This window comes from Gopherus flavomarginatus, chromosome 1 (genome assembly GCF_025201925.1).
Source record: "Gopherus flavomarginatus isolate rGopFla2 chromosome 1, rGopFla2.mat.asm, whole genome shotgun sequence".
Lineage (NCBI taxonomy): Eukaryota > Metazoa > Chordata > Testudines > Testudinidae > Gopherus > Gopherus flavomarginatus.
The window spans coordinates 81,107,110-81,179,198 of NC_066617.1; the positions used below are offsets into that span (position 1 = coordinate 81,107,110).

The 72,089-nt window shown below is 40.7% G+C and overlaps 1 protein-coding gene across 1 annotated transcript; it reads right to left on the reverse strand.

Moving 5' to 3' along the window:
- Window positions 1-16,739: 16,739 nt before the first annotated feature.
- Window positions 16,740-49,276, reverse strand: SLC6A15 (solute carrier family 6 member 15). Its single transcript, XM_050935029.1, has 11 exons — window positions 48,827-49,276; window positions 36,591-36,748; window positions 36,054-36,180; window positions 32,756-32,937; window positions 29,928-30,038; window positions 27,016-27,257; window positions 26,719-26,911; window positions 26,092-26,284; window positions 23,311-23,470; window positions 19,767-19,929; window positions 16,740-19,017 (listed from the first exon to the last, which is right to left on the reverse strand). The coding sequence occupies exons 1-11, from the start codon at window positions 49,113-49,115 to the stop codon at window positions 18,646-18,648; spliced, it is 2,190 nt and encodes a 729-aa protein (XP_050790986.1). The 5' UTR covers window positions 49,116-49,276; the 3' UTR covers window positions 16,740-18,645.
- Between the last annotated feature and the right edge of the window lie 22,813 nt (window positions 49,277-72,089).

The window sequence follows — 72,089 nt, forward strand, 5'->3', positions numbered from 1 at the left end:
GAGCTCCATTACAGAAGACGAAATGCCAAAGCATTTGAAAAAAAAATCTACAGGCTACACAGTGCTGCATGATAAGCGTAACGGGAAGCCAGAGACTCAAACGGATGCTCATGGAGGGAAGGAGGGGGTACTGAGGAATCTGGCTATCCCACAGTCCACAGCAGTCTCCGAAAAGTATTTGCATTCTTGGCTGAGCTCCCAGTGCCTGTAGGGTCAAACACATTGTCCGGCATGGTTCAGGGAATAGCTTGTCAATTTACTCCCTCCCCCCCTCATGAAAGAAAAGGGAAAGAAATCGTTTCTTGACTTTTTTCAACGTCACCCTATGTCTACTGAATGCTGCTGGTAGACGCGATGCTGCAGCAGTGAAGAGCAGTATCTGCTCCTCTCCCCTCCCCGGTGGCAGACGGTGCAGTAGGACTGGTAACCATCCTTCTTATCAACCTGTGAGTGCTCCTGGCTGGCTTCAGGTGAGCCTGGCCGGGGGCGCCTGGGTGAAAATAGGAATGACTCCCAGTCATTCCCAATAGATGGTACCGAATGGCTGGTAACCATCTTCATCATAGCAAGTGGGGGCTGAACTTCAATCAACCCCCTCCCTTTCATGTGAAAAGAAAAGATTCTGTACTGCCTGGACTATCATAGCAGTGGGATGCTGGGCTCCTCTCCCCCACACTGCTTAATGTTCTGCCTGGACTATCATAGCACCAGGAGGCTGCCTCCCCCTCATTGTATGTCACTAAAAACTCAATGTTTCTTATTCCTGCATTCTTTATTACTTCATAACACAAATGAGGGGGACACTGCCACGGTAGCCCAGGAAGGTTGGGGGAGGAGGGAAGCAACGGGTGGGGTTGTTGCAGGGGCACTCCCCATGAATGGCATGTAGCTCATCATTTCTGCGGGATCTGACACAGAGCAGCTGTACTCTCTGATACACTGCTTCTCTAGTACATTTGCCCCATATTCTAGGCAGGACTGACTCTATTTTTAGAAACCATAAAAGAGGGATTGACTCGGGGAGTCATTCCCAGTTTTGCTTTTGCGCCTCCGGCCGATCTCAGCCAGGGGCATCTATAATAGCAGCAGACAGCACAGAAGGGCAGATAACCATCATCTCATTGCCAAATTACACTGGCAGCAGACGGTACAGAACAACTAGTAACCATCTCTGCTATCATGTATAAGCAAATGAATGCTGCTGTGTAGCGCTGGAGTATAACCTCTGTCCGTGGCATCCAGTACACATACGGTGACTGTAAAAAAAAAAGCTGAACGGGCTCCATGGTTGCCATGCTATGGCGTCTGCTGGGCCAATCCAGGGAAAAAGGGCGCGAAATGATTGTCTGCCGTTGCTTTCCCGGAGGAAGGAATGTCTGACAACATTTACCCAGAACCACCTGCGACAATGATTTTTGCCCCATCAGCCACTGGGCTCTCAACCCAGAATTCTAAGGGGCGGGGGAGACTGCGGGAACTATGGGATAGCTATGGAATAGCTACCCACAGTGCAACACTCCAGAAATCGACGCTAGTCTCGGACCATGGATGCACACCGCCAAATTAATGTGCTTAGTGTGGCTGCGTGCACTCGACTTTATACAATCTGTTTTTTAAAAGCGGTTTATGTAAAATCAGAATAATCGCGTAGTGTAGACGTATCCTTAGACTGTAAATTCTTTGGTGCAAGGGCTGTCTTTTTGTTCTGGGTTTGTACAGCACCTATCACTAGGGCGTCTAGGCACTATGATAATAAAACAATAATAATATAATAATAATTCATCACTGAATCACTGCAATTTTGGAGATAGAGTTACTCCACTGTCAAATCACAATAATGCTGTGGTGAATCAGGCCCAGGGACTTTACAGATACAATGTTTTAATATTTACTTTTCCCAAGTGCATTAAAATTTTCAGTGCTTTCACATAGTTTTTTCTCTCATTAGGCTTAGAGCAACACTTACTTGTTATTTATTAATAGTTATGTTTTCAATTCAGCTGATAAATAAAATAATTTTAATATGTTGTATTTCGTTAGCCGCTTTCCTCTGTCATTGCCTCATGAAAATTTGGGATGCTTTAACAGGAATGTCATGTATAAGACATGGGAGGTAATCGTCCTGGTGTACTCGGCAGTGCTGAGGCCACAGCTGGTGTATTGTGTCCTGTTCATGGCAGCATACTTCAGGAAAGATGTGAATAAATTGGGGAGAGTCCAGAGGAGAGCAACAAAAATGATAAAAGATTTAGAAAACCCAATCTATCAAGAAAGGTTAAAACAACTGGGCATGTTTAGTCTTGGGGAACTGATAACAGTCTTCTAATATGTTAAAGGCTGTTACCAAGCGGACATTGATAAATTGTTCTCCATGTCCATTGAAGGCAGGACAAGAAGTGATGGGCTTAATTTGTAGCAAGGGAGATTAAAGTTAGACATTAGGAAAAACTTACTAACTATAAGGGTAATTAAGCTCTTGAATAAGCTTTCAAGGCAGGTTGTGGAATCTCCACTGCAGGACATGTTTAAGAACTAGCTGGACAAACACCTGTCAGGGATGGTATAGGTTTACTTGGTCCTGCCTCAGCATGCGAGGATGGACTAGATAACCCTTTGAGCTCCCTTCCAGTTGTACATTTTGATTATTTATTTGACTCAAGAGCCTTGTCTTTTTACCACCTTGATTACATCCTCAATCTCATATCCACCAAATCATTCACTCATTCTGATGTCACAGCCTCAGAGTTCCCTTCTCATCACCTTCTACACTTTAGCCTTCTGCCGTTGCTTAAGTGGGCTTCCTTCACTACAAATTTCTTCTCTCCTCCAGCTCTGACATTTTTGTTACTCAACAGCTCTACTTCTTCTCCTTGGTAGGTGCTACTCCTGGGGGAAATCTATGCTAAAAATTTCAAAGTTCTACACCAAAAAAATAAAAATTCTGCAAAATTTGGCAAATTTTATTTGTCAAAATAACACTACATAATCACACCAGTTTCAATTATGTTGGTAATTTATTTCAAAATGCCTTTCAGCAAGTATGTCTGTAACAATACAGACACACACAAAAATTCCTCCAAGAGTAGAGAGTTAAAGAAACCCCTATGACAACCTAGTTCCTGTTTCTCTGCCCTCTCCTCTTACTAAGCCTAGCCGGAGGGCCAGACACCCACAAACACTCCACCCTAGAGCCCAGCTGCGGGGTCCCCTCCAGACAATAAACCCAAACCTCCAACCTTCCCCAGACTGCAGCCGTGCTGTCCTCTCCCACCCCCGCTCACATACCCGGATCCCTCTCTCCTCCAGGAGCTCAGCTGCAGGGCCTCTCAAGCCCAGATACCCACATCCCGTCCTGCCAGAACCAGCCATGAGCCCCACCCCAACACCCGCACCCCTACCCACCCAGAACCCAACCACAGGGCCCCCTCAGCCCAGACAACCACCCCCTAACCCCCTAGAGCCCAGAGATCCAGAGGAATAAACAGCCTAATGCTGGGTCCCAGGCTTGTGTGGAGTTTCCTGCTTGCCGCCACCTGCTTCCCCCAGGGTGTGCAGGGAACTGTAGCTGCCGGGAATGTTCCAGCTCCTCCTCCTCCTCCGCCTCTCCCCAGTAGTGTCTTCTATGTGTAATCTTGGTTCTTCTGGATCCAGCAGCCCCTAGTGACGGCCAGCAACACTGCAGCCCATTTCTGTGGGGGAAAGGAAATTCTGTGCAAAAAGCATTAATTTCTCCAAATTATTCACTGTGCAGAGGCACAGAATTCCCCCAGAAGTAGTAGGTGCTTATCCTTGGAACTTCAACATCTGTTTTCTAAATTTGTCTTCCTGCTCAAACCTGCCCAGCTTCCACTACCAACAATCTGGTGAACAGTTATCAGTAATGATGAAGAAAGCCAGGGAAGAGAAGTTTATCTTTCAACACACTGCATTTGAATGGGTTGTGGGACATCCAGGATGACATTTCAAAAGCTGCCATAGATGCGGGATAGCACAGAGCCAGAGGTATCTTTGTATGGTTTTCCATTGAATGACTAATTCATGCTAACATACTAATTTTAAAATTATGGGATGGCTCCAGCTATCTTAAGGCTGTGTCCTTTGCCAAAGCCCCTTCCCTTGTTTAATAAAGAAAGAGCTTGTTGCTGACCTGAAACTTGCATATTGTATTATGAGGAAGGCCCTACTTGATTTGTGGGATGATTGTTAACAAATTGCAGCTGAGTTGTGGACAAACCACAGAAAATTGTGGAAAAATAATAATGGACTTTATTATTTGCATTATTACTTTTCCGCGAATTTCTGGTGTCAGTTACCCAATGCTGAGAGTGGGGTGGGGGAGGAGGAGAGGGCAGGGCTGACAGTAGGAGCTCAGGGTTGAGAGTGGGGGCTCCTGCTGTTGGCTGCCCAGGGCTGAAAGCAGGGGCCCCCGCTCTCAGCCCAGGGATGGCTGCGGCTCCCAATCTCAGCCCCATACATGGCGGGGCTCCAACTGTCAAAATTACAATGGAAGCCTAATATTGCAGAATCCCCAGTTTTCTGCAATATCAAAAGTTAAGTAGGGCCTTAATTATGAGTCTCTTTCATTCTGAACACTGGTGAACATAAGACTTAATGGGACTTCTATGTCCTGAAAAGAAGTGGTGCTGGTAATTTAATAGATGGCACTGGCTCTCCTGTGTGAATGGGAAACATTTCATACCCGCTTTATCCACGGGTACAAATGACTACACAAGATGTGAGGCAAGGTGGGAGAAGGCCATAATATATCAGCATTTAAACCACTACCTTTCTTCTGAAGCAAATCGCCCAAGTTTACATGAATTACTATGTGAGCTGCAATATTTCAGTGTCCACCCTCCTTCCCCATCATTGCATCTTTCAGTCTTTATGAAGAAAAGGAATGAGAAGCAATACTGACGTGTTCTTGGTTAGAATCTGAGAAGTTATCTCATGTCTGCTGATTAGTTTGCTGACTTCTGTACTATCCATTTCAGATTTGACCTCTTATTATGGTGGTAATTGAAAAAATTCAAAATATCAGAGCAAGAAGCTGATTATCTACCTGGTCATTACTGCACTTCAGACCTGAAGGAAGACCACTCTGACACAGAAAAAAAGATAGTTTGACCCTGTATTTTTAAGCATTACAGGTTTATTGCCCATTTCTTTCTTAGACATAAAATACAAATACTAATGAAAGCAGCTGAGAATACAAAATGAAAGTTTTTGTTTTTCCAGTTCTTGCTTTATAGAAACCTATTTTCATTCTGAAAGGGTCGCTGTTGCTGTCTGGTTAACAGGGGATGTGAATGTAAAAGTTTTTCCCCGGCAACCATTTCATGAACCTTGCATCTCATCAACACACTTTTGGAATGTCAGCACCCTCCAGTGGCAGTCGAACTGATTCACACCTTATGTGTTTGATTATTTCATGTTTGCTTTTTACACACCACGAAATCTAGCCCAATGTTTTAAGGGTTATTTTTAATTTAGTCGATTTTTGGAAATTTACATAGCGAAATTTATTAGTTTTTCAAAAAGAGTATTAAGGAGGGAGCAAACTTCAGTTTATCTAAATACACTGCATCTCAGATGATAAACATACAGTTCTCCCAACATTTTTTCATAATCATTAACAGAGTGGTAATTTGTTCTTTATAGAACCATTTTAGTGCAGGGCTGTGAAACAATTTTACAAAACTCTCCCTCCCCTGCACCGTCACAAACATAACTGACTCATGGCTTCTGTGATTGCACCACTACAAGCACAATCTACCTGAGAATTCTAGGTCATCATCAACTTACGTCAGTATGCACCCTGGGCTTCCTGAGCATAAGCTGCCTGCACTGTGGGCATTCTAAACTAAAATGCCTTCTAGGGAATCTGCACCCCTCTGGGGTATCCATGGCAAAATTTCTGTGGGATCAGTGAAAGGATAGGAACAGAGCCACAGATACAGTGCGGTCCTTGGATTGTGACCCATTGCCCTCTCTGCTCATTGCCCAACAGCCCTCTACCCAAGGATGTGGAGGAAGTGTTGTGGAGCATGATTACATTATATTTAGATGTGGAAGGATTCAATTTTTATCAGTAAATGTCAGTAAATGTCAATTTCATCATACACACAAAAGCCAGTGAAAACATATTTTCATTGATGATCACTGAAATTTGCAAAGACAAAGTAAGAAAAATGCTGCATGAGAATTCATTAGAGTTTTATTTAAGGATATTTAATTTGTATATTTTTATGTGATGTTGACAATCTGTCTTTTCCTAAAGCTTCAGTTTTTTGACTATGCATCTACTGTAATTAAATAATTGTCTGACACCCTCAATGCCTGATCCATCCATAATTTCCTGAAACTGTTGAAAATTAAAACTTATAAACAATAAAAAAGCTTAAAAATAAATATTGATATCATCCATTAAAATTATAAACAAATATTGAATTCTGCCAAGCCTAATTATATTGATGCCGGCCTTTGATAGTTTTCATTTTTGCAATCAGACCACAGAAAGCATATCCATTTGAACTTTTGCAACAACTTATAATGCTAATATATTTTCACTTTCCACATGGATGATTTGTATTTGGACCCTTTCTAAATGTATTAGGTGCAAAGAATCTTTTCTTTAATTTGGGGCATGATTCCCTTGTGTAATGATTTTTTTTTATTTCAACAGACTTACTAATTAATAGGTTGGCATGACACTACATGCCTTCCAACTTCTTGGTAGCTAAATGTCTTAAGCATTCCTTTTCTGTGTTGTCTCTCTTCCTTTTCTGCATTATATTCTCAAGCACCTTTATGCTTTTTTGCCACTTCTGGCAAAGCAAGTAGTGACTAAAAATAGTGAAGTAATCTGAAATGGGGGGATGTGAGAGAGCTGGACCAAGGCCCTAGTACATCTGAAATAATCTTTACTTATTGTGTTGTCATTTCTCTGCGGATGGAAAGTCCATGTTTGAATAATAAGAGTATAACAGTAGAAATATACTACCTACCACCTAGCCAGGCATGGTAATGATGATTGTCAGATGCTCAGAGATATTAGAGTGGCTACAAAAACAGAAAACCCAATAATAATGGTGTATTTTAGCTATCCTCATACTGACTGGGTATATGTCACGACAGGACAGGATGCAGAGATAGCATTTCTAGATATAATTAATGATTGCTTCTTGGAGCAGCTAGTCCTGGAACCCATAAGGGGAGAGGCAAGTTGTGATTTATGTCTAAGTGGCACACGAGATCTGGTTCAAGAAGTGAATATAGATGAACTGCTTGGTAATACTGATCATAATGTAATTACATTTAATATCCTTGTGGGGAAAAATACCAACGAAACCCACCGCAGTACCATTTAATTTCAAGAAATGGGACTATAGAGATATAAGGAAGCTACTTAAATGGAAATTAAAAGGCATGGTCACAAGAGTGAAATGCCTGGAAGCTGCGTGGAAACTATTTAAAAACACCATGATAGAGGTTCAAACTAAAAGTATACCCCAAATAATAATAATAATAAAAAACCAATAAGAGGATAAAAAGTGGCACCATGGCTAAACAGTAGAATAAAAGACGTTGTTCCCTCCAGCAACTACAGAGTTTGTATAGAGGCAAAAAGGCATCCTTTAAGAACTGGAAATCAAATCCTTGTTTGGAATGTAGAAAGGAGCATACATACTGAGAACTCAAGTGTAAAAGTATAATTAGGCAGGCCAAAAAAGAATTTGAAGAGCAACTAGCAAAAGACACTAAAACTAACAGCATTTTTAAAAAATATATTGGAAGCAGGAAGCCTGGCAACAATCAATGGGGCTGCAGGACAATCAAGGTGGACAAATTGTTGTGGAGAAGCTTAATAAATTCTTTGCATCAGTTTTCATTACAGAGAATGTAATGGAGATTCCCACACCCAAGCCACTCTTTTTTTATGACAAATCTGAGGAACTGTCCCAGATTGAGTTGTTAACAGAGGAGATTTAAGAACAAATTGATAAATTAAACAATAATAAGTCACCAGGACCATATCGTATTCACCCAAGTGTTCTGAAGGAACTCAAATACGAATTGCAGAACTACTAACTGTGGTATGTAACCTATCACTTAAATCAGCCACTGTACCAGATGAGTGGAGGATAACTAATGTCATACTGATATTTTAAAAGGGCCCTAGAGGCAATCCAGGCAATTACAGGCCAGTAAGGTAACTTCAAAAGGAGGCACATTGGTTGAAATGATAGTAAAGGATAGAATTATCAGAGATAGATGAACATGATATGTTGGGGAAGAGTCAACACAGCTTTTGTAAAGGGAAATCATACCTCAACAGGCTATTAGAATTATTTGAGGGTGCCAACAAGCATGTGGACAAGGGTGATCCAGTTGCTATAGTGTGGGCTTTTGGAAATGGTCCCACATAAAAAGGGTTCTTAAGCAAAGTAAGCAGTCATGTTATAAGAGAGATGGTCCTCTCATGGACCAGTAAATGGTTAAAAGACAGGAAACAAAGGGTAAGATGAAATTATCTGTTTTCATAATGGAAAATGGTAAATAGTGCTGTCCCCCAGGGATTTATACTGGGACCAGTGCTGTTCAACATATTCATTAACTATTTGGAAACGATGGTAAACCGTGAGGTGGCAAAGTTTGCAGACAATACTGAATTACTCAAGATAGTTAAATTCAAAGCTAACTGTGAAGATTTACAAACTGGGTTACTGGGCATCAAAATGTCAGATGAAACTCAATGTTGATAACTGCAAAGTAAAGTACATTGGAAAATATAGTCCCAGATAAACATTCTAAATGATGGGGTCTAAAATGGCTGTTGCCACTCAAATTGAAGTCATTGTGAATAGTTCTCCAAAAATATGTGTTCCGTGTGCAGTGGCAGTCAAAAAAGCTAACAGAATGGTAGGAACCGTTAAAAAAGGGATAGATAAGAAGACCGAAAATATCATAATGCCACTATATAAATCCATGCTATGCAGTTCTGGTCACCCCATCTCAAAAAAGATATATTAGAATTGGAAAAGGTACAGAGAAGGGCAACAAAAACGATTATGGGTATGGAACAACTTTTATATGAGGAGAGACTAAAAAGACTGGGACTGTTCAACCTAGGAAAGAGAGAACTAAGAGGGGAATATGATGGAGGTTTATGAAATTATGAATGGTGTGAAGAAGGTGAATAGGAAAATGTTATTTACCCCTTCATGTAAGAAAGAACCAGAGGTCATCCAATGAAATTAATAGTCAGCAAAGTTAAACATAAGAAACGACTTCTTCACACAATGCATAATCGATCTCTGGAACTCAAAAATCACACGTTGAGGCAAACTTCTGCGTGGAGTAATTCAACAGAGATTTCAATGGACTTTCACCAGGAATTGAAAAAGGCAGTATGTATTCATGTTTGGCTTGTCTCCTAGGGCTGGGATGTTGCACAGAATCTTTTCCACTCTATTTTTAAGGTGACTCTTTGAGGACCTCCACACTTACTTACACTTTTCCAGCAGTGCTTTTGTTTTTCAAAGGACTCAGCTTCAACAGGGGAGGTGTTTAGCAGCTGTAGGCACCAAGCATTTGAATGGCAGTAGACAGGATGTGTATTAGAGCACAGGGATTCCTGGAGCCCACAACATTCCATGCAACCGGTATGGCAGGATAATCAAAGTATGGTTGTTGGCATGCAACTAATCAAGAGTTAACCGTTTAAATGTGTGGCCATTTTAAAGAAAGGATATAAATATTACAGAAAGTAGATGAAACAGGGGAAAGAGGTGACAGATTCTCTTGATGTCATAGCCTCTACCATACTGGGACAATCCTTCACTCTGTGATTATGGTTGCATTGAAGTCTTTGGTCTTATTTCTGGAATAAGCAAAGAGAATTTAACCAGGATGAAGGATACTGTGCTAGGGGCTGTCTCATGGGAAAGGGTAGCTCTGTTAACAGGTGTTAGTATGATCATCTTCATTTATTCAGTTGTGACGGGGAGTGGCAGTCACTGCCAGGATGATGCCTCTTCCTGCTCATTCTGGGGAATAGCTTGCAAGGTCGACACTCCTTCCTGCAGTTGCATACTTTCTCTCTCTCAGTATCTGCAGCCCCTCTCTCACTTCACAAGCTGCTGCTGCCTCTTTCTAACACAACACTCTGGCAAGGTTACCATCTGTGTTGTCCCCTTCTGGAGTACCAAGGTCTTCCCTCAGCAATCCTGGGTAGTCTTCCCATTCACTGCTACATAGCGCTACTCCCTGTGGTTGGCATGGTAACATGGGCCTGCCATCTACTCCAGGTTCTGGCTCAGGGACCCTCTAGCCAGCAGTCAAGGCCTGTGTCCTCTTAGACTTTACTGCCTTTCCCTGAGCCATCCTGGCATTCCCCCTCTCTGTAGATGATAGTACATTCCTACACTTCTGCTGCTTCTATGTGGCAGGTTTGAGCACATCTCTATATTTTGTACACATTTCCTCTAGGTCTCTTACTATTCTGCTGTGGTATATGTGACATTATCTGATAAAATATGAGCATGTAGGTCATTGTTCCTGCTAGTGCTATATAATTACAACAAATCTTGTACAAAGTATGTCAAGTAAGGTGTCTATGGAAAGGGTATTATTTGATTAATATGATTTTTGCTATTTGTATGCATCTATCATTTTTGTATTTGAAGTTATAAGTATTGGTTCCATTTTGCCTCTTTCCTCCTCAATTCTCTGGACTATGGACTTATACTAATGGGAGCATTCTAACCAAAGGACTGAGGACCTTCCAGTGATTTGGAACCAACCAGTATGTATTCTGATTCCTTTAAACAATTTTCTCACCTTTCTTTCTTTCTTTCTTTCTTTCTTTCTTTCTTTCTTTCTTTCTTTCTTTCTTTCTTTCTTTCTTTCTTTCTTTCTTTCTTTCTTTCTTTCTTTCTTTCTAAAAACAAACCTTTAGATTTTAGATACTAAAGGATGGGCAACAGCATGATTTTTGGGTAAGATCTGAGTTATATATTGACCTGGATATGTGGCTGGTCCTTTAGGATCAGAGGAACACTTTTGGTTGATGAAATTGGTTTTAAATAGCCACTCATCTGTAAGGGCTTGTCTACATCAGAAAGTTGCAGCGCTGGTGAGGGAGTTACAGCGCTGCAACTTTGAAGGTGTACACATCTGCAGGGCATCACCAGCGCTGCAACTCCCTGTTTGCAGCGCTGGCCGTACTCCCGTTTTGTCTCGGGTGTAGAGGATCCAGCGCTGGTGATCCAGCGCTGGTAATGCAATGTAGACACTTACCAGCGCTTTTCTTGACCTCCGTGGAATAAGCAGGTATCCCAGCATACCTGAGGATACCTCTCTGGTAATCAAGAAAACTCCTCTGCCCTGTGCTCACCTGACCCCTCCTTTAAATCCCCCGGGAAATTTAAAAAATCACCTTCCTGTTTGCTCAGTCAGGCGTGGAGTGCAATTAATCAATCAATCATTCAGCGACCATGCCTCCACGCAACAAACGAGCCCCAGCATGGACCAATGCAGAGCTGCAGGATCTAATTAGTATGTGGGGAGATGAGGCTGTTCAAACACAGCTGCGCTCCAGAAGGAGAAACTACGATACCTATGGTCAGATATCGCAGTCCATGCTGAGAAGGGGCCACGAACGGGATGCCTTGCAATGCAGAGTAAAAATTAAGGAGATGAGGAGTGCATACTGCAAAGCCCGTGAGGGAAACCGACGCTCAGGAGCAGCCCCCACAACCTGCAGGTTTTACAAGGAGCTGGATGCCATACTTGGGTGTGACCCCACCGTGAATCCTAGGAGCACGATGGAGAGTTCAGAGCAGGGAGAAGTGGGGGATGGTGTAGAGGATGAATACAGTGATGCTACTGGCGTTGAGGGGGACACCCCAGAGTCTCAGGACACAGGCAGCCAGGAGCTCTTCTCCAGCCCTGAGGAGACTAGCCAGTCACAGCAGCTGGAAGCGGACGTTGATGAGGAAGCTGAGGATCGTGCTCGTGGTAAGTAGATTGCAATGCTCTGTCCGTCCCCCACCCCCCCTTCCAAGCATGAAACCTGCCCTGCGGTGTGCTTCTTCCTCACCGATCCCCCCTTCCAAGCGGGAACCGTGTCCTGCGGGGTGCTTCTTCCTCACCGATCCCCCCTTCCAAGCGTGAAACCTGCCCTGCGGTGTGCTCTGTCCGTCCCCCACCCCCCCTTCCAAGCGGGAACCGTGTCCTGCGGGGTGCTTCTTCCTCACCGATCCCCCCTTCCAAGCAGGAACCAAGGCATCCCACTAACATGGGAGAATTTTAAGCAAAAGTACTCACCCCATTGCTAGACATGTCTTAGCTTTCTTGAACTCTACAGTGTTATGTGAGGTATGTGAGAGGGATGCTACCTACAGTTTCCAATGTCCTTCAAAAGTTGATAATAAACAATGATGCCCCTGTGTATTACATGTCTCTATCTCTATTTTTTCTAGACAACTCAAGTAATGCGGCTGTGTCACCGGCCTCACGTAGATTGCAGAATTTGAGGCGCAATCCTAGGAAATCAAAAGAGGAGCTGATCAAGACCGTTCTGAACCACTACAACAGGGAAAGTAGGAAGACTGAGGAGTGGAGAAAAAGTGTACAGGAATGGAGGCTGACTGAAAGCAGGAGACAGGAATTGTCTGCCAAAAGAATAGCCAGGCAGATGATGAGACTCCTGTCTCGCCAAACCAAGTCTTTTGAGTCTCTTGTAGCCATGCAGGCAAATATATACCGTGATAACCCACAGGCTTCCAAAAGCAATGTTCCTTGTCCCCCTGTGTATCCTCAAAATAGCTTTATGCAGCACCCAGTTCCTTATTATCATCAGCTGCCCCCAACACCTATAACATCACCTAGTAACCAAGATATGTTTAATTCTTACCCAGTGCACTCCACCCCCATCATTCTGCAGCAAAGTAATGGTGAGTTGCATCAGACGGTTACAATTGAGTAAAATAGGAAATAGTAAAACCTCTGAATGTACTGTGAACCACCCATACCCCCTTACCTGTTTTTTACTGTATGACAAATAAAAGGTTTTGGTTTGTATTTCTTTCCATATGTTTTATTGGTGATAGAAATGGCTAATTATACACAGCAAGGTAAAGCAAAGCACAACACATGCACCAAACATTACTGCTGGCTCTCAGCATCAAATTGCTCCCTTATAGCATCCCTAATCCTTGAAGCCCTTTCCTGGGCCTCCCTATTAGCCCTGCTCTCTGGCTGAGCAAACTCATTCTCCAAACGTATAACCTCGGAGGTCCATTCCTCACTGAACCTTTCACCCTTCCCTTCACAAATATTATGGAGGGTGCAGCACGCGGATATAACTGCGGTAATGCTGCTTTCCATCAAATCTAGCTTCCCGAACAGACTGCGCCAGCGAGCTTTCAAACGGCCAAAAGCACGCTCCACAGTCATTCTACAGCGGCTCAACCTGTAGTTGAAACGTTCCTTGCTCCTGTCAAGCTTCCCAGTATATGGTTTCATGAGCCATGGCATTAATGGGTAAGCGGGGTCTCCCAGAATCACGATGGGCATTTCCACGTCCCCTACTGTTATATTGTGATCTGGGAAAAAGGTCCCGGCCCTAAGCCTCCTGAACAGGGCACTGTTCCTAAATATGCGTGCATCGTGCACCTTTCCAGGCCATCCAGAGTAAATGTCAGTGAAATGCCCACGGTGATCCACAAGCGCTTGCAGAACCACAGAGAAGTACCCCTTGCGATTAATATACTCCGATGCCAGGTGGGGTGGAGAGATAATAGGAATATGCGTCCCATCTACTGCCCCTCCACAGTTAGGGAAGCCCATTTCTGCAAAGCCATCTAAAATGTCCTGCACGTTACCAAGAGTCATGGTTCTTCTTGTCAGTGTTCGATTAATGGCCCTGCAAACTTGCATCAGCACCATTCCAACGGTGGACTTTCCCACTCCGAACTAGTTCGCCACAGATCGGAAACAGTCTGGAGTTGCCAGCTTCCAGATTGCAATAGCCACCCGCTTCTCCACAGAAAGGGCATCTCTAAATCTCGTGTTCATGCGCCGCAGGTTGGGGGCGAGATCATCACAAAGTCCCATGAAAGTGGCTTTCCTCATACGAAAGTTCTGCAGCCACTGCTCGTCATCCCATGATTGCAGGACGATGTGATCCCACCACTCAGTGCTGGTTTCCCGAGCCCAAACGCGCCGGTCCACGGAGCAGAGCATGTCTGTTATTGCCACTAGCATTGTACTGTCTGCATATTGATGCGATTCAGTACCATCGTCCGACTCCTCAATGTCAGTCACACGCACATTTAGCAGCCTAAGGATTAGATCCACAGTAAGGCGAGATGTGCTGGCAATAGTCATTAGTAAGGTATTCAGTACCTGAGGATCCATTCTTGAAAGATAATGCAGAAAAACCGCTTTAGAGTCACAATGCTGCCACAGTGCTCCGCATGTGTACCAAAGCAACGCTGGCCGTTCGTTGGAACAGGAACAGGAAGCAGAAGGACAATCACACTTCCTTCCCCTTCCCACAAGCCCCAGCGCCGCTGTGGGACGAGGTGCCCTGTGGGATAGCCGCCCACAATGCATCACTCCCAACAGCGCTGCAGTGTGGCCACATCTAACAGCACTTACAGCGCTGCTAGCAGTAAGTGTGGACACTCTGCAGCGCTGGCCCTATACAGCTGTCCTAATACAGCTATAACAACCAGCGCTGCAAAGTTTTAGATGTAGACATGGCCTTAGTTTAGTGCCTGGATGTTAAACGTTTGTTCCTGTGGTAATGCTCACAAGGTATTTAGCCTGCACATCTTGAAGGGACTATTTGAGTTGAGTGGCCCATTAAAGAACACTTAACTCACAATGAAGATGCCCATCTACACTTAATGGACTTTCCTGCTGTGACTAAGCGAAATCATGCAAGGACATGTGACTTGCCCATGTGACTCCAATCACCATCTTGTCATCTGTAATTTTCCACAGTGAGAACAATGGATTTCCCTTCACTTGAGAGAAGCTATAAAACAATGGATTTCCCTTCACTTGAGAGAAGCTATAAAAGGTCCTGGAAACATCTCCATTTTGCCTCTTTCCTCCTCAACTCTCTGGACTATGGACTTATACTAATGGGAGCATTCTAACCAAAGGACTGAGGACCTTCCAGTGATTTGGAAGCAACCAGTATGTATTCTGATTCCTTTAAACAATTTTCTCACCTTTCTTTCTTTCTTTCTTTCTTTCTTTCTTTCTTTCTTTCTAAAAACAAACCTTTAGATTTTAGATACTAAAGGATGGGCAACAGCAAGATTTTGGGGTAAGATCTGAGTTATATATTGACCTGGATATGTGGCTGGTCCTTTGGGATCAGAGGAACACTTTTGGTTGATGAAATTGGTTTTTAATAGCCACTCATCTGTAAGTCTAGTGCCTGGATGTTGAATCAGGACTGGAATGCCCAAGGAGACTGCTTTTCTGACTTCTTGTTAGCCAGTGTGGTGAAACCAAAGGTTTTTGTTGTTGCTAGTATGATGTATCTTATGGGAAAATAACCACCAGTTTTGGGGTGTGTCTGCTCTATTTCTCAGCAGTTTGTCCTGAATTTGGTATTCTGAGTTGTGACTCATGGAGGCACAGTGACAGTATACAATTACTAACATCATCTGCTGACCACAGAGATCTCTGATGAATGACCCTTTTGAACAATTTCAGTTGCCCTGTGTAAGTTCCAACAGGTAAGCTAGACCTCATAGACCACACTTTATGCAGATAAGAGGCAGAACAATATTCAAAAAGTTTAAGTAACCTGCTAAGTTTCTTTTCTCTGAGCCACTGTTAGCTAACTTGAGAAGATCTTCTTCTTCATCATTATTAATGAAAATTATTTCAGAAGATCTTAAGGGAGGTGGGGGACAGGCATGGGGTGGAACTATTCCCAGAGACAAATAATAAAATAATAGTTGTTCCTGGGCATGTTGTATGTTGTATGTTGCATAGCTTACTCTGGACGTTTATTTTCACATGCAAATATTTTATTCTGAATCACACACTGTTGTAGCACAGCTTAAGGTTCAATTTTGAGCCACCTTATGCATCTGTGCAAAGAAATAAGCAATCATAATGCTTACTTGTGTGGGCTATCAGAAGCACAGGTAACAGCGGAGAAGCAAAGCAACCTTCACAACTTACTCTGCTGTCTATGTAGACATAAAGAGGGGCAGTCAGGGATAGGATGATAGCTGCAAGACAATCCCAGAGGAAGTGGGGGGTGGCAGGAGAACAAGGTACCAGATAGTGGGTTCTGACTTTCTTGCATTCCCTTCCCAGAGACACAATCTGATTCCTTGTTCTGCTCCTGGCTAACATAGCCATTTTCTACTCTTTGCTCAGGACTTGTGTTAAAAGCATAATTGATTCTATAGTTTATAAGTTCCTTGGAGCATGTAATATGTCTGGATTTGTAAAATGCTATGTACATTTACAGGGCTACATAAATTATTGTAGTAATAATAAAAATCCTTATTCCTGATGCAGTAATTTAATGAAAACATGACCTCCCAGTTAAACATATTTTTGCTTTTACAGGCTTTGAGAACCTATCTCCAGTTTGTGAACACTGTTCTTTCAGCTAGCCCAGCTGATAGGCAAGAGTGTTACACTATAAAAAACATATCTGGCGATAACAAATAAACATCTTTTTTTCACTCTCTTTATTCATAGATTAAAATGTAATGCCATACAGTTCTTAACAATCATTCACTAAAAAAACCAAGGATTTCTTTTTGCATAAACCAGAAGCAAAACAGAAAGAGACTAATTAAAAAAGCCATCTTGCTTCAAGTTTTGAAACCATTACATACAGTATTAATATACATATTTACATTACAAGTATATTATATAAATATAATATATATGTAATCTTGTAACCACAATAAATATCAAGAAGGGTTTTTTTAGGCACACAGCTTAGAAAAAATGCAGAATCTGCATAATCCTTAAGAGTCTTGGAGTGACTCGCTCTTACATCATTTTCACACTGAAAAAGAAAATATTTTACATAAAATATACAGCCACAGCTTAAGCAGTCCTCAGTGAACTGGGAATCTTTCTTGTATTCCCATTAGAAGCCTCCTCCTTGGTTTTCTAATACTACTTTTCTATACAGCTGTTACATAAGAAAATAGTTTGCAAGATTTTGTACTCAGCTAATAGCCCAAGTAATTATCAGTGCTAACAAAATAAGTACAGCATATCTACATAATGTATATACAATTGTGTGAAGAAATATGGGTTTGGTGAACTATTTTTGAGGCTCACTTCTAATATTTGGGAGTTAACCTGAAATCAAAAAAGAGATTTTCAGTTAAACTAAGTCAGAAATATTACATCAATTGAGAAATTGCTGCAAACTGAGATAAGAACTGTACTTTATAGACAGAAAGCTTTCAAATTAAATTTAAAAAAAAATCTTGGCTATCTTGACAGACCTAGGCCATCACTGATTTTTTTAATGTGGTATGTTTTCCCTTCAACACTCAAGATAGTCAAGTCCAAAGCAGACTGCAAAGAGTTACAAAAGGGATCTCACAAAACTGGGTGACGGGGCAACAAAATGGCAGATGAAATTTTATGTTGATAGATGTAAAGTAATGCACATTGGAAAACATAATCCAAGCTATACATACAAAATTATGCGGTCTAAATTAGCTGTTACCACTCAAGAAAGAGATCTTGGAGTCACTGTGGATAGAAAAAATATCATATTGCCTCTATACAAATCCATGGTATGCCCACATATTGAATACTGCATGCAGATGTGGTTGCCCCATCTAAAAATATATATATATATATATATATTGGATTTGGAAAAGGTTCACAGAAGGGCAACAAAAATGATTAGGGCCATGGAACATGATTAATAAGACTGGGACTTTTCAGCTTGGAAAAAAGACAACTAAGGGGGGATATGATTGAGGTCTATAAAATCATGACTGGTGTGGAGAAAGTAAATAAGGAAGTGTTATTTACTCCTCATAACACAAGAACTAGCAGGTCACCAAATGAAATTAATAGGCAGCATGTTTAAAAGAAACAAAAGGAAGTATTTCTTCACACAACGCACAGTCAATCTGTGGAACTCTTTGCCAGAGGATGTTGTGAAGGCCAAGACTATAACAGGGTTCAAAAAAGAACTAGATAAATTCATGGAGGATAGATCCATCAATGGCTATTAGCCAGGATAGGCAGAGATGGTGTCCCTGGCATCTGATTGATGGAGGCTGGGGTTGGGTGACTGAGAATGGATGGCTTGATGATTGCCTGTTCTGTTCATCCCTCTGGGGCACCTGGCATTGGCGACTGTCAGAGGACATGAGAGTGGGTTGGATGGGCTTGTGGTTTGACCCAATATGGCTGTTCTTATGTTCTAATGCAATATAAAACCAGAAGATCAATACAAAGAGAATTTTCACTCTGTATGTACCGTCATGACATTTTAAAGAGTGTAGCTAGGGGGCACCTGAGATCGCACTCTAGTAAGTTAAGCAGACAACTTGTCTTAGAGACCCAATGTTTAGTGATACAGTATAAACAAAAAAAAGTGATTTTGTTCTCTAGCTACAAGTCAGACTCTGGCATATCTGGCATATCTGCCATTAGATAGCCAATACCATAGCGTCCATTGGGAGCAGTATCAAGAGTTGGGGATCCAGTCTGTTTCCGGTATATGTTTTTACCAAAATTTGGAGATGGCTGCTCACTTGGAATCTTCCCATGAATCAGACTTGCATCATCTCCCTCTAGATTAACAGGCTCCTTTATTATCCGTCCTCTTTTGTAGGATACAGCAGCCAAACTACCAGAGCTATCATCAATAAGATTGCAGCGGCGGACTATGAAGACTATAGGGACAGGAAGTATTGCCAATATCATCAGAGATATACAGACAATCATTCCCCAGGGTGGATAGCTCAGGAACTCCTCAGTAGCCTATGCGGGACAAGAGAAAGGCAATTAATACGTTGTTACTTAATAAGAGACAAAGCTTGCAATCCTAATCCAGGCGAAACTCCTATTCATATCAAACATTAACTTCCCCCACATTTTGATTAGCTCTCAACTCCAGATTTGGTGTTGCTACATGAGATGAAATAAGCACTAACAGCAGTGCTAATGTTGCAAAAAAACATAGAAAACAGAACATTACCAATTCTTTGCTGAAAAACAATATAGCTAGATTTCCTAGAAACTGACTGTCCTTATTCCACTATACTAGACAATCATAGATTATTCTATAAAGTAGCTGTTCACTGATATGGTGTTCCAGCTTCCAAGGGGAGTGGCCATTAAATGCCTAATCTGAATATTTAGTTCCATGATGAAACAACTGATGCTAGCTCAGTGCCACCACTGTGTATTCTGCTTTAATTTAAACAAACAAACAAATGCCTTAATACTTCCCCCTTTCACCCTATCTCTCACACATGCAACCCAACAAATCAGCACTGACACAAGATAAAAGGGAGGTGTCATCCAGTGACTACCTTTTTTGGAAATGAAAGAACCAATGCTATATTAAAAGTAGTGATGGTTTTGTATTAGTATAACTAGAAACAAAAGTGGCTTTGTTTACATTTGTAATGAACTATATGAATTACAAAAGTGTCTTTTCATGGGCTAGCAAAAGCACCTTAAATACATGTTACATTATTCTGGCAATGGTATATGTTGTTATTTACCTTTTCTTCAATCCATGCATTGTAACCAGGAGGACTTAATCCCATTTGGACAATACTAGCTACCAGCAAAAATAACAATACTACAGGGGAAACATACTTCCATATGTAGTAATAATACTGGTTTGGAGAAAAACCAAGCATATCCTTAAGGTCCTCCATAAATCTAGGGGGAAATGCACATTATTAGTTCAGAAACTGAGGTTTTGAGTGTATATAGTTGAGACATATCAGCTAATTTGCAACAATCGGCACACCAATAAAAGGTAAAATAGAAATATCTGCATTTAGATCAATTGTATGGTTTACAAACAGTACCTGTATTAACAAAGGTTGAATCAGCTCAGATCAAGTTCACTCAGAGTGCCAGAAAACTTACGTTTGAATCCTGATTAAGCCACAAGCAGAAATGAGTGTGATCCCTAAATGATGTTAGGCCAATGTTTAGTTCCTGGTGTGTCACAAATATAGATTAGATGCAGCAGCGGCTCCAGGCACCAGAGCACCAAGCACGTGCCTGGGGCGGCAAGCTGCGAGGGCCGCCCTGCCAGTCCCTGCAAGGGCGGCAGTCAGGCAGCCTTCGGCAGCTTGCCTGCGGGAGGTCTCCGGTCCCACAGCTTCGGCGGCTTGCCTGCGGGAGGTCTGCTGGTCCCGCGGATTCAGCGGCTTGCCTGCGGGAGGTCTGCTGGTCCCACGGATTCAGCAGCAATTCGGCGGCGGGTATGCTGAAGCCACAGGACCGGCGGACCTGCCGCAGGCAAGCCGCCGAAGCCGCAGGACCAGGGACCTCCCACAGGCAAACCGCCGAAGGCAGCCTGCCTGCCGTGCTGGCGGCAAAAAAGCTAGAGCCGCCCCTGAATAGATGACCCTAAAATAAGAAAGAAACATATTTTGAATGTTGATGAATCATTGTGAAAATCCAGAGTGTTCAGCTCAGAAAGATTTAACACTGATGTTTAGGAGTGATACATTAGGAAAAAAACCCCACTGTTATAAGCTTTTCCAACCCATTCTTGCAGCTGTCTGCTAGTTCAAAGATGCTACCCCAAACCAGTCTAAGTGTAAAAAGAAATATTACCCTGAACCCAACTCAAAACCTACTGAAGTGTTGTGTTCATATTGTGCTGGGATATCTATTTAGGCATATGCCATTACTTTTGAATTCACATACAAGTAGGGAACCAGAAAGGACAAAATAGATGTTACAAAACTAATTTTGAATTCAAGTGAGCTATATATTATAATAATTTACATTATCAACAAGCTACCATTTTGCACCTCATCAGTTGTTGAATGACTGTGTGAGGTCTTGACTGCCACTGTTCCTTGGTAGTGCAACATATGTTCTGAACCAAGCCTATTGTTTTAGGACTTTCTGATGAAAAAGTATACATACTCCAATGCCAGCAGAAAATGAGAATGTTAACTTAGAACTGGTTCCTTTTGGGTTTGGTCAGCAAACTCTGACAGCATTTTAACTCCTTTGCTGTTTCATTTCCCTATTTGAATGTTACTGTAACAAAATGTTTCTACTGTAATTAATGTTGTGGAAGAAATGCCCCATACAAGGTTACTATGACATAAAATCTCATCTAATTCCTGGAAACATACCACTGAAAATATACTTCATTGTGAGCAAAGGACATAGTTAAAACTAGTAAAAATAACTGATTTCACAAATGGCTTTAACCCTTGGTATATAGATCCTCTTTCTCCATCATAGCAAACATAAGCTACTTGTCTTCACTTTTAAGATTCTTCATGACCTAACCCCACACTACCTATCATCTTTCATATAAGATCAAGATGTCATTTCCTGCCTCTGATCTGTCAATGATGACAGCCTTCATCACCCACTTGTTACATTTTCAAACACTTTCTTACTTTCTCCTATGCTGCTCCTCATGCTTGGGAGGTGTTCCACATAAGCATCCACAAGGTCACCTCCCCGAAACTCTCCTTTGCTGTGATGCCTATAGAAATCTTGAGGGATAGGTGCTGTGCTGAGACCGCTGCCTATCAGGCTGATCAATATTGTTTCATGTTTCCCTGTGTTCCCCCGTCGGTCTGTATCCACCTGCTGTCTCTTTTCTTACACTTAGATTATTAGCTGTATGGGACAGGCACTACCTTTTTGTACTATGTTTGCCCAGCATCTACCACAATGTGGTCCTGACCTTTGACTGAAGCTTCTAGGCCTGATAATTAATAGCTACTTGTCAATGACAGTTTGAGTACTTCAGATTCAAGTGGTCTCTGCAAATAATATTTGGTTCCATACTGAGGTTAGTGCAGGGATATATACACCATGAGTGATGTATAGAGCTTAGCAATGAATTCAAAGGTCCGTTTGAATGCTGGACTACAGTACATGCCGTGACTCACAGACACTTTCAGTTGAATCATCAGGATACCCTGTGGAACCACTGCCAAAGTAATACCTTTGACTGATAAATCAAGACAGGAGACAAATGCATTTGACATATGTAGGGTCAATGCTTCATGATTATTAAATCTGAGACTAGATTTACAACAAAGCCATATTCTTTTCATCATCTGCGCTGACTAGTTGATTGAAACAGTTTTCTTTTAATTTGGATCTGGGTACCCTGTTCCATGCCTGTGACACCTCAAGACTAGATTAATGCAATGCATTTCGCATGGGACTTTACCTTGACTCAATCTAGAAACTTTAGCTGGTGTAGTAGGCAGTAGCCAGTCTAGTAAGTAGTACACCTTGATGAGAGTGTGTTACATTACAGTTCCACGATCTGCACTGGCTGACTGTTAGTTTCTGTATTTAGTCTAATTAATGTGTTGATTTTGACCTAAAAAGACTTAAATGGGCTGGCGCCTTCCAACTTGAGAGACTACCTCTCATGTCATATTGTCAAATAATTCAATCTGTTAAAAATCATATATTTTTTCTCACCCACTACTCTAAGTATGTTTAACTCTTCTTGAAATCCCTCCATTGGCTTCCTCTTGCTGTGTAGATCAAATTTATACTCCTCTTCCTTGACTTCAAGACTCTTCTCATCCTGCCCATCTCTCTGACCTTGTCTCTTGCCACTGACTTCCTCGTCTCTGTTGCACTGGTCTAATCAGCCCTCTGTGTCCCTCTACTATTCGTGCTTGCAGGCCTTCTTCCATACTGCCCCCATAGATTTATAACCCTCCTCCTACCCTGGTCCAATACATACTCCAAATCCGTCCTTAAAAACGCACTTCCCTCAGGAGTCCTACAAGCACAGGCTCACCCACCCTGACACCCATAACCTACCAGAAATAATGTACCTACACACACAAGAAAAAAACAACCCCAAGATGAAGGCTTGATTTCACTCTTCAGTTCATCGTTCCCCTTCCCTTCTCTGTTTTTGTATGCTGCCTAGATCATCTGAAAGTTCTCTGTGGCAGGGATCTGTCTTTACCTCATCCAGTGGGCTGCTTATCCTATACAACTAAAACAATAATAAGGATAACGACGAATAGTATCAGCATATTAACAATCACCGAAAGGAGTGACTCCATTTCCTGAACTTACTTGTCTATCCCATAAACTTGAGAAATGGCAATATTCTCCAAAATGACCACAATAAGTAGAGGCAGAGTAGCAGAATAATCATCAAACATTGTGACAAAATAATTTCCAGAGCGCTGCACAAAGATCAGGCCAATTAAAAATGCCACCAGACAGCAGATGACTGGAACAAAGGACAGAAATTAGAATTGTAACCATAATCATGCATCAGAAAAAGGAAGGAAGAAAGCAAGTTACCAAACATCAAAATAATAATTGTTTCGCTTTATTAATTATTTACACTAGTTTTCCCTTCTTTTCTTCCCACCTTTGCACTGGCACAGTAAAGCCATCAAAGGAATCTTAGCCATTCCCTAGGCAGCTAGCAGTCAAAAATTTGAAGTAATTACTAGAACGTAAGGCAGCCTTGATTCAGCAAAATAAGTTCTTTGCTGAATCCAGGACTATTTATCATTAGACACTTAGAGTGAATGTAAGGGTGGAATCCAGGAAAACGGTACACTTAATGCAGTTCATGCTGTGAACTGGTCCTTAGTTCTCTCTTTCCATCAACTAAAGTTAAGTGCGTCAAAATTTTAGACCACATCTTTCAAAACCAAACAACTATATAGGTTTACTAGGTAGACTCATTCACTGCCACCTTGATTCAGATTGCATTCACTTGCCATGGGAACTATGTGCATTTACTTGCTTTCAAAGCAACAGCATCACAACCTTTTCTTCTTCTAAAGTTCAGCTGGCAATCTCCGTCCCAAAGTCAATGAAATTCAGTGATGAAAGTCAATGGGATTTCTGCCATTGGCTTCAGTGGGAATGGGACTGGACCCCACAATAGTAATACAGTGAGACAAATTCTGGAAGAATTTGAAGTTGGCTGTACTCCAAACAGAGAAGACTTGTAGGATTGGCCCCAAAGTGTAACAGTACCCCATAAGGGCCACTGGTTATACTCCAGCCAATATATGTATTGACTTAAGTACTGTAAGGAAAGAGAACAATAATTTTGTAAATATGGTCATATAAAAATAAATTTATCTTTTTTTATCGTGTAGCCACAGTTTACTTTATTAATATCTTTTGGAGAAAAAAGTTTTGAATTAAAGCATTCATAAAGAAACATCTATTAAAATAAAAAATGGATGTTAATCATAGCATTCAGGGCCCAACACAAATTGACAAAAGCAGGGAAGGTTAGGGTGGAATCTTCAAAAGGGCTCAGCACTGGCCTAACTGCTCCCACTAAAATCAATAGGAGTTATCCTAGAGACTTCAGTGAAACAGATTTAGCCCCATACTGTGTGCTTTTGAAAATCCCACTCTCAGATTAGAGATTATCCCTGAATCATTAACTCTTCCCTCTATGCCTTCATGTTGTATATAGCCAGAGTATGCAACAATATGTATACGGAGACTCGGATAAGAGCACTAATGTCACTGAACACATACACCCCAAAGTATTTAAGCATGAGATAAGTCTCAGTGAAGGCAATGGAGATTTGGAGATACTTGAGTGCTTTGCTGAATCAGGCCCATAATGCTGCAAGTTACAAATGCAGGAACACTTTAATCAAAATTGCAGATTTGTGGGTATCTATGACTCTTCATGCCAAATTCTCCTGTTGGTGTTTATGCTGTGCAATTCAACTGGCACTGTATGAGATATAATCCAGAGTAGAATTTGGAGGTTAGAGATCAATTCTGAAAACATTTTATTGTGAAGTGCTAAAATTGTATTACGTGGCAACAAGGCATTCATATACACATTCAGAACAAGTAGCTAATTTTCAAACTATATTAATGTTACACAAGTTATTTGATAGGGTTTTAAAGAAGCAAAAGAACTTAAGGGCTGTTTTTCAGAAGTGGTGAGCATTTCTATTCAATGGCTCAGCATTCATGAATATCTGCTGATTAGCCTTTGTGAAAATTGTAAGGCCCTGATCGAGCAAACAACTGAAGCACATGTTTCCTTTTAAGCACTACTTGTTAACTAAGTCCTCCAAGGCCAGATTTTTAAAGCTATTCAGGCACCTAAGATTTAGACAGGTGCCTAGTGGGATTTTCAAAATTGTATAGGAACCCATAGGAGCCCAGTTCATTACTGGCTGGGCCTAACTCTCAGTAAAAATGTATTTTTTATGAATTGTGGGTGCAGGGATGCTATCTTCTTCATAAATATCTGACACAGAACATTTCTGGCAGTAGGCTATCAGAGTGAATGGGCAATTTGCTTAGTCCACTGTGGTAGTTCTATAGACTTTTTGAACTGCAAATTTCATCTCACTGTTTATTTCTTTACCTCATTTTTTCCTCTATCTAAAGAAAAGATTAGTAAAAGATGGTTAAGGATGCCCCATTAATCACTCATAAATCAGGACAAGCCACTATTAAGGCTGCATGTGAAACTTTCATTCCTTTGTGCATAACTTTTAGCATCTTATATTTATTTTTTTCATTCTTTTTTATTTACATTGTCATACTTGTCTATGCTTGAATGGTGAACATTTTGGGAGACTTAAGAATGACTGACTTTAAAGGAGCTCAGAATGGAAACTGTTATACAACTTGAATTACACACAGTAAAAATTCTTTATGGAGCTATGTATTTGGTGCTGGGGAATAGAGAGTACAGACTAGACTGCAGTTAAATTACACTATGCTATATTCTGTGGCGCAACTCTTCATGCCAATAAAAACATGAAATGCCTATTATTCTTCTCCAAAGAAGTAAGGAGGAGATCTATTTTATTAGGCTAATGAGAGATGAAAACTTGTAAAACTCACCAGTAAGAATTTCTTTCCTTACTTTGAAGGCATCAACAATAGGTGTGATGATTCCTTCAATGGTTCCAAACATACTGCCAAGTCCCAGATTTAACAACATGAGGAAGAACATCACTGACCAGAAAGGAGAAGCAGGGAAGTGGGTCATTGCTTCTGTAAAGGCAATAAAAGCTAAACCAGTGCCTTGAACAGCCTGTCAATAAGAAAGCCACATGAGATGATTAATGGAGACAACAGAGCAAACTATGAGTCAAACTAACAGTGGGTCAATATTTATTCACATATTTTTGTAAGCTTGTGTACACAAATTCTGCCTCCCATCCATAATATTGCATGTTCTAAATGTCTGAAAATCAGGCTCGTTATATTTTATGACCTCAGGACCAGTATATCTTGACCATAGCATACAGTCACTCAATGCAGAGACATTGATTAGGGGACTGATCCAAAAAATCTGATTGGGGCTTTAGATTATGCCCATTTGTTTACAGATGAGGGGCTGCTCAGAAAATAAAGCCAATTTTAGATATAGAATACTGCATTCTTTATATTTCACAGTAACAGATGGCTAATAAAATACCTAACCATTCATAATCTTTGTATTGAAGACACAAACATCATTCTAACCTTATTAAGTTCATCTTCAATCTGACAGGATTTCAGGCCAAGAGCCAGAAATTCTTCTTCTTTAACTTTTTGAATGATGTCATAAACTAAATTGTAATCCTCTGCTGTGATGCTAGAGAAATTGATATGATGGGGGATCATATCCTGGCTCAGATTGCCTATTTTCAAAAGATTTAAAATCTTTTCTGAATTTCTGTAAAACACAATGAAATAGTGATAATAAATCAGAGGACTTCTTGTGTGAATTCCTAAGTGAAATATACCATAAAAATGAAGAAAATAAATGAATATTCATACTGGGTAATGCATTTCTCATTTATGATATTTGCTTTGAAGCCCAGAACAGCAAACACCACCAAAGTTGCCAGCACAGAAGTGAAAAAATTGATGAAGGACACCAGAACAGCATCGAAATGGCAGTTGTTGTCTCTCTTGTTGTAGCTTGAAAAGGCAATGACTCCACCAAATCCAAGCCCTAAGGCAAAGAACACCTGAGTAGCAGCTTCTCTCCAGACCTTGGGCTCCAGCATTATTTCAAGCTGTTTGAAATTAGACACAATATACGTCAGCTAGAAAATACAGTATTTTTTTTGTATGGATAGACAACATAAAATCCTGTAAGATAACCCACACAAACTAAAATGCTAAAGCGCAAATTTATTTATACGATATTAGAACAAAAGCTGAATATTAATTATACCACTGGAAGAATGTATGGACCAAGATTTTCACTGGCTTTACACACAGTCCAAGAGGAACATAATGAGCCACTGCTGGCCAGTTATGTTCATTGTTAAAATAGTAGCTAGTTGTACCCTGGTATTGGAGGCCATATTATAGTATGTTTCCTATTTAACTGGATTAATTGATTTAAATTGCAATTGTTAAGATATTTTGGGATATGTTTCCTTTATAAAATTAAAATAAAGTATGTTGAAGATTGTTGGAATAACAAAAATGAATTACATGAAGGATCATGTGGAATTGTGTTGTGTTAACAAGCGAGAGTTCTGTGAATGCACTTACGTTATAGTCTGTGCAGAAAGATTCAACGAGCAGAATAAAATCTGGCCACTATAACCTATGCTGATATCTGTGGGTCAGATTCTGTCTTCAAATATACACATAAACCTCTCACTGACTTAAATAGATCACATATCCAAGTGAAAATTTGGAGCTGCACTGAAAATTGATTGTAAATTCCATTTGCATTGCTTCTTCAGCCAATCCAATTTCAATGAATGCCTTTGGTGAAACTAGATAATTTATACTCCATCACCTGTTTATCTTGGATCTACCCAATTAGTAGATCACAACAGAATAACAACACTGTCTAGTTCTTATATGTTGTTTTTCTTCCATAGATCTCAAAGAAGGTCAGAAGCTGATGTTAAGTTGGACATATTAGATTTCTCTACTGAGATCAAACTGAACCATACCTTCATAAATATGTTATGAAATTATATATAACATGAAAAGACCTTAATTTTGATGACATGCTTTGTATTTAAATTTCATTAGTTTTATAAGAAAATAAAAGCATCAGAATAGTTACATTAATTTATTGTTTTTTCCTTACTTTAAGCAAAATATGCCTCAAGTTACTTCAATGCAATTTTAGAAAAGTTTCCAACTTTCTGTAAAAATTGGAAAGATTACACATATATCATATGTAAACTGTAAAGGAGCTTTTTTCATAAATCTAATTATGATCCTGGAAGTTCTGACAAATGGATCTTTAGTGTGAAAGTGAAAATATATATTTTTCTATAAAGATGCACAGTACTGTAATTACAAATGGTACAAACAGATATGCTGTACTCTACAAATACTTCAAATGTTGAGTGTATCTATCACAGAATCATTTCTAGTGCTTGCTCACTAGATGGAGCTAAATATACACTCTTAATTCCTGCCAGCATGTCAGAACATTTTTTTCACATTTTTATTTGCTCTGTTAATATAGAGGATTTTCATTTCAGTTTTTGTGGAGTATAAGGAAAGATTTCTCCACATAATGTGATATTTCTGCCCTAGTAACTGACTTTAATGTGCTTTGAATCAGGCCTATATATATTTCGTTTGCTACTCTATCTACATCAAGCCAATGTTCAAGTGACAATCTTCTGGTTATATACACTGCAAACAACATTATCCCCTCCTGTATTTATACCATCATTCGATAGTAATGAAAATCTGGTTTTGAGACACATATCTGGAGACCAATGGAAAATATTAAGAATACATTTTTCTTTAAACATTATTTATATGAACAATTTTATTACTAAACTCTTTTAACAAAAAAAAATCATCAGTATTATTTGTAATGTACTTATCACTATGTTTAAATCATGATGGGACAACTCCTAAGAGATGCTGAATCCCTTTTGTTCAGTGGGAGCTGGGGAACTTAGCTTCCTTCAGGATCTGGCCCCAGAGCGTTTTTATGGTTAAAAGAAAGATAGTCCTGTGTTTGAAGCACTGAATTGCAAATCAAGAGCTCTCAGTTAAAGCACTGAACTACACCTCAGGAGCTCTCAGTTCAATTCCTGCCTCTGCTACAGGTTTCCTGTATGACCGTAGGCAAGTCACTTAATATCTCTATGCCTTGGTTTTCCATCTGTAGAAATTGGGACAACACTTCCTCTCAACCACCCAGCAACTGTCTTGTCTATTTAGCTGGTACGCTAATTTAGGGCACAGACTGTCTCTCACTATGTGTTTGTACAGTGCCTAGCATAATGGGCCTGGATCTCGGTTAGGGACTCTTAGCATTACTATCATGCAAGTAAAAAACAATACGATTGCTAACATAGGTTATTTTAACCTACTGATGGTGTTCCCGACATTCAAACAAGGGGTAACCTTCTTGTTGTTTTTCTCTGGCCACAATGACCCCTTCAGTTTTCTCATATATTATTTAATATTCATCTGTGAGGGCCGGTCCTGCTTCCACTTAACTCAGCTATAGAACTGACTTGTACAGAAACAGGAACAGATCCCGTATGTATTTCTGAGCAGGTAGGCTCTAAGGGCTTGATCCTGTGCCACTGAAGTCAATGAAAAATGTCCCATTTATTACAGTGGGAGCAGGAGCAGGTCCTGAAAGAAGGCTGCTAAGCCCAGTGTTTTATTATTCAAAGAATTCATAAATGAACAATTTTCCATTGAAGCAACATGTGCACATTCAATGGAAACTAAGCACATACCTTAGGTGTAAACATGTGACGAATTCCATCCATGGAACCATTTAAGAGCAGTCCTCTGACTAGAAAGCATATAAGTACCACATAAGGGAAAAGGGAACTAAAATACATGATCTGAAAAACATTAAAAGAACATTAAAAAGACATGCATGGCTTTTTTTCTTTTTCCAGAGTTTCATTTTCTATAGTCAATTGCATGACCAAGATTAAATTGCAAGACAGACTCTCTGTTCCCCTCTATGGTGCAGAAAGGAGCAAAAACAAGGTAACATTTCTCAAATGGTTCCCCAAATTGCAGAAACAATTATAGTACAATATCTGCTCTGGTTGGTTGAACAACACAGAATTGGGGTTCCATGGAAATCCAATGAGTATGTCAGTCCTGATGAGAGGAGTGGGGAGCAGCCACTCTTAAGGACTTTGCTTCCGTTTCTAAATGTACTCTGTTTCAGGCAGAAACCATGATGAAGAAAGTGGCTGCTTTTTGCAGCATTGTTATTATCTGCAACTTGTACTCCCTTTGGAAGGGGGATAACAGGTAGCTCAGTGGGTTCACCCGACCAAATAATGTGTATTGCCAAGAAGGAAGGGAAGCCCAAAACCATGTGCAAATGCCCCAAAATCCATGGGATTTGAGCCATGTTGCATAGGGATTGGACCGTTCCCCCTTGCCTGAAGATCATATCTCACTGGGCTAGTAGGCACAAAAGTTAGAACACTTTAGAGCCCTAGAATACAATCCAGACCAACTTTCTGAGCCAGGACAACCCTACTCCTACACTCTACAACACCAATGCAGCTAAGGACCAGGTTCTTGCCTTATACTTGAGGGCTGACTTCATTTGGTTTTACAAGCATATAGCTTAATTTTCGGGGGTACTTGCAACCCCTTGTGATAAATATCTTTTTGCTTTATTGTTAACTTATCTGATCTCATACTGGAAAGAAAACAGTATCCAATAAGTAAAATGCTATCTTTCATTCCTTATCTGTTCTTGAAAAGGCTAGTAAATGGGTTTGGTGCTTGGAAAGCTCAATCGTTTCGTTATGTGTCAAAACAGGCCACACTTAAATCATATCTGTTACTGGAATATGCTAAAGAGGCATGTGATAATTCCCCATGATCTGATGTAACATCCTATCACAAGATTTTCTGATTGCAAAGAACTGAGCAGATGATGCTGTCAACAATGAGGTGCCAGAACCAGCCAGTCATAAGGGCAATTTTTTTTTCTTATCTGGGGCTGAATGTAGAGGAAAGATGAATTCCCTTAAATTTGGCTAGGATTTTATAATACAGCCTGACATTTGACTCAGTCCTCTTGCCTCCAGGGCAGCAGATTATGGGTGGAAGTTCTAGGTGAGTACTTCCAGTCATGTTAAATACAAATTTTGTAGACTCACTTAGGATCAGGAATAACTGGAGGACGAACCCAGGGGGAAGATTATTGCCATTGCCACCTTCTAGATCCATCCCAAAATGCCCCTCCATAAACTTCAGACCTTCCTGCAGCATTCCTCAGGTGTCTCCTTTCTAAATGCTAGTTGAGACAGCCCGATTTAGGACCCAACCCTGTAAACATTTACACTCACATGTAACTTTATTGACAGTCCCAGTTTTAAGCTTTACTGTGATGCATAAAATTTCCACTGACGCCTATAGGTGCCTAAACTCACTTGGCACCCAAGATTTTACTGTAAAGTTTCCCTAGGCACCTATGATTCTGCCTCTGGAATGTACATTGCTGCCTCTCTCTAGGCACCTGCATGCCTATCTCCCATCTAATCCCCAGAGCAATTCACATATCCGGGGAAGATTGGCTTTCTGTCTCCTCAGTTATGTGTGTGCCTGATGGTGGACAGCCTCCAAACACAGCTAATAGATTGGGCCCCTCAGGTGAGTTTACACAAAATAGACAGGAGAAGGAGGAAGAGGACATCTACCCTCTTAACATTTAGCCCAGTGGTAAGGGTATTCTCCTGGCATGTGGGAAACTCACAGTTCAAGACCCACTCTCCCTGAGGAGGTGAAGGAATTTGAGCAGGGATCTGCCACTGGGCTATGGCATATTCTGATGTGGGAGCTCTCTTCTGCTGAAGCTGTGCACTCTGGATAATTAGTAATTAACACAGGAAGGCTGGATCCTCAGTCCCCACCTCCCAGTGCTCTAACTACTGGACTATAGAGTCATTTTCATGCTTGTGCTCTTCTTTACTTTCTTGCTGGCCCAAATGACTCTTTAACACAGAGAGCACACATGAGAGAGAGTTCAAGCATGAGAATTACTCTGTGGCATCTATCCCTCTCCTCCTCAGCAGCAAAAGGGGATGGCTAATCAAAAAGGTTGAAAAGAAACAATGAAGGCTTCCAAAGGGAGCTGTATCCAGCCCTCATGATCAAGGATGTTACAGCAGCATGGGACTCTGTGAGATAGGGGAACAAAATGATAACAGATCATAAGGAAGCAATCTACCATCCTGTAAATGGGAATGGATGTGGTGGGAGCCATCTCATCTCTTTATCTGACACAAAAACATATATACATGTATCAGTGATGCAATAAACAGAGGTGAAATTACCTGCATTATTTATGTCAAATGAAAAAAAAATGGGTTCTCAGACTTCAGCACTCTCTCTTTATAACCAAACATTATGTCTACAGTTTTATGCTTAGGTATCAACAGTTCTCTACCTGAGATTATAAAAATTCTAGATGAGTCACAGCCTTTAGTCTGCTCGTGCAGATTTTATGAGACGGTACGTAAAGGAAGTGGCAAGTAAGAATGTACAGAAAGTAAAACACTGTAATTAAGACAAAGAATATACTCACTTTGCCTGAAGACTGAATGCCTTTGATCATTGCCAGGCAAACCAGAATCCAGGCAGCCAGCAAGCACAGAGTCATTTTCCAGTTCAGACCCCCACTCTCTGAGAGAGAGTTGGAAATGTTCAGTGCTTCTCTGTACCAGTAATAGGTGGTAGCAGAGCTTTTTTCACACTCAGGCTCCACAACTGGCAAAAAAGTCAACAAATCATTATTGATCTTTGGACGTTCGGTAAAAAGTACTTTCACAATCTTACAGCAAAGCATCACAGCAACCTTGAATTAGTTCTTATATATTTTATTACCATGGGGGCATCATTTTAAAGTCTATTAATATGAAAACATCATAGTTCAAAGATGGAATCTGAGACCTACTGAATGGAAAGTTTTGAATAAGGCCCTTGAAAAAATACCCAACTGTACTCCCCAGAAGTGAAATTCATTCATGCGCAGAACACCAACCCAAAGCCTATGAATCACTTAAATCCCATGTAAGTCCTCAAAATAGGGCTTTGAGTACTGCACATAGGCCTTGGACATAGTTTTCTGCGCAAAAGTGAATGTAATCAATTATGCATAAATTAGACTTTCTGCATTATGAAGCTGTGAATCATGTGCCAGGTTTTCCATTATCATTATGGAAAGTAATTTACTATAAAGTTATTCTGAAATGTGGATGATGTTAATTTTGAAATAAATATGGTGAAGCCATTTTCAAATAAGGGTGTGTGATAGGATGTACTAGGCCAGGGTTTCTCAAATGGGGTCAACCCGCCACTCATGGAAACGGACTATATATGGCATGCTGTCAAATATGCAAAGCAAACTAACTGGAAAATACAGAGAAAATATATCTTTTTCTCTAGTCTCTTTCAGTTACATTAATCTTAGGTGTTACTTAAAGACTAGTAGGTTAAAAAAAAGTAGAGCTGTCAATTAATCGCAGTTAACTCACGTGATTAACTCAAAAAAATTAATCATAATTAAAAAATTAATTGCACTCGCACTGTTGAAATTTAATATATTTGTGGATCTTTTTCTACATTTTCAAAAATGTTGATTTCTATTACATCACAGAATACCAAGTGTACAGTACTCACTTTATATTAATATTTTTTATTACAAATACTTGCAGTGTAAAAATGAGAAAAGAAATACAGTAAAAGCTGTTTTGTCCAGCATGTTGGGCGAATAGGGGATGCTGGTAAGTGAAAAATGCTGATTAACTAAGAGGGAGGGAGTTTGGGTGGGAGAGGGGGTGTGGAGCATGGGCTCTGGGAGGAAGTTTGGGTGCAGGATGGGGTTTGAGGCAGCGGTTTGGGGCACGGGACAGGTTGCGGGGTGCCAAATCTCAGGGCTGCTCACCTTGAGTGGGTCCCCGCAAGCGGTGACCTGTCCCAGCTGCTCCTACATGAAGGCGCAGCAGGCAGCTTTGCACACTGCCTGAGCCTCCAAGCACGGGCGCCGCCCCCACAGCTCCCATTGGCTCCGGTACCCAGCTAATGGAAGCTGTGTTGCTAGTGCTCGGGGAAGGACGTGGGCAGCACACAGAGCTGCTTGCTGCGCCTTGGCCTAGGAGCAGCTGGGACAAGTCACGTCCCTCCCTCCCGTGCCCCAAACCCCCACCCACAACCAAACTCCCTCCTAGGGCCCACGCTCCACATCCCCTCCTGTGCCCTAAGCCTCTGCTGGCCCCACACCAACCAGACTATAAACTGGAATTACAATGAAGATCAGAAATGCTGGTTTATAGAGCCTTCCAGTTGGTGAAGTGCCGGATAAAACAGCTTTTTCTGTAGTATTTTTCAATTCACCTCATACAAGTACTGCAGCGCAACATCTTTATCATGAAAGTGTAACTTACAAATGCAGATTTTTTGAACATAACTATACTCAGAAACAAAACAATGTAAAACTTTAGAGCCTACACTCCACTCAGTCCTTCTTGTTCAGCCAATCACTAAGACAAACAAGTTTGTTTACATTTATGGGAGATACTGCTGACTGCTTCTTATTTACAGTGTCACCTGAAAGTGAGAACAGGCATTCACATGGCACTTTTATTGCAGACGTTGCAAGGTATTTTCGTGCCAGATATGCTAAACATTTGCATGCCCCTTCATGCTTAGGCCACCATTCCAGAGGACATGCTTCCATGTTGATGATGGTCATTACAAAATAATGCATTAATTACATTTGTGACAGAACTCCTTGAGGGAGAACTGTATGTCTCCTGTTCTGTTTTACCCACATTCTGCCATATATTTCATGTTATAGCAGTCTCGGATGATGACCCAGCACATGTTCATTTTAAAAACAGCTTCACAGCAGATTTGACGAAATGCAAAGGTACCAATGTGAGATTTCTAAAGATAGCTAGAGCACTCGATCCAAAGTTTAAGAATCTGAAGTGCTTCCAAAATCTGAGGGATGAGGTGTGGAGCATGCTTTCAAAAGTCTTAAAAAAGCCACACTCAGATGTGGAAACTACAGAACCCAAACCACCAAAAGAGAAAATCAACCTTCTGCTGGTGGCATCTGACTCAGATGACGGAAATGAACATGCTTCAGTCCACTCTGCTTTGGATCATTATCGAACAGAACCCGTCATCAGCATGGATGCATGTCCTCTGGAATGGTGGTTGAAGCATGAAGGGACATATGAATCTTTAGTGTATCTGGTATATAAATATCTTGCGACGCCGGTTACAACAGTGCCATGAGAACGTCTGTTCTCACTTTTAGGTGACATTGTAAACAGGAAGCAGGCAGCATTATCTCCTGCAAACTGTAACCAGACATTTTGTCTGAGCGATTGGCTGAACAAGAAATAGTACTTAGTGGACTTGTAGGCTCTAAAGTTTTACATTGTTTTATTTTTGAATGCATTTTTTTTTGCACATAACTCTACAGTTGTAAGTTCAACTTTCATGATAAAGAGACTGCACTGCAGTACTTGTATTAAGTGAATTGAAAAATACTATTTCTTTTCTTTTTTACAGTGCAAATATTTGTAATAAAAATAAATATAAAGTGAGCACTGTACTCTGTATATTCTGTGTTGTAATTGAAATCAATATATTTGAAAATTTAGAAAACATCCACAAATATTTAAATAAACGGTATTCTATTATTTTTTAAACGTGACAGCCCTAAAAAAAAGTTGTTTTTTTAAAATGGCGATAGCCAAATAAAGGGTCTAACTCAAAGACCATTGAAATTAGTGCAGAGACTGCCCTTGACTTCAGTGGATTTTGGATCAGGCCCAAAGTGACTGTAAAAAAAGACTATACCCAATACTTACATGTGTGAGAAATATTTTTCACCAAAGGACACTGATCCCATGGCAAGGGGTGCTGAAACGACTGAGAAAAGTAAAACAAACTCCATCCAATGATGACATTGTAGTAGAGGGCCACAAAGAAACATACCTGAAGTATAAAACAAGATATTTTAAAAGCTTTATTAAACAATTGCATATCTTAAGTTAAGTAAATAAAACAAGCTAAATCTTGCACTACATAAAATTGAGTAAAGAATGAATAAAGGCTCTGTGATTTGGCCCTTACGGATATACTCAAAAGTCCAATATTTTCCAAATTATTTTTTTTGTATGTTTATCCTGCATACCTTGCTAATATTTTAGCAGACTCTCTTTTTCCCAAAAGACTAATATTTTTATATATTAGAATATGAGTTTTATGGATTCTGTAAACATTGTAAATTAGACCTGGAGCTAGGACACAAATTATTAACCTTTGGTTAAAACTGAGCAGAAAGTCCCAATGTATTTCATTGTGATGTTCTGGAGAACATCAGACTATGTAAATTATAAACTTACTACACAGCTTGCAAATCCAATTCCACCAAGCGTGGGGCTGATGTAATTCCATACGCCAATGCTTCCTCGTCGGATTCTCTGGCCCACAGAAAGCTCCAGGAAAAAAAGTGGAATCCCTATTATCATCAGCAAAATTAAGTACGGCACAAGATATGCACCTATGAAAACAAGAGGACATCAATCACTATTAGGATGAGGAAGAGTCTTCTAAGACAGAGGCAGGTGTAAATTTCTTAAAGGAGAACAAATAATGGATGACACAAGTGGCTGACGTCTTTAATGTGTGTGTTTTTTTTCCTTCAGTCTCCATTAAAAGATTGTGACTAGATGCTTAACATAATATTAACAAGTGAGAACAATTATAGACCAGAATAGGGAAAGAACAGATTAAAGAATATTTAGATAAATTACCGGTTTCAGAGTGGTAGCCGTGTTAGTCTGTATCAGCAAAAAGAACAAGGAGCACTTGTGGCACCTTAGAGACTAACACATTTATTTGAGAGTAATTAATTAAAGTGGGCTTTTAGGGGAGCAGGAGAAAAAACACTAGTAGATAATAGCTCACGTAATAGCTCACCTTAATTAATTACTCTCGTTACAGTTGGTATGACAACACCCATTTTTTCATGTTCTCTGTGTATATATATCTTCCTACTGTATTTTCCACTGCATGCACCCGATGAAGTGGGTTTTAGCCCACAAAAGCTTATGTTCAAATAAATGTGTTAGTCTCTAAGGTGCCACAAGTACTCCTCATTCTTTTTAGATAAATTAGATATCTTCAAGTCAGCAGCGCCAGATGAAGCTTCCCCATACCACTTAAGGAACTAGCTGATGCAAGCTGAGCCATTTGTAATGATCTTAGAGAACATTTAGAGGACAGATGAGGTCCTGGAGGATAGCAAACATTAATACCTGTCTTTAAAAATGGGAATAAAGAGGTCCTGGTGAATTATACACCAGTCATCCTAACCTTGATACCCAAAAAGATACTGGAACAAATTACTAAACGATATATTATTAAGCAGCTAGTGGATAATAAGGTGAGAAGTAATAGCCAACATGGACATATCAAGTATAAATCATTCTAAACTACTCTAATTTTCTTCTTTTTCTTTGACAGGATAACTGGCATAATGGACAGGGGGAAGCAGTAGATATGATATATCTGGACTTTAGTGAAGTTTCTGAGACAGTCTCACATGACAGTCTCATAAGCAAACTAGGGAAATGTGGTCTAGATGAAACTATTATAAGGTGGGTGCACGGCCAACGCTTCCATTTAGGTGATCGCAGGTGCCACAATTTGGGAGGGCAGCATTTTGAGGCCCTCGGCGGCAATTCGGCAGCGGGGGGTCCTTCCGCGCTCTGGGTCTTCAGTGGCAATTCTGCAGCGGGTTGTTCACTCGCTCCGGGACCCATTGCTGAAGTACCCCGAAGACCGGGAGTGAGGAAGGGCCCCCCCGCCGCCGAATTGCCGCCGACCAGGAGCACGGAAGGACCCCCGCCTAGGGCGCCAAAAACCCTGGCACCGCTCCTGGGTGGGTGCCCAACAGGTTGAAAAAACATACTCAGAGAATAGTTCTCTGTAGTTCACTGTCAAATTGGGAAGACATGTCAAGTGAGGTCTCACAGCTGTCACTCCTGGGTCTGTACTATTAAACATTGTCATTCATGACTTGAATGTACAGAGTACACATGTAAAAATTGCAGACAACATCAAGCTTGGAGAGGTTGCAAGCACTTTGGAAGGTGAGATTGGAATTTTAATTTATCTTGATAAATTGGAGAATTGGTCTGAAATCAATAAGATGAAATTCAATATAGACAAGTGCAAAGTACTGCAGTTATAAAGGAAAAATCAAATGCACAAAAACAAAATGGGAAATAATGGCCAGCAGTAATACTGCAGAAAAAGAGCTAGGGGTTATAGCAGATCACAAACTGAATATGGGCTAAGAATGTGATGCTGATGCAAAAAAAGCAAATCTCATTCTGGGTTGTATAAACAGTAGTGTTATGTCTAGAGCAAGGGAGACAACTGTCTCACTCTAGTTGGCCCTGGTGTAGACTCTGGTGGATTCTCTGCAGCTTGAGGTCTTCAAACCAATTTTGAGGATTTCAATAACTCAGTCCTGGGTTAGGGGTTGTTATAAAAGTGGATGGGTAGGGTTCTGTGGACTGCCTTGTGCAGGGGGTCAGACTAGATGATCATATTGGTCCCTTCTGACCTATGAGTCTATGAGACTCAGCTGGAGTACTGAGTCCAGTTTTGGACACCACACTTTAAGAAAGTTGTGGAAAAACTGGAGAGTTCAGAGGAGCACAACAAAAATAAGATGTTTAGAAAACATTACTTGAGAGGAAAGGTTGAAAGAATTAGCCATGTTTGTTCTTGAGACGAAAAACTGAGGGGGGTGGTCATGATAATAAATATGTAATTTTCAAATATGTAACAGACTGTTATAAAGAGGATTGTGATTAATTGTTCTCCATGTCCACCAAGCGTAGAACAAGAAGTAATAGGGTTCATTTGAAGCAAGGAAGATTTAGGTTAGATATTAGGAAATACTTTCAAACTATAAGGATAGGTCAGCACTGAAACAGGTTATCTAGGAGGTTGTGGAATTCCTGTCACTGAGGATTTTAAGAACGGGTTAGACACACCTATCAGGAATAGTCTAGGCATACTAATCATGTCTCAGTGTCTGGGGACAGACAAGATGATTGCTCAGTGTCCCTTTCAGCCCCATAGTTCTATGATTCTATTAAAGCAGTTGATACTCTTCCAGTTTTAATCTCTGCCTGGCCTGGTCTACACTACGCGTTTAAACCGAATTTAGCAGCGTTAAACCAATTTAATCCTGCACCCGTCCACACAACGAGGCTCTTTATATCCATATAAAGGGCTCTTTAAACCAGTTTCTGTACTCCTCCCTGACGAGAGGACTAGCGCTGAAATCGGTATTGCCATGTCGGATTAGGGTTAGCGTGGCCACAAATCGACGGTATTGGTCTCCGTGCGGTATCCCACTGTGCACCATTGTGACCACTCTGGAAAGCAATCTGAACTCGGATGCACTGGCCAGGTAGACAGGAAAAGCCCTGCGAACTTTTGAATTTCATTTCCTGTTTGCCCAGCGTGGAGCTCTGATCAGCACGGGTGGTGATGCAGTCCCAAATCCAAAAAGAGCTCCAGCATGGACTGTACGAGAGATACTGGATCTGATCGCTGTATGAGGAGACAAATCTGTTCTATCACAGCTCCGTTACAGAAGATGAAATGACAAAGCATTTGAAAAAATCTCCAGCCTATGATACAGAGTCCACAGCCAAGTGCTGTCATGGAGGGAGGGAGGGGGTACTGAGGACTCCAGCTATCCCACAGTCCCCGCAGTCGCCGAAAAGTATTTGCATTCTTGGCTGAGCTCCCAATGCCTGAAGGGTCAAAAACATTTTCCCGGGTGTTTCAGGGTATATGTCGTCAATTTACACCCTTTCCTCCCCCCGAAAGAAAAGGGAAAAAAAAACGTTTCTCGCCTTTCTTCAGTGTCACTCTATGTCTACTGCATGCTGCTGCTAGATGGAGTGCTGCAGCGCTGAACACCAGCATCCCCTTCCCGATGGCAGATGGTACAATATGACTGATATCCGTCGTCATCATCAGCCTGTGAGTGCTCCTGGCTGGCCTCGGTGAGGTTGGCCAGGGGCGTCTGGGTAAAAATGGGAATGACTCCCGGTCATCCCCGGCAGATGGTACAGAACGGCTGGTAACTGTCCTCACCATAGCAACTGGAGGCTGAGCTCTATCAGCCCCCCCTTCATGTCTAAAGAAAAGATTCTGCACTGCCTGGACTATCATAGCAGCGGGAGGCTTCCTCCCCCTCATTTTATCTCACTAAAAAGTCAGTGTTTCTTATTCCTGCATTCTTTATTACTTCATCACACAAATGGGGGGATACTGCCACTGTAGCCCAGGAGGGTTGGGGGAGGAGGGAATCAACGGGTGGGGTTGTTGCAGGGGCACCTCCCATGAATGGCATGCAGCTCATCATTTCTGCGGGATCTCTGGGGCTCTGACACGGAGCGGCTGTGCTCTCTGGTTCTCTAGTACACTTGCCCCATATTCCAGGCAGCACTGACTCTATTTGTAGACAAAACATAAAGAAGGGAATGACCTGGGGAGTCATTCCCATTTTTGTCCATGTGCCCCCAGCCAACCTCAGGGAGGCCACCCAAGAGCACCCATGACAGCAGCAGACGGTACAGAACGACTAATAACCGTCATCTCATCGCCAATTTACAATGGCATGGCAGACGGTGCAATAGGGATGGTAACCATCTCTGCTATCCTGCAAAGGCAAATGAATGCTGCTGTGTAGCACTGCAGTACCACATCTGTCAGCAGCATCCAGTACACATACAGTGACAGTGACAAAAGGCAAAACGGGCTCCATGGTTGCCATGCTATGGCGTCTGCCAGGGCAATGCAGGGAAAAAGGGCGCGAAATGATTGTCTGCCGTTGCTTTCATGGAGGAAGGATTGAGTGATGACATTTACTCAGAATCACCCGCGACACTGTTTTTGCAGTGGGATCTCAACCCAGAATTCCAATGGGTGGGGGAGACTGCGGGAACAATGGATAGCTACAGGATAGCTACCCACAGTGCAACGCTCTGGAAATCGACGCTAGCCTCGGTATGTGGATGCACACCGCCGAATTAACATGCTTAGTGTGGCCGCATGCACTCGACTTTATACAATCTGTTTTACAAAGCCAGTTTATGTAAAATCGGAATAATCCCGTAGTGTAGACATACCCCCTGTCACTTGTAGAAATGGTTTTCCATCACACAGATAGTGTAGTAGTCATTGGAAAATGCCCATGCACCTTTTAAAATTTAAAAAACCAAGAACTCTCATGTTTACAAAGCACTTTCTGTTAAGTAAGTGCATATCATTTCAAGCCAAACCTTGCCAAGGAGTGAGCACTCTCTGACCAGGCTACTTGATTGTACTAGATTTTGTGTGCATATAACCACACTCAACAGAGTAGTAGTGATGTAATCACATACTAAATCAATCTACCTTCAGACACCGTATATGTTAACTGCTATCAGAGCAGCAAAAGTGGACATTTTTGACTTATACAGGGATTGTGTGCTGTTGCAAAAAACTTTCAGTGAGATTTAAGCTCCTAAGTATCTAAGTCACTTTTGAAAATGAGACTTAGCTGTCTAAATTTCTTGGGTCTTGTAATGATGAGTGGAGCAGCACTTAAATAACTTTAAAAACTGGACTTAACTGACTAATGTTACCCAGGACGGCTGTATTAGATCAGGACCTGAACCCATGTCTTCAGCACCCCAATCTACAAGCTTAACCACAAGGCTCTAAAGTTAAGCACATACTTAACTCCTGTGCTGAACTGGGGTCCTTTTGTACACCATTTGTAGGTTGGAAGATTTATCAATTAAACCAATGGGCCAAATTTACCTTGGCATAATTCTGCATTGTCTTAACCCTGTGCAACTCTGTTACTTTCAGTGCACAGGTGTATCAGTATCAGGGTGTTCAGTATCAGGGTGTTCCAGATGTCCCAATTTTAGAGGAAGAGTCCTGATATTCAGGGCTTTGTCTTATATAGGTGCTTATTACCCTCCACTCCATCCTAATTTTTCACATTTATTATCTGGTCACCCTAGTCAGCATAGAATCAGAACAAATATGTTTTATTTCAGCTTCTTTCAGTGTCATCCACACACTCTCACAAACTGGAATTATATGAAAGCATTCTTTCCAATGCATGAAAACTTGGCACATGGGTGTTGTAGCGTACATGAAAAATGAGGATAATTCCTATTCAATTTGGCAACATTTGGCCATATTTACTAATAGAATCCCAAATTAACACAGTACATAGGTAAAAGTGGCTCTACATGCCAACTTTCAAGATAGCCCTTTGAGTGTCATGGTTTGGTATGTTTCTGTATTTTCATGCAACAGTTCAGTTTTATATCTCAAAAATATTTTTCTGTCAAATCACAGATTCAGCATTTTATGTATGATACCCTGGCCCATACAGTACTGTCACTTTTAACAGGACCTTCTTTCTGTCACTCACTGTTGGTATGTGCTGATAAATCTAGAAAGCACATTTTCAGATTTATTTAAATTATTGCTGCTGACTTTTCCCCATCTAAATATTAAGAATCTGATTCTGCTCCCATTGAAACCAAAATGAGTTTTGCCATTACTCTGAGTAGGATTTGGTCCAAAACTTTACGTCTCCTGCTTTCTGTATACTCAGCATCAGGAATCATTGGTCTGGCAGACAGAGATCTGAGCCAACACATCTTAAATGTCTAAAGTCCAATTTATGCAAGTTACAATAAATTGAGGTAAACTATCAAATACTGAAGTTTAGTGTCCTACTGGATTATATATTCTAAATTGGGTTGTTCACTCCTGTAAGAATATTAATTTTGCATACACACATGCACACACACACATATAGGTAATAAAAAATACTAAAAGTTTCACTCAACTGATCTTTCACAGTCTTAATTTGTTCAGTTACAGCTATTATTTAAGTAATGCTATGTTTAGGGTTGAAACTAGCCTTGAGCAATCAGCTTTAATGGAATGAGAATTAAACTTGCAATATACTTCAAAAGTTCATTGCAGCCCACTCATAAATTCTCACACTCAGTAATACAGTTCAAACTAGAATTTGTAAAGTTGAACTTGAGAAAAACTCTTATAGTCACATGTGATAACTTGAAACCATCTATTACAAGTTAGCGATCAAGAATTCATTAATGAATCCATCTTTACTCAGATTTGGAAAATTCAAGAGTGTCTGATTTGTAGTTTATTTTAGTAAGATTAGTCAACGGAACTGTGGGTTTGAATTACTGATCACTAAAATTTCAGCATTTATTTTTTTTCATAATTCTCAGAATTCCAGTCAGTACAGGCCTTTCAAAAAGTAATGATGAAGTAGATTCTATAGCTTTCCTGCTGCTGCTGCTTCTAGCTATCAGCTTGCTCATCGTTACTTGCTGCTCTTCCTATTCTTTAGCTCAACAGGAATATTGAAAGGAGTGACATGCTAAATGCTAGGACAATCAAGAGCTTAAAATTCATGGCAACTGAAGCCTAATCAGGCTACTAATAAACATATACAACTCCCATGGGAAGTGAATGTGTTCAGCATGCTTCAGGATATGATTATCTTCAATACGCTTAATACTAGCAGAATAGGTAATCTATATTAGTTGTACTTGGTATCAAGATGTATATTTTAAGCAATTTAATTTGCTGATATTTCCCCTAGGGAGAAAAAGTTGTCTTTAAATATTCATTTTGTTCAAAAAAATACAGGAAGATCAGCAAGTAATGATGAGATAGCAGATAGCTGTGAGCAACAACAAGGAGCTATAGAAGGTCTGGTTTGCCATTACTTGTTGGACTGAATACAGTGAGTGGAACCTTGAGAGATGTTTAATTACCACTGTTAGTCAAAAGGAGTTGAGAATCTTTAGCACTTCACAAGATGAAGCCCCAGATATTTTGCACAGCTCTAAGGATTTGGCCCAGACTTAATGATGTATGTTCAAATATGTATATTCAAAATAAAGTTTTAGAATTTAACTTATAAGGATTAATGTCCAGATTTCACTTTCTATGCCTATTTTCCTTTTGAAGCTGCAAGTTGTAACATTAAAATATGTGTTAATATAGCTTTATAGTTCAGATCTGTATATAAAATAGATTTGTATTCTAATAAAATTATCTATAGTAATATGATGTTATTGTTATATTTTCTGACCTGACATCCCAAACTATCAATTTCAGATTGCTTGGATTAAAGCTGTGCATGACTCAGCATGAGAAAGCTGTGAACTGTAATATAAATAATATGTGATTAAATAAAATGTATCACAGTCAAATATGAGCATGGAAATAATCAACTCCAAAAGAGCTCCAGGTAGAAAAATACTGTTGATGATATTTAACAGTTTCCTAGATCTGTGTTTTCTGGAGTTCCTAATGTGAGTATATGACCAGGGCCGGCGCTACCATTTAGGCAGCCTAGGCAATCGCCTAGGGCGCCAGAATAATTGGTGGGCGCCGTTTTGCAGGAGGGGGTGGCAGGCGGCTCCGGTGGAGCTGCCGCAGTGGTGCCTGCGGCGGGTCCGCTGGTCCGCGGCTCCGGTGGAGCTGCCGCAGTTGTGCCTGCAGATGGTCGGCTCCTCGCGCAGCTCCGGTGGACCTCCCGCAGGCACCACTGCAGCAGCTCCACCGGAGCCGCGGGACCAGCGCGTGGGGAGGCGAAATTGCTGTGCGCCTAGGGCGCTCACAACCCTGGCACTGGTCCTGTATATAACCCAGCAAGTCCTATGAAGTCTGACTTGTGAGCCAGTATTGCAAATCTTGGTTAGACATAATTTACATAATCATTCTTTAAGTAAGTGTGATACATGGCTAGAAAGGGTTAAACATCCTGCAAAATAAATAACCCTCAAAAGACATGTGGGCAGATAATGTTTGTGGTTTTGTGTATTTACATATGTCTGAGTAGGGTCAACGACATAATCAACAGTACCTGTCTATGCTGTATTCCGATAATTCAGAGGTCAAAAGAACATCCTGTCATTTAAATGAATTGTAAACACAGAATATCTCAGTATTCATCTCTTTTTGAAATGTACTGTGAATGATGGAGGAACAAGCAAATGGCCTTATGTTAATTCGTATAGCTAAGTACCAGTGATGGACCTCCTTCAAAGTCACTCTAATTACGTTTTGTTCCCTGAGGAATTCCAACTTGTCAAAAGACATGAAATTGTATAAAAGATCCTTGAGCCCTGATTCTATCTTCTCAGATCTGCTTAGGCTTCATCAGGCGAAGTTTGAGGCCCAAGACTGAGGTCTCAGTTGAGCTGGTACACCCTGAATATGAGATTTGGACATGGAACTATAACCTATGAACTATTTCTGAAAGAACTCTTTGTAACTACAAAGTTCACCATCTCGTCTATGAATCTGAGCCTCAATCAATTTCACTCTACAGCTGTATGTATATTGATCTTTTAACCATAGTCTCTCTCTCTCTTTCGTTTTTTAATAAATTTTAATTTAGTTAATAAGAATTGGCTGTAGCGTGTATTTGGGTAAGATCTGAAACATTCATTAGCCTGGGAGGTAATGTGTCCAATCCTTTGGGTTTGGTAGAACCTTTCCCTTTATATGATGAAATAAGATTTATAGAAATTTTCATCATGGGTATCTGAATGGAGGCCTGAGGCTGGCTCACTTTAAGGCAACTGTGTTGTTTGGACTTCTGAGTAACCAGCAAGGTAACAAAGAATCTGTTTTATTCTGGCTTGGTAAATCTAAGTATTGGAATGTCCACCAGCTTTATGGGGATTGTCTGCCCCATTTTTTGCAGTTCACCCTAACTGAGTGACCATAGCTCCCCGCTAGGACCCCGGTCACAGTAAGTAAGGTGTCCTTAATTGACACTGACATTATTTTATCCCTGTAACCTTGATATCACTCCCCCAAATCAATTTCCATATTCTTTCTTTCTTCAAACTATAATGAAAAACAAACATTATAAGAACTGCCTCCATACCAATCTGTGGATAACATGGTGTGCTCTGTATGTCAACAACATGTTCAATACTAAATATAATTCAAAATACTGATAAGTTTCTATAGACGAGTGCAAGAAGGGAGCAAGCAAAAAAAGGTCTGAAACCCCAAGGTCAGAGAGAGAGAACTAGTAAACTAGGGAGTCAAAGTGAATAGGGAGATCTGGAAACAGAGAAAGGAAAAGTGTTTGGAGACACCCAAGTCCCATCGCCAGTCTAGCCAAGTCTCATTAAGGAACTGGGATAAAACCAATATTTTCACTAGAGAAATTATCTGTAACCAATTCAGCCTCATGCCTACAATTCTTTTCTATAGTTATTTGTATCTTTAAAGTCACAAGTGTCAAGAATAAAAATGTTGAAGGTAGGCTCATCATAAAAGTTTACATACTATTAATGATTTTAAAACACATTATGTAATAGGAAATATGGTAAATTTATTATTCTAATTGAAAGCTTTTTAGTCAATAAATATATTATTTTTTGGTAGCTGGAAATTGATTGGTTTACTTCTAAAAATATTCACGAGGCTCTTCATTGTCTGCAGTTATTTGTCAAGTATAAGTAGTTTATAGTTAAAGAATAAAAGTTTGGATTAGATTAAAGTTTGTAGGTCAATAAATATTATATTGGAAAAGCTGTTCTATTGGAAAATCTACATGAAGATGTCTTGCTATATAATCAGAACTCATGCAGATACTTTAATCAAGTGATCTTAATGGAAGATTGTAGAGCAGTTCTGACAAAGACATTTCAAACAGGCTTTGTGAAATTTATGCAAAAGCACTCTAATTGCAATGCAAAATAGACTGAACAGTCTAAAAATCTGGGTGCAAAAAGAGAAGAATCAAAACTTATGTTAGAGTATCCATTTATATCAAAGTCTCCTCATCTTGCTTTATTGTTATCTTAAATCATTTAATTAAATATACATTTTTTTATTTTATTAATAATTTTGTGTTTCTTCTGGATTAATTTGGCAAGCAGAAGCTGACACAGTACTTGTCTAGATGTCTAACCATATCAAACCAATCTTTCCTTGCTCTAAGGAAAGCAGCTGATAGACTGGTGCTGCTGGTTCACAGAATTAAGCAATGAGTTTGCAAAAATTCATAGCTGATTAGCACTAACCAAAGTTTCACAGAATAATGATAAGTTTGATAAATAGACTATTGTAAAGCACTCTGCATGGGACTGCATCTCGATACCCTTTGGAAACTGAACTGGGTGCAGAAAAGTGGCCACTCCTTTACTGAATGTGAATTAGTTTAACTTGTTTGTTTGCCAATGAGGATACATGATCAGCCCTACCCTACCCATATACTGCCTACAAACAGCCCTTAAACAGAAAGAATATATGGTTTTCAAGTACACTATATCCAATTTCCAGTTTCTCAATCAGAACCACCTATTTAGCACAGAGACAAGGAAATGAGTCAGTTCCACAGGGACCCAACAATGTAATGGTTCTAGTTCCAGAATAAAGGTACAAATTAAAGTTAAATGAAGGGTGGAAACTCTTCCATTGTTTGAAATGAATGAGAGCTATGCAGCTATGGAATGTGGGCCATTGTGACCACAGGTTAGAATTCAAATAACTATTTTAGGCCTGATTCTGTAGCCTTTCATGGCATCCGTTGTCCCAGTCTGTACATTTTGAAGAATATGACCCTTAATGTGCACCATGAATAAAAGTTCTTGTTTGTTTTCAATTCTCTAGAACCTTCTCATTTTTGGTTCAGCAAATATGGACAGATTCTTTTTCAACTCAGCTGAGCAGTCAGCCATACCAGGGTGTGGATTAATAGGCTATTGTTGCATATCTTGAAGGAAGGCCCCAGCTTGAGCCTCACAATGTATCTAAGACATGTATCAACAGACGAGTAATATGCAACTTGATGTGGTTTATTTTTTATGTGAAAGGTATTAAGAAAAAGTGAAGCAATTTTATATCCTAGCATAATATGTTCTATTAACATCTAGATTAACTCCTTTTTGTCTCATATTATACACTGTATAATTAAAGTTATTCATTACCTATAGAGACGCCATTACATTTCCATAATATTTTGTTCTGGCAAAGAACTGATCATGATCAAACTATCTAGGAAGTAGTGATCTAATTAAAAATGACCTAACACTCAGTTATTCTAAGTCTCCATTTGGTCCTTAAAGTGAGTGTACATTAAATATGTGTCCATTTAAATGTCCCATTACACTGCCTGAATGGTGTAAAGAGGCCTAGTGTGACTGAGAATCAAACCCTAACTATTTCACATTCCACAATCTGCCTATGAAAATAACAAATGAGAGGACCTTGCTTAGCAAAAATTTAAGTTAAAATAAAACAGTTACATGAATAGGGAAATTCTACCACATAACACAAGGCCAAAGAAGCTTATCAGGATAATGTACTGCTTCCTTCAGCAGATCTGTCTCTCTAAAATAAAGATGGGGTGCTTTCTTCTCATAAACACTTGCCAAAATTAAAAGATAAATTTTAGACTCTGGAGAAATTTATCTGGTTTTTACAATGAAATCAGCAAGGCAAGTTCGTAAAAACCGACCCTTACCTCCACCATTTTTCTGACACAGATATGGGAATCGCCACACATTTCCCAACCCTACAGAAAATCCAACTTGTGCCAGAATATACTGAAGTTTGCTGTTCCAGGCTGGTCTTTCATCTTCTATATCTGACCCCTCTTCAACATCTACATCTTTATGTTCTTGATCATCAACCAGCAGTTCACTCTTCTTAAAGGCATCATCTGCAGAGTCTTCATTAGAGAGAAGATCCTTAACTGACTCGATAACCTCATCATCTAGTTCTCTTTTTACCACCTTGCTGTTCTTAGGCATTTGCAATAAGGAAAAGGTGTAAGTGGGTCAGGTTCAGTTCCGGCAGGCTGACAAAGAAAGCTTTCCTTCGGCTAAACCAAAAATGCTGGTAATTCACTGAACAGCTAGACTGAAGAGGATGTCAGAGTAGTCCTTCATACAGAGTGTTCAGGAGAAGGAAGACGTGGTTCTAAATGTTTGAACTATATATACCTGTGAATTTAATAAAAAGAATAGATTATTAAATTATACAAGAAAATGTAATTAGGAACGTTATTTGCTCATTTATCTATTTCAGTTTATTTTCACATTAGGTTACAAGAAAACTCCTAACTCATCTTTTGGTTGGTTGTTTTAATTTGCCTGTAGACTACCATGATAGTTATATTCTTCTCCTTATAAATAAAATGTCAGAGAGACACCATCAATATGTGGAGGTCCAAATTCTGATTTACATTAAGTTATGATAATCCACTTGACTCTGCCTTTCAGATTTCAAGTGTCTCTTTAAGATATGTTTCACTCAACTACTAAGAACTACCGTGTGTGCACAGAGTCTAGCGGCCTGCTAGGCAAGACTGAGAGCTTCTTAATAAGGCTTTGATCCCTAAGCCCTTTAGCACCCATCAACCCTTAACCAGGGGCTGGGGCTACGCAGGAAGACCAGCGCTTTCAAAAGGCCGCTCCTAAGCAACCAGAGAAGCTAGCAAAAAGAAGAGGCTAACCGGGGAGTTTCGCAAGGGAGTTCTCCAGGTGAAGGAGGAGCAATTATGTAACCCTTGGGGTAAGTTGGTTGTCTGTAGTGTGTGTGTTTGTGGTGTGCTTGCTGCCTGATTGAAATATACCATGTGGTCTATTTGTTTGGGAGACCGTGAGCTGACTCTGTGTGTGCTAAGCCTAGCAGCCTGCTAGGCAAAGCTGAGAGCTTCTTAATGAGGCTTTAATCCCTAAGCCCTTTAGCATCCATCAGAAGCAGCTAACAGGGAATTTCGCAAGGGAGTTTAGAGGAGGGAGTGTGAGCCAGGGGGCTAGATACACTTAACATTCTTTAAACTTAAAGCCAAGCACCTCCTGATAAAAGTAAAACAACAAAGGAATGAGCTGCAGGAGTAAAAAGATAATGCAGGCAGAAGTTCAGCAACAGAGTGGGGGCTATCCAGTTTACTGCATCCAGTGCAGCATGTATGATTACTTGCCCTGGCAGGTGGCATATGTGTGCATTCAGTGCAAGGAGCTCCTGGCTCTCAGAGATTGTGTACAGGCTTTGAAGACCTGAGTGGCTGAACTGGAGGAGATACGGGAGACAGAGGTATATAGATGAAGCTATCCAGGACACAGTAGAATGGTACCACCCCTAGTCTGACAGCTTTGGTGCTGTTGAGAAGGATGAAAGTCTCAGGGAGGGAGACCATCCAACTGGAGCAGAGGGAAATGATCCCATAGTTGGGACCTTCCGTCCAGATGAGGTTGTTGTATCCTCTCGCACTGGGGATACCTCTCCAGGAGAGGAAACTCCAGTTATTAGGAAGAGACAGGTAATAGTTATGGGGGATTTGATCATTAGAAACATGGATAGCTGGGTTTCTGATGACCAGGAGAACCTCATGGTGACATGCCTGCCCGGTACAAAAGTTGCGGATCTCTCAAGACATCAAGATAGACTTACGTGTAGTCCTGGGGAGGAACTGGTGATTGTGGTACATATAGGTATCAGTGACATAGGGAAGGATAGGATAGAGGTCCTGGAGGTCAAATTTAGGATGCTAGGTAAGAGATTGAAGTCCAGGACCTCCATGGTAGCATTCTCTGAAAGGCTTCCAGTTCCACGCACAGGGCCAGTTAGACAGGCAGAACTGCAGGGTGGGTCTCAATGTGAGGATGAGACGATGGTGTAGAGAGAAGGGATTTAGATTTATTAGGAACTGGGAAGACTTTTTGGAAATAGGGAGCCTATACAGGAAGGATGGCCTCCACCTAAGCCAAAATGGAACCAGACTGCTGGCCCTTAAAATTAAAAGGTCAAAGAGCAGTTTTCAAACTAAGGACTGAGAAAGAGCTGACAGGCGTAGAGGAGCATGATGGTTTGGACAGTGACATCCCTTAGGGGAGGATCTATTAATGGAGATTCTCTATGTCCTACTAAGGAGGAGAGGATGGAAGATGATAAAATAAAGGTAGGATCTGAGGGAAAACAGTCAAATAAAAAAACATCCCATTCAATTACATCATGGCAGACAGCTAAAAAGTGACAAGTTTTTAAAGTGCTTATATACCAGTGCTAGAAGTCTAAATAATAAGATGGGTAAACTAGAGTGTCTCGTATTAAATGAGGATATTGATATAATAGGTTTAATAGGAAACTTGGTGGAATGAGGATAATCAATGGGACAAAGTAATATCACGGTATCAAATATATTGGAAGGACAGAACAGTTCGTGCTGGTGGGGCAGTGGCACTATATGTGAAAAAAAGTATAGACTCAAATGAAGTAAAACTCTTAAATGAACCCAACTGTACCAAAGAATCTCTATGGAGAGTAATTTTGTGCTCTAATAATAAAAATATAGCAGTAGCGATACATTACCAACCACCTGACCAGGTTGTGATCATGACTGTGAAATGCTCAGGGAGATTAGAGAGGCTATTAAAATAAAAAAACTCAATAATAATGGGGGATTTCAACTGTCCCCATATTGACTGGGTACATGTCACCTCAGGACAGGAGGCAGAGATAAAGTTTCTTGACACCTTAAATGACCGCTTCTTGGAGCAGCTAGTCCTGGAACCCACCAGAGGAGAGGCAATTCTTGCTTTAGTCCTTAGTGGAGCACAGAATCTGGTCCAAGAGGTGAATATAGCTGTACTTTTTGGTAATAGTGACCATAATATAATTAAATTTAACAACCCTGTGGTGGGGGAAACACCACTGTGGCCCAACACTGCAGTGTTTAATTTCAGAAAAGGGAGCTACACAAAAATGAGGAGGTTAGTTAAACAGAAATTAAAGGGCACAGTGCCAAAAGTGAAATCCCTGCAAGCTGCATGGAAACTTTTTAAAGACATCATCATAAGAGGCTCAACTTAAATGTATACCTTAAATTAAAAAAAAAACATAGTAAGAGAACCAAAGAAGTGCCACCGTGGCTAAACAACTAAATAAAAGAGGCAGTGAAAGACAAAAAGGCATTATTTAAAAAGTGGAAGTTAAATCCTAGTGAGGAAAATACAAGGGAGCATAAACTCTGGCAAATGAAATGTTAAAATATAATTAAGACCAAAAAAGAATTTGAAGAACAGCTAGCCAAAGACTCATAAAGTAACAGCAAAAAAAAAAAAAAGAACATCAGAAGCAGGAAGCCTGCTAAACAACCAGTGGGGCCACTGGACAATTGAGATGCTAACAGAGCAGTCAAGGACAATAAGGTCATTGTGGAGAAACAAAATGAATTCTTTGCATCGGTCTTCACGGCTGAGGATGTGAGGCAGATTCCCAAATCTGAGCCATTCTTTTTAGGTGATAAATCTGAGGAACTGTCCCAGACTGAGGTGTCATTAGAGGATGTTTGGGAACAAATTGATAAACTAAACAGTAATAAGGCACCAGGACCAGATGATATTCACCCAAGAAGTCTGAAGGAATTCAAATGTGAAATTGCACAACTACTAACTGTAGTCTGTAACCTATCATTTAAATCAGCTTCTGTACCAAATGAGTGGAGGATAGTTAATGTAACACCAATTTTTTTAAAGGGCTTCACAGGTGAACCCGCCAATTACAGGCCGGTAAGTCTGACTTGAGTACCAGGCAAACTGGTTTAAACTATATTAAAGAACAAAATTGTCAGACACATAGATGAACATAATTCGTTGGGGAATAGTAAACATGGTTTTTGTAAAGGGAAATTATGCCTCATCAATCTACTAGACTTCTTTTAGGGAGTCAACAAGCATGTGGACAAGGGGGATTCAGTGGATGTAGTGTACTTAGATTTTCAGAAAGCCTTTGACAAGGTCCCTCACCAAAGGCTCTTAAGCAAAGTAAGCTGTCATGGAATATGAGGGAAGGTCCTCTCACGGATTGGTAACTGGTTAAAAGATAGGAAACAAAAGGTAGAAATAAATGGTCAGTTTTCAGAATTGAGAGAGGTAAATAGTGGTGTCCACCGGGGGTCTGTACTGGGCCCAGTCCTATTAAACATATTCATAAATGATCTGGAATAAAGGGGTAAACAGTGAGGCGGCAAAATTTGCAGATGATACAAAATTACTCAAGATAGTTAAGTCCCAGACAGACTGCGAAGAGCTACAAAAAGATCCCTCAAAACTGGGTGACAGGCAACAAAATGGCAGATGAAATTCCATGTTGATACATGCAAAGCAACGCACACTGGAAAACGTAAACTCAACTATATATTTAAAATGATGGGGTCTAAATTAGCTGTTACCACTCGAGAAAGAGATATTGGAATCATTGTGTATAGTTGTCTGAAAACATCCACTCAATGTGCAGCAGCAGTCAAAAAAGCAAACAGAATGTTGGGAATCATTAAGTGAAAGATAATAAGACAGAAAATATCATAATGTCTCTATATAAATCCATGGTATGCCCCATCTTGAATACTGCATGCAATGTGGTCGCCCCATCCCAAAAGAGATATATTGGAATTAAAAAAGTTTCAGAAAAGGGCAACAAAAATTATTAAGTGTACGGAATGACTTCCGTATGAGGAGAGATGAATAAAATGGAGACTTTTCAGCTTGGAAAACACGATAGAGTATATAAAATCATGACTGGTGTGGAGAAAGTAAATAAGGAAGTGTTATTTACTTCTTCTCATAACACAACAACTATTAAATTAATAGGCAGGTTTAAAACAAACAAAAGGAAGTATTGTTTCATACACGCATGGTCAACCTGTGGAACTCTTTGCCAGAGGATGATGTGAAGGCCAAAACTATAACAGAGTTCAAAAAAGAATTAGATCAATTAACAGAGGATAGGTTCATCAATGGCTATTAGCCAGGACAGGCAGAGATGGTGTCCTTAGCATCTGTTTGCCGGAAGCTGGGAATGGGCAATAGGGGAAGGACAACTTGATGACTACCTGTTCTGTTCATTCTCTTAGGGGCACCTGGCACTGGCCACTATCGGAAGACAGGATACTGGGGTAGGTGGACCTTTGGTTTGACCCAGTATGGCCATTCTTATGTTCTTAAGAAGTCTTTACAGACCAACTTCCCAACTGCTAATATTTTCATGTAGTCATACCTACGTATATTGTCATCTGGTACATGTCTAAAATAAAATTAAAAATCTCAGTTCAGAATTTCTATTTGACTTGTGGCTAAAAACTTGAAATTATTTTTTTCTGGAATTTATTTATTAAGAATCTTAATGGAGGCAGCCTAAATTTTCTGAAATTGTTTCCTGAAACTCCGACATCAGTAAGATTTTCAAATTTAATATACAGAGAAGTGCTGTTGCTTTAACAGTGTGGACAGCCTATATTGTGTGCATAACTATACAGCACAAGAAATGTAAGAGCCCCCAAACACATTTTCAAGGTAGGGCTTTTCATTTCTTCAGAGTGAGCTGAAATGGTGCTTTAGATACAATTATTTTGGGGAAAGAGGATATCTGAATACAGGCTGAAATGTCTGACAACCTGTGTTTTTAAAAACCCTTCCCTTTTGAACATATATATTTTAGCATAGACATAAAAAGTATATATAATTATGCTTTCTTTTAACACAATAAGCCATTTAAAAAGATATTTGGGCTTGCTTGCAACTGCTCATAAAGTACTGTAGATATATCTGAGTGGCTATCCGATTTCTGGGAAAGTGCTTTGGAAGGAATTTTTCTCTCTTCTCATAGAGTGATGTTCAGCCTACTGCAAAGAACTGGTATGAAGCCATCTGGACAATTTAAACCCCTAACAGAGGTCTTATAATTCAGACTTAAGTGATGTGGACAGGTTGGTGCAGGCCCTCTGAAGTAAGTAAATTTACCCAAAAGGCCTAATCTTGAAGTCCCAACTGATGGGGAATCATGATTTATGTGATGCATGAAAACTCCTCTAGGCTTTCAGAGTTTCTGTAGCAGCATCTGGCCTCTAGCAGTAGGGCTCCACTGTAGTCTTAATACCAGATGACAGCAATGAAGGGAGTTATTTTGCCCCAGACTTCAGCCTGCAGCTAATCAAGAGGAATGTTTGCAGAAAAAGAACTGGATTCACTGTCAATGTAAGTGCTATCATCTTGAGTGGGGAAGCCTGCAAGATTAGAGGGAGATAATGTCATGGAAAGTGGTATGACCCAAGTGTCTCATCTCCTGCCCCTCAGAAATTTCCCATCCCTCTTCATCCATGGAGTCCAAAATGTAGGAGGGCTCCTGCATGCTTCAGAAGAGGAAGGATGAGCACATTAGCACATATCTTCATGAGTCCTGCCTCTTTGTGATTGCTACTTACATAAACTCCCTTTCTCTAATACGTCATCCTGATTGGACGATTAGATTTTTTTTTAACAACAAGTTCCTATGTAGACAATTTTTTTTTCAAATAACAACTGAATAATATTAGACCCAATGCACTTATAACTGTACTTGCCATGTTAGTATAAAGGCAACACACAACACCATTAACTGTAACTGACAATTCATATAGGTTTGTGAATGCAAAAGAGTGGGCCAAGGGAAATAAATGCAGCAACAGAAATCCAAAGCTCACTTCAGCAGCATTAGAAAATGCAGTTTCTCAATGAATCTAGGTCAATGTGTGCACTGCCTGCTTTGCTACCTGAGATGAACCTACTGCTATGAAACGGATGTTGACTCTTAAAGAGGTAAAACAAGAACGGGTCATACATATCTCTTTGCTATTATGGTACAAAGCAGCATTGCCAATGACGTGCACATATCTACCTTTGTCATAGATTATGTAATAAAGCCTATGCTTTGGAAGAGAAATAAACAAAACCTATTTGTATGCTTTTCTTGATAGAAAAACATAAACACTCGTTAAGTAGAAAAAGGGAAAATAAAGAGTATTTGTTTTCAAGTCTCTAGAGAATACTGTAGACTATAAATTGGCCTCAAAATGCCCTTTTAAATTAGCATTAATGAATACATTACTCTATATTCTAAGATTCACATCCTGACAGGGCACCCACCAGACTCCCATGCACAAAACAAATGTTTTCCACTCCTATTTTGGTTTCCCTAAAAGTGGCAGCAAGGTTGCTCTGCAGGCTTTCTGTGTCACATGCCCCAGAACAGCATCCTGGAGCAGGGTCTTGAAGATACCATTGGTGCATGTATGCTTCCAGGCCTGAAACTGGCTCCCATGCACAATCCACATTACCCCTTTAATGTCTACTTCGGCAGAAATAATATGAAAATGGGTGACAAAAACTGTATATGGGGTGACTGCTGAGTAGAATATTTTCCACACTTTAAGTTAAGGGGCATTCTGGCATGTGTTGAACTAGAAATAGGGCCTACAGAGGCACCAATTCTGAAAAGTACTTAAGCTCATAATGAACTAGCAGCAAACTCAGCAGAGATTGGTGGGAGAGTGAGGTGTTATATAAAGGGAAAAGTGGGAAGAAATAGTATCATACTTTTTGTTGTTTATCTCTGTATGTTTGTTTATCTTGCCTTTTGGGGACAGGGTGTGTCTTCTATTCCAGTGGTTACTTCTAAATTCAGCAACTCAAAGACCCCCATTTTGATTTTTTAAATTTTCACAGACCCCCTCACCAAGCCTCCTGCTCAGCTCCAGACCCTGCCCCCCACTCCACCCCACCCCTTCCCCCAAGGCCCACCCCACCTCTTCTCGCCTCTGCTCCACCCCTCCCCCGCCTCTTCCCATTCCCTCCCACAAGCACACCTCGTCCCCTCTCCTCCCACTCCCTGTCAGCACATCCTGCATGCTGGGGAACAGCTGTTCAGCGGCGCGCAGGAGGCACTCGGAGGGAGGGGAAGGAGTTGATAGCGGGGCTGGCAGCCCCCAGACATGATTCCACCCCCTCTTCCAAGCGCACCCTGTCCCCGCTCTTTCTCCTCCCTCCCAGTACCTCCTGCACGCTGCTGAACTACTGTTCCCCAACATGCAGAAGGTGTTTAGGAGGGAGGAGGAAGAGTTGATCAATGGGGCCCCTGGGGCCCCTGGAGTACCCTCGCAGACCCCCAGCTATCTGCAGACCCCAGTTTGAGAAATGCTGTTCTATTCTATTGTGTGTACAGTACCCAGCACAAAGGGGTCCCAGCATGACTAGAATCTTTAGGTGCTCTCAGAATATAAATAATGAATAATAATAACATTTTAAGTACATGAGTCATCCCATTGAAGTCACAACCATAATCATTAGAGACAGAGGTGTTTCCACTGATTTTTCAGCAGTATACCCTTGAACTATATTTTTAGCTTCCAGAGAATGAAATAGACTTCTTAAACAAGACTTTCAATTTTAAAATGTAACCTATAAGAGTAATTTCTTCTAGAAATAAATGTGAATGATGGAACAAGCAATCTTTCTCAGGGACTAAAAAGCTAGAATAGAATTATTTTCAAAAACCTCTGGCAACTGTATGGAAGGGAAATTAAAAATAACAAAAACAGTGCTAAGTATCATTGCCCCTTCTAGTCCATTTCACTACTTCACTGAATGACCAACATGTCATATTCAAAATGTTCAGAATTCTCAGATGCTTGCAAATTCTACAGGTTCCCAGATGAGATTTTCCTTACCTCTTAAGCCTTCTGGGAAATTTTTGCCTAATATGTAACCTTATTCAATATCCTCTCAAATTAGATCATGACCATATGTTTAACTGTTATCTTGTAATGAAAGCAAAATAATTCCCAGCCTCACTATCTTGGCTCCATATAAATTAGCCTATAATTTAAATTAATCTCTCAAAAACTTTTAATTTTAAGGAACAAATCTGAAGAGGAAAATTCATATATGTTCATTTCTGAAGTATCTGAAGTATTTCTATGCACTGTTGGGGCATACAGGAATTATGACAGGTCCTAGCTTCTGCTACTTCTTTCTTTTATTATTATTATTTCTTGCTTTTCAGCTCTTATGCAGATAGCAATGGGAATGCTTTTTTCATATATGCTATGTTCAGTCCAAGAACAATATGATCAAGTTGCCAGCCACTTTTGCCCTTATATAATTTCACATTCACCCCATATATCTCATTGTAAACTATGCATTATTTCTTCCCTTTATACAACAACCTGAATTAGTGCCTCGTTTCCTCAGGAACTTACTGTCCACTTAAGCAAGCAGACAGAGCATTATATGTGACATAACTAATTTTCTAAAGAAAAATCAGATTATCCCCAATGATTTATGTGATTTATTCCAGAATGGATCATTTAGGAGGGAACATATGCCAAGAATGTTACCTGTCACAACAGAGCAAATATTATGGTAAATCATGTCCTGGACCCTCTGTCAAGTTAGATTTTTTTTCACCAAGCAGTTCGGTTCCCAACAAAAACAGAGAAAGTTGTAGCATAATGTGATATGTATTGTAGCACATCCCTAAAGCGAAAGGCATATGACAACCAGCAATAACATGCCACAACAAAAAAGATGGGGTGTCTTTTCTCTTTACTTATCTGAGACAATAGGCATTTATAAGGAAATGCTACCACCGCTTCACATTTTGTATGAGCCATTTCCATTCTGTTCTGTCTGTTTTAAATCAAAACGGGGGTCTTTGGTTTGCTAAATTTTGAGAACTGCTGGAATAGAAGACAGACCCTGTCCCTAAAATGATAAAATAAAACAAAGAATACTTTAAACCAGTGATTTTCATAAGGCTGAATACAAAGAACCTGTGTGTTGTACTAAATGTTGGGCTTTATTATCTGGAGTCCTGGATGTAGCCAAAACTACTAAGCACTCTGACATGAGTTTTACTACATTCTGAGGCCAGAAGGGAACATTGTGATCATCTAGTCTGACCTCCTGTGTAACACTGGCTTTCTGTTTTCTTGGAGTGGGTTGGTTACTGATTAGGAAGTAGTGATATGACAAAATACAAAATGTGGTCCTGAGGGACAACAAATGGGGAGAGGGCTAGCTCAGTGGTTTGAGTATTAGCCTGCTTAAACCCAGGGTTGTGAGTTCAATCCTTGAGGGGGGGACTGGTCCTGCTTTGAGCAGGAGGTTGAACTTGACGTCCCTTTCAGCCTAAATAATCTATGAAACAGGGCACATCCCACCCCTATGGTATTTTCCTTAGAATGATACTGTAATGCATGTGTAAGTGCTGTGGCACTGCACCCCATATTCTTGAGAGTGATACCTTTATGATATGATTATGGCACAACTATGATGTATTTTATGCAAGATCAGGTCATGTGAGATATCTTTGGAAAGGTTATGATTTACTGAATATGATTATCCTATTTGTATGCATGTATCATTTTTGTATCTGAAGTTAGGAATATTGTCTATGTATCTATTACAAATGTGTTTATACATGGGGAATGCCCACCAGGTAGAATTCACTCAGTCTAGATGGCTGGCTGGGAAGGACTCATTCAAAGTTAATGAACCATTAGGAAGAATGATAGGCCTTAGGAAAAGCTTATCTCCCACCTTGAAGCCTTCCTGGGGACACTGTAAACAGTCTCTGAATCATGGCTGCCAGGACCCCACAGAGACAGGTGACCAGGTCACCTGGTACTGGACTCCATCTTGGAATACCAATGATTTTCCACTGACTTGCATGGGAAATAAGCATGAATAAAAAGACTTCCCAGCACTTGCAAAAGCTATTTAAGGGAGGGGAGTGACATCATCTTCACCAACTCCCCACCCCAAAGAGACTCTTGGAAACACCCGAGGAACAAGGACTGAACTTGGGAGAAGTGCTAGACCCAGGTTAAAAGTGATTTTTAGCCTGTGAAAGAAACTCCTGGGGTTTCTGAGCTTCAAGAAAGTGCAGCTAGTCCCTTAAGAATTTCTGCAGCCTGCTTGTTTCAACATTTAGGGAGAGAATTTGCTACTCATATCGAATCTCTTTCGTATATTAAGCTTAGGTTGTGTTTTTGTTTATTTGCTAGGTAATATGCTTTGATCTGTTTTTTATCCCTTATAATCACTTAAAATCTATCCTTTGTAGTTAATTAATTTATTTTATGTTTTAATCCAAACCAATGTGTGTTTGACTAAGGTGTCTAGCGAAAAATCTCAGCTTGGTTACCACAAGTGTGCATAGTCCTCTTCATATTGAAGGAGAGGCGGACTGGCTGTTAAACCCATATACTGGCCAGATTAGACCAAGGAGGGATGATACCACTCTGGGGTCCTAGGCTGGAGGTTAGAGAGCCTGTGTGTGACTTCAGTCGGGTGTATCCCTATTTGTGTGAATGCTAGTGAAAGCGCAAGTTGGAGGGCTTTGCAACTTGTCATAGAAACACAGTGTGAGAGAGAGAGAGCCCAGGCTGGTGGGTCAGAGGGCTCAGTGGTATCCCAGTTGCAGGTGGCACCCCAGGGGGAACCCATCACAGGTGCCTACTCTAGAAATGGACTGTGTTTGCATTATATATTGGAAATAAATCTCACAGGCTTATTTTTGGTTTATGTTCCAAGTAGTGAACTCCTGAGTTTGGTATTACTGCCAGATAATCTGCTGTGTGCCACATTAGGACCATTCCTGGCTACCTTCTAAGCAGGCTGATGAAGTCATATAGCAGTGACTGATAGGCAAATTTAGACCATGTCACTTATATGTGTCCACTCTACTTCTATTATCTAACATTAGGGGGAAAAACAATTCCCCACTAATAATACTATTACAAATGTAGTTAGGAGCTAATGACGTTCCAACACAAGGTACTAGAATAGACTCAGCATTTCACTGTAACCATTTTAAATCCTTCACCAAACCACATTGCTTTTGGGGTACATACTACCAAAAATGCAGATTTGGGAATAAGCATTTTTTGGCATGTAAACAAAATAGCATCAGCTCCACATCACTGCATGAAAGCTGAGGGAACCCTTGTCTGGCCAAATGCAGAAAACCTAACTGAGCATTGGCAAGTAGCGAGTTAATGCCCTGCTCAGACCTACAGGTGCAAAGGGAAAGTACTGCGGCAGGGCTGGGGACTTGAGGCCCCATTAGAGAACATCTAGGACACTCTATAAAAGTAGCTTGCAGTGTCACACACAGTTGCTATATGGCTGGGTTTCAACCATAGGTTGAGATTGTTGTTTTACTCCCTTTTTACTGACTATTTGCTTCCAAAAATCTGTGTGACACAAACCACAAGAATAAAGCCTTGGGGGGAAAATCATTGTTAGTGAAAGGCTTTGTGGTGTTGCTGGACGATGGGGCCTACTCCACCAGCTCCTACCTCCTACTATATTAATTATTCCATAGCCTGGAGTTACACATTTATAGATTTAGGACAAAATCAAGCCTTAAATATGTTCATCATTCTGAGGTTTTCCTAATAGGACAGTTACTTCATAACCCCAGATTAGTCTTGTGGCAACCTCTGCAGTTTCTTGAAGGCTTAAAAGATACTAACTGACAACAAAACAATTTTCGCAATGCAGTTCAAAAGCAAAAAAAAAAGCAAACTTTAGTTCTAATATAAAACTTGCTATAAAAATATTTCAACTCAGTGCAAGTTTAAAGGGACAATTTAAAATCTTGTATATTTTAAAAAATCACTGGCTCTACTATTAATAATACCTTCCCACTGAAAGGATATCTAAAGTCTAATTTTCTCATCATTAATGCTGTTTGTTTAACTTGATCTGGACAATGGAAATAAACTAGTCAGTTTAATTTTTGTTTCTAGACAGTTTTACATGCCCATTTTCGTACACAGGCTGTTGTTGCATCATTTAGCTTGGAAACGCTACAATAGAGGACTTTTTCTTTTTTTTAAACGGGAAAAGAATTTTTGCTTTGGAATTTAACAGCAACAGAAAACCACAGAAACTCCCTTCCCCAACCCCGTGCCCTTTTGCTGTGTAAATCCCTGTTTTTAAAAATCTAAATTTGGTCTTAAATCGACTGGACAAGTGCCCTTTGATGTCTAAGAGAACTTAACAGAATGGAAATTGCTGGTATAGGTGATGTATGACCCAGTTAAAAATATTTTAGAACAAAATACACAAATAGGAACATGTTAATAGTAATTAATAATCTGAACTAGCACAATCAGAATTCTTTGGAAATCCCTTCACAATCATTTATAAGCAAACCTTCTAAATTAAAACAATACACAGCTAGCAACTGACTAATGATTATCATCTCTTAGACATTTTTTAAATTGGTTAAATTAAAATGTTGCCTTTTCTTTCTACTACTGAAATATCAAAACTAAGAGAATCATGTTGACATTTGCATCATCAAAACTATGGGCCCAATCTTTCTCCTGGAGAAGACAGTGGGAGCTTTATTATTTACTACAGTCAAGGCATAATGGGTATGTCTACACATCCCCGGGCAGCAAGACTCCCAGCTCAGGTTGACAGACTCAGGCTCACAGGGCTCACACTACTTTGCTAAAAATAGCTGTGTAAGTGTTGTGGTTAAGCTGAAGCCTAGGCTCTAAAGCCAAGGGGTGGGCCCTTGAGGAAGTGGGCCTCAGAGCCTGAGCACCAGCCCAAGCCGTACCTTCAAAGCATTGGCTAAACAGCAATTTTTAGAGTGCAAGCATGATCCCCGCAACACGGAGTCCATCGACCTGGCCTGGAACCTCGTTACTGCAGGCTGTATAGACATACCCAATAAGTCTAGATTCAGAAAAGAAAGTAACCTGCTTAGATTTTATCTACATTAAGTACTTATATGACCCCCCTATCATCAGAGTATCAGAGCACCTCACAATGTTTAATGTACTTATCCTCACAACTCCCTTGTGAGGTAGTGTGTACTATTATTATCTTTTTTTAAGATGGAGAACTGAGGCACAGAGATGCTAAGGCCCTGAAGCAGAATTCTTAAACTATGCAGGGAAATGCATTTCTCAGCAGGGGTGCCGATCTCTGAATATGCTCAAGACCTGATACCTATCAGACCCCACAGCAGGAAAGCCAAATGTAGGTCACTCATAGGTGGAGGGGGCAGCACGGCACTCACTCAAAAGACAGCCGGGGACTCAAGGAAATGTAGGACAACTGAGAGGTATCAAGCATGAACTGGAGGCAGGGAGATGGTTTCAGCTGCTAGAGCATTGACTATTGAAGTGGCCGAACTCCAGAAGAGGATTCATGGCTGAAGATCCCTAGCACAGGGAGGCATGAACCAGATCAGACACTTGGATGCCTACGCCTCTCTCCTAAGCATTTTACTCCTGGCTATCCTAGACAGCTCCTAGCTCAGCTTTCTAGTCTCAGATGATCCCTTTTTAGGCACCTGACTCTTCCCATGCACTGTATGGGGAGGTTGAGTGCCTAGCTTCAGGCTGAAAATTCCCCTAGGCAACAGGCTGCCTAGAGGTTAGTCATTGCAATGCTGAGTGGAGCAATGACTAAGTACCTTTGAGGCTCAGGGCCTAAGTGACTTGCCCAAGGTCACACAGGAAGTCTGTGGAAGAGCAGGGAATTGAACCCAGGTCTCCTAACTCCTAAGCTAGTAACCTAACCACCAGACCTCTCACATTACTGTGAGTTTGTTAATGGCCGAAGCAATATTAATACCTTCAGTGGGGAATTTAAGCTTGAATGTACTCCTTAACTGTCTTAGCTTCACTGTATACAGAGTCACAACTTTTCTTTTAAGTTCACAGCCACATTCAGAAAAGCTGGCACAGGCAGATGGGAAGTATAATTCTGGACCAGTCATGCATATTGCCTCTGATGGAAAATTCATCCCTTACTAAAGCCAATGACAGACCCGGTAGAATAGAGACACATTCCACAATGGTGGTATAGGTGGATGAGCCATGACCATGGATGCATGTACCGTATAGGACACAAGAAGAGCTAGATTTTCATAATGGTCTTCCACATGCTCAGAAACCAACCTTCTGACAACTGTCCAGAGCTATGTGACCTGGCAAATAACATGGCTGCAGGGCAGGCCGGGGCTGGCTCTGACCCCCTCATCCCCGCCCCTTCTGCCCAACGCCCTGCCCCTTCCGGGGGCCAGAGTCAGCCCCAACCCAGCCCCATACCGATAAGTCCCTATTTCTACTTTCACCCCTGGCAGGGCCAGCGCTACCATTTAGGCAACCTAGGCAATGGCCTAGGGCGTCAGAATTTGGGGGGGGCGCTATTTTGGGGGGTGGCACGCGGGTCCGGTGGACCTACCGCAGTCATGTCAGCGGATGATCCGCTGCTAGAAAGGCTCTGGTGGAGCTGCCGCAGTCATTTGGGGGGTGGCATGCGGGTCCGGTGGACCTACCGCAGTCATGTCGGCGGATGATCCGCTGCTAGAAAGTCATGCCGCAGTCATGCCTGCAGCAGGTCCACCGGAGCCTTTAGACCAGCGGACCGCTCGCCAGCATCACCGTGATAGGTCCACCGGGGCCGTGGGGGGCGGCGAAACGGCCGTCCGCCGAGGGCGTCAGAAACCCTGGCGCCGCTCCAGGCCCCTGGCCAGATCTGGAAACTTCACTACACAATACATGGTGTGAAGCCATCAACCCTGGTCACTCTGGCTGGCACAACAGTCCTTGGTAGACTACAGACATTTAATGATGATGACAGGCAGATGGAGTTTGTCAGGAGGCGGAGAGGAGTTCAAATTTCCAATCAGACACCTAGGAACTTCACCAGTGGGAGAATCTGAATAGATACATTCTCTAAGCAGCCTGGCTAGACAGCTTTTTCCTGCTGGTCCTGCCCATTTAGGGAGGTTTCACTGCCACCCATTCCTGCTCTCTCATTAAGAGTTGTAGCAGCTTTGCACTGTTTTCCACCATACCAGAGACCATCACCAATATTTAAATCCTTTTTTAAGCATTTAAACTTGAATCTGACTCAACAATCCTTTTCAGGCTTACCCTATAAGATGTATATATTAATATATGAGTGCAACTGACTGGATATAGACTGTTTTCCAAGAGCAGTCAATTATGTAGTATGAATAAATAATTAAAAAGTGATGATGCTGGAGACTTTTACAATCAGTAGGGAAAAAAACATTTACAAAACATCTGTAGTATTGCATACAAATTTGAAAGTAAAATGAACATAGCTGACCCAGAAATCCTATAGCTATAATCACAGTATCAGCCTATATGCAAATATATATGTAAGGCAATTTTAGTTTTTAAAGTACAGTAGAATATTATTACACTGATTGATGTAACTCAACAGCAAAGAGCCATAGCAAAGATCTATTTTGACATAAAGTAAAACATATTTGTTTTCAGATTCATAGCTTTCAAACACACTATCATCTGAAAACATATAGATCCCAACATGCCTTTAATGGAAGGTGTATTGTAATGTATTTTATTTCTTTTTCATTTTATTTTTATACATTTTATTTTGTATTTAATCAAAATTAAAAGCATTAGTCAAAAAGAAAATGAAAGAGTCTAAACACACTAATTAATACATTATATTTATTTCGTTTCGGCTCTCATTTGGACATTTACGTAAAGGAAACAAAGACAAAATGAAGACATCACTTTTTAAAGCTTTATAAAAGACTAGCAATAAACATCAAATACAGCAGAATTTCTTTTGTTTGTTTGAAAAGTCTCACTTAATACTAATATAATATACTATACTTACACATTCAAAATAGAAAAAAAGAAAAATGAAATCGATTTCCTTTTAAATTCAAGATTACTCTTTAAGAGGAGTAAGAGATTCATTCTCTTAGAGCTCAATGTTCCTTTCAGGGGAGCTCTGTTCATAACTTTGCGGAGTTAGGGAAAGGTGGAATGCATGGTGTGAAAAGGTATATGGAGTTCATGCCATATTCTCCTAACTTTGTGAAGAAGATGCCAGAACAGTTTAAAGTCCAGTCTGCAAGGTGTTAAGTGCCTTCTTCTCCCATTCACAAAATGTCCCATTGACTCCAATGAAGGATAGTGTAGTTCTGCAGATAAGATACTGGACTAGTCGTCAAGATTCTATCCTCACTCTGCCACTGAGTGGCTTTCTGACCTTGGTCAAGTCACATCTCCATGCTTCAGTTTTCCCATCTGTAAAATGATGATGATACTTACCCACCTCTGAGATTTATGTGCAAAAAGCTCTGAGCAAAGGAACCTTGCAGGAGTCAATCCAAATATAGAGCAGGACAGTGGAAGCTAATGCTAGGAGAGGAAAAGAAAAAGAGCAGGAGCAGAGGGCCTTGCTGAACTGAGAAGAAGTGGACCAGTGCTGCTGATTGGACCTGGGGGAAGATCTGAAAGACATCAGTTCTGACTGGGAAATAGGAATGGGAGGGGAAAGGTAGCAGGATTGATCAAGTTTTGGAGGCAGACTGTGATTGTGAAGAATGGCTAAAGTTGGCGAAGACCTGTTTGCAGGCAACTAATCACATAAAGGAAAAGCTACACTACATTACAGTACTCTGTTTAGTAGATATTGAACTACTGCTGCAATGCAGCAGCATATCCTTGCAGGTATCCAGAGCCTGCACTGTCTTCTTCCTGCCAAGTCAAGCCCATTGTTACCCTTCTGCACCCTACAAGATGGGAAAGTACAGGAGTGGCCATTATATTGCTCCTCAGTAGGAGCTGCATGTTATAGCATTTTGTCCTAGTTAATTAATGTAGATATGCACACCAAAAAGTTAATATAAGTTTCCCATCATAAAACTGTTATACAAGTGTTCAAAAAACTGTTAAGAAATTTTAATCTGTTAGGAAAACATGGCGTTCTCAGTTTCATCCATATTGTCTCTAAGGCTAGACTCCAAACAATTATCAACCAGTGTGGTAGAAACAGATGAAGACTCAAGCTGCATCTGACTTGATCTTTCCCTTATGAAAGATGTGAACTCATCCATATAAAGAGGGACCCAGGTCTATGTGTTCCCTTGTGATTCTACCTGAGATATGCAGGAATATAACAGAAAATGTGACATTACAATTTTGCTTATAGGCTCAGAAATGAACCTTTGGTTTGGAGGCATGAGAAATAATGAGTATCTCCCCCTTAAATACCCCCACCCCAATTAAACATTTTGACCCAGGCAAAATAATTTAAAGACTCGGGACCAAATTTACCACTCATGTAAGTAGGTGCATATCTACTGACTTCAGTGAAGTTATGTTTGTTTATTTTAACAGTGAATATAGCCCTCAATTCCTAATAAATGTTCTTCTTGGGATCTCTCTTAGAACAGGGATTTCTTTCACAATCTCAAATACAGGCCAAATAAGTCCTTCATTTCTCCCTCTTGTTCTCTCATCAGAACAGTCAGGTCCATTGGAGGATTCTTTCTGTAATTATTAGGCAAACAATATGGCTTAGCTAGGGGTTGAAACTATTCTTCACAGAATCATCAGACTTCAGTAAATATTTGTTCATAGTTGGTTCATTAACTCAATGGCAACTTTCTCCTTGCAAATCAGTGGCACAGCAGGGACTAATATTTGGGTATCTCCAATTGGACATCTGGAGAATATCTAAGATTATTTTATTTTGGAATTCTTGAGTGCCATTTTTGTTCTGCATTTGTAGGTTGTCTCTAATAATCATCTAAATTGTGGCCTGAACAGATCATAATTTTATCTATTGTTCCTCTAATCTTCTCAGCAGCTTCTATAGACTTCTCAACACTTGTCACGGTGACAGGCAGAGATGGTGTGTAGTGCCCCCTTCAGGGCCTCTCCCCACCTTAGTCTGCAAAGTTCTTAACTGGCTTGCTGGTTCCTGAGTAGTCAATATTTTCTCCTGACCCTTGGAGGACTGGCTTGTTGATCGCCTGTTCTTAGAAGATTTTCCTTGGGCTAGGAGTTTTGGGCACTGATGCCTGCAGCAGGGGGCAGAGAAGTCCTAATAGACCCCATCACACACCTCCGCCCCGCAGAATGGGCCTATTGGCCCAATCTTCCTCCTCTGCAATAATGCCACCCTCCCAGAAAAAGAAATCTGCATTCTGATGCTGTGAACCTGGCTGGTGTACACAAAAGGCATAGGGTTCTAACTCCAGATACCACCAAGTAATGTGAGAGTTAGTGTCTTTCATTGACTGCCACCATTTGAGGGGGTGCCTTCTGGGTTCCATTGGGAGAGTACCCCTCATTTTGGGACTTCTCTGGGAGCCCCCTGGGCCTTTTCTAGTACCTCAAGTTGACTCTTCAGGAGGTTGGGGCCAGGCTTCACCAGACAAGGGCCATTCGCTCTCGCTGGACCAACCTGTTGCCATAAAGTCCTATGTGAGTTGAACTGTCACCGTGCTGAGATTGTATCAGCATACTCAGGTTTGGATGGCAGTTGGCAGAATATCTAGGTACTGTTCGAGCACCATCACCTCTAGAATCTTGGCTGGACAGTGGGATGCCAGCTGGAGCTGGTGGGCAGCTTAGTCCTTTAGCTGCTAGGCCACAGCCTGGGATTTTACCCCTGGCAGGAAATGTTCTGTCTAGAATCGTCTCTGGCAATACCCCTCATTGGTCAAGACAGTAGCTTTCAGGGTATCAGAATCCTTTGCAGCTTCATCATCTAAGGACAGGTAGGCCACATGGGCTTCCCCAGTCAGAAAAGGGGCTAGTCGTGTGGCCTATGTAGCCTCCCTGTGTGGCAGCACCTATCAGCTCAAACATAACAAGATATGTCTCAGGGTTAGCAGCAGGTCCCAATTTGGAAAGGACAATACTGGGGCTGTCTGAGTCACTTCAGAGTGGGAGCAGCTGGTGATCCATTCCAGTATTGCCCCCTAAAACTGCTGCTGCCATTATTGCTTGCTTGTTGCTATTGGGTGGCTCACCAAGTCTCCCACTGTCCTTCCGAAAAAGCCGCTGGGCCTCTGCCTGGACCTGCTGCTGCTGAGCTAGGAGTTGTATGATCTTCTCCATGGTTCCCCTTTACAAAAAAAGTCAATCCCACTTCTGGGTCCAAGTTGAGGCAGGCAAGGCTGCATGTGGTACTGGAGCTGCTCCATGCCATGGTCTGAAAAGCTGGCCACCTACTTAGGGCTGTAAGCTTGACATCAAGCTCTAAACAAAAATAGCAACTCAAGATTTGGCTGTCTGTGCTTTTCAACAATGAGGGGGGAAATTTCTTCAAAATGCAAATGCTTAGTTGCAGTGCTTATGGCAGGCCCTTAGGCTGATTTCCCAGTTAGCCCTGATGAGCTCCTCCTCTGTCCCAATGTCACCCAGTTCTGTCCCTGAGCAAAAGCAGGCTAGCCTTCTTAACTGGTCTACTGGTTCCTGATCGGTATTTCCTCCTGGTCCTTTTAGGCCTTTGGATAACTGTCCTATTGGTTACCCAATCTGCGTGGATTTTCATTGGGAGAGAATATTACGGCTCTGCGCCTATGTCCCTGCCTTTGAGCATGTGCACTGCTGCCTCATTCTAGACATCCAGATGCTTAAACCCCAGTGTGATGCACCAACTGAGGGAAGACAGGCCTCTTTCACCTCACTCACCTGTGGGGCCCGACCCTGTAGGTGTGCAGTTCCACACAAGATGACTTCCCTCATAACTTTTAGCCCAGCATTTAGAGTACTCACCTGAGATGTGGCACACCAAGTACAGTGTGTTCTGCTGCTATTTGGTGGTGTGGGCCCAGGTCTTTGGAATGTTAGTGTTCAGTTATTATTATGGTAGGTTGCTAAATTTTCCCTGAGGAATAGAAGTGAAAAAGGGAAAAGGAGTTAAATCTGTATGAAATTTCAAAGGACAAAAGAAAAATGTACTTCTCTAGCTGGGTGTTTCTCCATGCAAAACTTCAAAGGCCTGCTGCAAACAGTGGATGTGTTAGCATTTCTAAAAAAAGATCACAAGAATCTTTTTATAATAGAAGCTACTAGGCAATGTAAATATAGTGATTGTTACCAACTCTGCCTATAAGGACCAAAAGTGCTAAAAGCTTGCATTAAGTAAAGCAGTTTTGTCGGCCATCTTAGTTCACTCAACTGTAAGTAATTTCATAATAGATTTTATAGAACTTGATATTTAATTGGTGAAAAGATCAGATATTCTTTGTTAGAGAGGATTAAAATGAAAAATGTAGTGAGTGGAGAGAAAATAGTCTCTGTAAGTAACCAAAAATAATTTAACAACTTCAAGGAACTACATAGCTGCCAAATCACTTGCCTGAAAAATTGCTCCTGATCCTTAAGTCATGAGATAATTACCAAAAGAAGAGGATGACAAAGAGAAATCTGATAGGAAGAAACATGAAGGAACATATTTTACTTTAATGTTAAAAGATTCCAACACTTTTAAATAATTTAAAATACAGAGAACACAAATTCAGACAGGAAATAAGGCTTTTTTTTTAAATGAGAGTAATTAACCATTTGAACAACTTATCAAGGTTTGTGGTGAATTATCCATCAACAAGAATTTTTAAATCAATACTGGTTATTTTTCTAAAAGGAATTATTTTGGAGGAAGTTCTATGATTTATGTTATACAGTAGGTCAGACTGGATGGTCACAATTGTCCCTTCTAGCCTTGGAATCTATGAATCAATGAATCAGCTGTATTCTGAAAAAGTAACTTGGAATTGCATCAGCAACTTCTTAATTCCACTGTTGGTGGCACATCTGAATTTCTATGAGGGGACCCAATTCTGGATTCTAAGACCAAAATCAACAGGAAGGCTCCCCTCCCCTTGTACTTGGAGTGTAATATTCATCTCCCAAGGAGTTCTGTGTGTGTAAGGAGCTGTTTATTTAATAGCTCCTATGTATAAATTCAATTCTTCAATAATGGCAAAGACGTCCAAAATGGAGAAATCCTGATTTGGGTTTTCTAACATTTAGTTAACTAAATTTTCATTTTAATGCAGAAAATAGCAATACAAATGGTTGTCTAGTAAGTAAGTTGCAACATACAAGGATTTGGGGAAAATTTTGTCATTTTTATCAAAGGGAGAAAGTTGTCTGTAGAGAACATATCTGAGTGCACAAGCATAACGGCTGATGTAACATCTGACTCTTATGAAATCAGTAGTGCTAATTTATTCATTTTTTGAGGGAAAAAGAAATTGGGAGAAACCAGCATCTTTATCCTCTATTAAAAATAACAATTGCCTCTTAAGAGGAGGACTGTGTTTTGAAAATAGTTAGGGTCACTTATAAACCAACGCTACTACAATCACTGTGATTGATATGTAGCAAATACTAAATACCAGATGGTCTAAAATGGCTGATCCGCATGGTAATATAAAACTTTGACTGCAAAATTTAACAAATAAAATTAAATTTTGTGCAATGGAAATCTACATTCCTTTGCATCCCTAAGGGCAAGGAGACGATGATACCTTTTAAAGATCCTATGTGCTTCCTCAACCAAAACAAAGTACTGTATGGCAGAGATATGCTGAACCTCTGCATGGCTGGCAGTTCATTCTCATACTAGCAACAACCAAAGGGAAATATTACAGGAGCATATAGGCAATGAGGAGGATTATAAAAGGAATCCAGTAGCGCAGAGTCCAATCACAGCATGAAAATTACAGGCGTGAATCTCCCCTCTCTCTGAGATATATTGTTGTACGTGTGCTGGGGAGAGGGGATGAGCCTTAAAATGCGGGAGGGCGAAAAAACCAAAGACCGAACAAGACTGGGGAGAGATCCTCATTAACATATCCACCCAAACATGGCTGACATCACAGGAGACCAGCCTTGTGTGCCCCCCCACCCCCGAGTTACTCCAGCCAGACTGAGATTCGGAAGGCGTGGGAGAAGGAGGAATACGCACTGGCCATGACCATTGGATACACAGAATGAGACAGCATCCGGATCTCTTCCTCCCTACCACCGCTAAAATGATCTTAGATCCCGGCCCCTCGCCCCCGCCTCCAAAATAATATGACAGTAGCCTCATCCGAGCAGATCCTGCCTTCTGAGGATATTT

Excerpts from the sequence above, each read along its gene's own strand:
- SLC6A15 (XM_050935029.1), bottom strand. The coding sequence starts at position 49,115 with ATGCCTAAGAACAGCAAGGTGGTAAAAAGAGAACTAGATGATGAGGTT. Across the intron at positions 27,258-29,927 it reads GTCACATGTTTACACCTAAG|CTTGAAATAATGCTGGAGCC; the intron begins GTATGTGCTTAG and ends AATTTCAAACAG. Across the intron at positions 23,471-26,091 it reads AAGGAAAGAAATTCTTACTG|TCATCTGCTGTCTGGTGGCA; the intron begins GTGAGTTTTACA and ends CCTTTGTTCCAG.